The sequence below is a fragment of the Arvicanthis niloticus genome, chromosome 5, assembly GCF_011762505.2.
Source record: "Arvicanthis niloticus isolate mArvNil1 chromosome 5, mArvNil1.pat.X, whole genome shotgun sequence".
Taxonomy (NCBI): domain Eukaryota; kingdom Metazoa; phylum Chordata; class Mammalia; order Rodentia; family Muridae; genus Arvicanthis; species Arvicanthis niloticus.
Window position 1 is genome coordinate 6425657 of NC_047662.1, and position 72089 is coordinate 6497745.

At 48.5% G+C, this 72089-nt stretch overlaps 1 long non-coding RNA gene across 1 annotated transcript; it reads left to right on the top strand.

Annotated features, from left to right (window-relative positions):
- Positions 1–2330: 2330 nt before the first annotated feature.
- Positions 2331–39319, top strand: LOC143442277 (uncharacterized). The gene is made up of 3 exons (XR_013110312.1): positions 2331–3364; positions 28902–29280; positions 38577–39319. It is a non-coding gene; the product is annotated as an uncharacterized LOC143442277 (long non-coding RNA).
- Positions 39320–72089: the final 32770 nt, after the last annotated feature.

A 72089-nucleotide genomic window follows, 5' to 3' on the forward strand; every position in this document is an offset into this window, starting at 1 on the left:
ACGGCTTCTGAATTCTGTCCTCTGGCATGGCTGTGGGTACATTGTATCCTTTGGCAATACCAACCAGGCATGCTTGATCTTGCAGTGAAGCTCAGTGAATGTCCTTCCTCATCCTGGTCATCATTTCCCAGGACCCTCTCTGCCCCCACGGGATAGACAAGCTTACTGTTCATTCTCACGGACCCTTGATGTGAGTCAGAACACATAGACATCCCAAGAGGCCCTCCATCTCCCACCCCAAGAGGCTCTCCATCTCCCACCCCAAGAGGCCCCCCATCTCCCACCCCAGGTAGGACAGGAACAGACATTTAGAGTTCCGCTGAAGGGAAGCCATAACCTGAGCTTTCTACATTCCCACATTTCTTGTCTGTTTATCACAAGGGTCATCGTGGTGGCTTGGATACGTAGGCGTGAGATGAACTAACCTCGGGGATTCTGGGGATATGATCCTTTACTGGCTTACCTGCAGGCTAAGCCTGTTCTGAGGTCCCTTACTCACGCAGCACATAATTGTTAAGCCACTGAGTTCCAGGGCACCATTGTAGACGCCAGAGAGATAAGCACAGGCAATACAACGAACATAGTGATAATGTAAATGATTATGCATGAATGCATAAATATAAGCTTGATCTTTAGAGCATTTGGCAATACACCCAGTACTGCACCAGAGGCCCTGTGTCCATGTAACCTTTTTTTTTTTTTTCTGAGACAGGGTTTTTCTGTGTAGTCCTGGCTGTCCTGATACCCACTCTGTAGACCAGGCTGGCCTTGAACTCAGAAATCCGCCTGCCTCTGCCTCCCAAGTGCTGGGATTATAAAGGCGTGCACACCACCGCCCGGCTGTGTCCCTGTAACCTAAATAGCAGCTATATGCAATATCATTATCCGCAGTTGAGTTAGAACAATAGGGACTCAGAGAAGGGATCCATGCGCCTGCCCAGGGTCGTGGCTTACAGGTATCAGGGTCAGGACATGAACTTGGACCTGGAGCCTTTGCAACTTCATTTTCTGCCACCTCCCAAGGCCTCAACTTACCCTTAGAGGGTAGCAGCTAAGAATCTTGTTCAAGGAGCAGGAGAGATGGTTGGGTGGTTAGGAGCGCTGACTGTTCTTCCAGAGGTCCTGAGTTCAATTCCTAGCATCCACATGATGGCTCACAACTATCTGTAATGGGATCTGATTCTCTCTTCTGACATGCAGGCATACAAGCAGATAGAGCACTCAAATACAAACATACATACAAACATACATACAAACATACATACATACATACGTACGTAGAGTTCCGTCCTCAGGGCTTGAATCTTGGACTCACATTTTTCATTGGTTTTAACCCTGGACTTCTCTTTTCACGTTGGGATCAGCCAGTGCTGCCCAGCAGCCAATCCATTCAGGGGGTACAGGGGGTGGAGCCACAGCCTGAAGCCTGGCTAAGGAAGAGAATTACCCCATGGTGCATGGGACCTGCATGCATGCATGCATGCATTAAAAAGGCCCTTGCCAGTTCACACGAAGTTCATATTTAAGGCTGCTGGATACCAGTGCCTGGCTTTCTATGTGGGTGGTGGGGCTCCAGCTCCAGCTCCGGTCCTTATACTTGGAACTTTGCTTTGCTGACTGAGCCACGCCCCCTTTGCTGACTGAGCCATGCCCCCAGTCATCCTGGCTAAGATTCTGAAGTTCTCTCTGTCTCTGTCTCTGTCTCTGTCTCTGTCTCTGTCTCTGTCTCTCTCTCTCTCTCTCTCTTTCTCTCTCTTTCTCTCTCCCCCTATCTATCTATCTCAGAGATAGATAGACTCATGCAACGCTCCGAGATCTAGCCAGTGTCTTCTGCCCCTCCCCCAATGACATATCAGGTGTAAGCTCCCTCCCTCTCACTTTCCTCACTCAACACCCGTTTGAACGTGATATCTTTGTAGGCAGGTCTTAGACCTACTTCCAGTGATCCTGAGACCTGCTGTCTTGCTGCTTGGGCTTGTCAGCCTCCAGTGCCATCACGAATTCCAGCATATTCTGGAATTTCTAGGACCTGTTCCCTCTGTCTAGAATGCTCTTTCCCTCCACTTTGCCTTTCTTCTAGAATCTCCTCTTTCAAACCCCAACCCTCAACCACGCTTCAACCCTCCCCCATGCCCCAACCCTCCCCTACACTCCAACCCTCCCCCATATACCAACTCTCCCCCTAGCCCAACCCTCCTCCACACTCCAACCCTCCCCCATGCCCCAACCCTCCCCCATGCCCCAACCCTCCCCCATGCCCCAACCCTCCCCCAAACCCCAATGCTCTCCCTGCCCCAACCCTCCCCTATACCCCAACCCTCCCCATCACATCTTGTGCTTCTTTCTAAATTATAATATTTGTATTGATTCTTGAGGATTTAAAACATGCATACAATGCATTTTGAACACATACACACAAGCAGCAGATGTCTGAGGGATGGAGTAAGGTTGTTCACCTCTCGGTGGCCAAGAACAGAGACAGACAGAGTAGAGCAGGGAGGACAGACAGCAGATGCAAGGGGATAGATAATATCTAGCGCCCACAGACACACGTCTGAAAACCTACTTCCTGTACTAAATTCACCCTTCTAAATCTCTGTTGCCTCCCATCAGCCACTTCTCTGTTAATCCATACACATTGTCAAAGCCTACCCTGATAGATAGATAGATAGATAGATAGATAGATAGATAGATAGATAGATGATAGATTTTTTTTTGTCTGAGACACTCTCATGTATCTCAGGCTGGCCTTGAACTCACTATGTAGCAGAAGATAGTCTCTAACTTCTGATCCTTTTCTTTCCACCTTCCGAATACTAGGATTGCCCAGGGTTTTATGCCCACTGGGGAAGCACTGTGACCGCTGAACCCCCACTCTGATTTATGACCAAAAATGTTCCCTGCAGCTGGGAGGAGGGGGGACAAAGTCACCCCAGCTGAGAGCCATCATCATGTACAGGAAAGGAAAGTCAGGGGACCAGGCAGTCTGGAGCGGATGCACTGAGGATGCAGGCTGAGGAAGGGGCTCTGTGTAGCCGTAGCTGCAGCTGGCTCTGGATGCTGTGTGAACCACAGCCTTGGCCAGAGTGAGAGGGCTCAGGGAGCAGCCAGAGCAGGCTGCCACAAGCTCATTTACTTCCCAGCCTTGACCCCTGAACTCTTGGGCTTTTCCTGGAATTGCCGTATAACGATATGCACCAGGGCAAGGCCTGGAGCCATGGGCCTGTTTCAGAGACATCCACTTCCTCTTCCATAGGCTGGAGTGTGTTTAGCGGGTGTTGGGCGTGCCATGTGCCTGAGACCAGGGAAGTCAGGTCTGGATCCTGTTTGATGTTCCCTCATCTAGAATAAGAATCTCCAACAGGTAAGAGCCGTGGTTTGAGTTTTCTGGGCTGTTTGGTTGTTTATTTGTTGGAAGGTTTTTGTTTCTTTTTTAAGATTTGTTTTATTTTATATGTATTAAGTGTTTTGTTTATATGTATGAACATATACCACATACGTGACTCATGCCTCAAGAGGGCATAGGACCACCTGGAGCTGGAGTTGGAGCTGATTGTGAACTCACGGTTTCGGATGCTTCAGATATTATCCACATTTTTATTTTTAAAGATGGCTTCAGGTCTTCCATTTTGTTTTTGTTTTGTTTTGTTTTTTGGTTTTTGGTTTTTTTTGTGTGTGTGTTTGTGTGTGTGTGTGTATGGGTGCGTTGTCTGCTTGTCCGTGTTCCACATACATGCAGTACCTGTGGAGGCCAGAAGCAGAAGAGGGCATCATGTCTGAAGGCACTGGAGTTACAGACTGCTGTGAGCTGCCATGTGGGTGCTCAGAACTGAGCCTGGGTTCTCTGGAAGAGCAGCCAGTGCTCTTAACTGCTGAGTCGACTCTCCATCCCTAACCCTGTTTCCTGGACAGTGCCTCTGATGGGTCTGAAATTCTCCAAGTAGGTTATCCTGGTTAAGAGCACTTGTTACTCTTGCAGAGGACCTGGGCTCAGTTCCCAGTACCCACATGGTGGCTCACAACCACCTGTAACTCCAGTTCTAGGGTAGCTGACATCCTCTTCTGACCTCTGCAGTACAAGGCTGCAGGGGACAGAGGGAACACTCACGAGTGGGCCAGTTTCAGCTTCAGAAGCCTAAGGTCCTCAGAGTTCACATGGTGTCTGTAGGCCTCCGTCTTCCTCCACAGCCAGAGAGGGTCATCTAAAGCCCAAAGCTTCACATCTCCCAGCTCTACTGCTGCCATCCTTTCCAGATACTCAGCACTTGGGCGGAAAAGGGTCCTGAGGGTATTCCGACGGGCTAGCCTGCACCATGTGCTTAAAGAATCCAGCCAGTCCTTGCAATCAGAGCTGCAGCTGTGTCTGCAGTTAGCCCTTCTTGAGTGGGCTTGAGAAAGGAGGGGAAATGGGTCTCATGGAAGTGTTGATGGCCATTGGCTTAGCCCCACCCACACAAGCTCTAGCCCCATGCTGGTCCTTACAGCACACCACCATCCCCTAATCCAAGGAGGCTTGAGTGAGCCCTTCTGAAGTCACAGGAATCTAATGGTAACCAGTGACTTGGCCCATGCTTTCCCAACTGGCTTCTTAGCAAGTGGCTGTTGTGTGGCTTCAGATTTGAGTCAGCTTTGTAGGCACCTTGGTATCTGAAGGCTCTTCTTGGCCTTATCAGTGGCTTTTAAAAAGAACCATGTCAACTTAAAGTTTTGCTGGGGAGAGGGAGTGTAGCCAAGGAAAGCACACTTAACTTCACCAGGTCTCTCTCTCTCTCTCTCTCTCTCTCTCTCTCTCTCTCTCTCTCCCCATCTATTTCTCTCTCTCTCTCACACACATATATATAATAAAAATAACTAAAATAAAAGCAAATTTTTAAAACTAAAAACAGCAATAAAAGCATATTGTACACACAAAGATTCCTGGGAGATTCTTTTTAATGGATTTAGACTTTTAGAGAAGAGAACATAAGTACCCCCTCCTATCATTGAATAACAAAAAAGTGAGCATATCTCTATGACGTCTCCTGGGGACTTAGGGCAGAGAGAGGCTAGCCTGTGGATGCTACAGAATGGCTTTTCGCATGGCCATCCGGATCTCCCAACCCCACCCATCTACTCCTGGCCTGGTCCCCAGACCAGCCTCCCCTACCCATGTCCTCACTCTGACCCAGCAAGGAGGGCCTGGCCAGCCTGACCTGCTTTGCCTTCAGAGTAAAGCAGCCAACTCTGAACAGACCCTGGTGACTCCTGATTCACGCTCACCTCTGACGAAAAAGGAAAGCCAGCTGTGGTTACGGTGAACTGCTGGGGGTGGGGTGGGGAGGAGGCAGAGTGCAGGCAGGGACATAGAAATTCTGAATCATGGCACAATGCTGGAGGGCAGAGGCAGTCACGGGAGGTGAGGGGATGAAACAGGAGATTGGGTGTCACTGTTGTAGACTGAGGACAGGCCAGCAGAAATAGGCCCGGGGAGTCCCCTTCCCACTTCACCAACCTCAGAATGAGTGGCATTTCCTAGGAATCAAAGGGAGATATCCCAGGGCCTTGAGGTGGGGGCTGCCTTGGCCTGAAGTTGTGAATGAGCCAATAGCCCTGTAGAGCCCCTGGTACCAGCAGATTTTCAGAGAGCCAGTCCAGACAGAGCCCTGTGACATTGTCCTGACCTGATCAGAGCAAGATATGACAGGCTCCAGCAGACCCACCACACACCCTAGGGCCCAAACCTGATATTTTGTTTTTAATAAAGTCTCACTTTGTATCCCAGGCTAGCCTTATTCTCATGCCTACCTTAAGATGACAGGTGTGAACCACCAAACTCAGCCCAACCTTCTATCGATTGCCCAACCCAGTGGGTCCAGATAACAAAGCTTTCACTTGAGCTGAGTTGACAGATGCCCAAACCACTGGGTAGAAAGAAAAGCCTCCCACTGGTTAGAGTCTGCTAACCCGTGGAGGAAGTAGTGACTTGATTGCATAGAGACTGCAGAGGAGGCCGTGAAAGCTGAGGATGGGGTAGCATCCCTTCCCAGGATTATAGGTGATGGGCCCATGCTGGCCAGGAGCCTGAGCTAACAGTAGCTCTAATCCCAGAAGCCTGAACCAGCAGCCACCCTTCCCAGGCTGCAAGGAACTTCCGGGGAGCCAGAACCTCAGAGCCAGGCAGAGAGCCTCCAAAATTCCTTGGGATTTTTCTTCTCTAAAGAAGTCCAAAGAATATCTATTTTTAGTCGTGGAAATAGGAATGCAGAAAGACTTGGAGGGAAACACAAAATGTTAACATGTTTGTTTTCTTCTTTTCCTTGTTTGCCTCATTTTGGCCAAAAATAGAACTCTCAAGATTAAAAAAAAAAAAAAAACAAAAAACTATATTTTTAAAGTGTAATTAATCTTGACAGAGGTCATTCATGCTGGAGAGTTTTAAAAGTGGGGAAGTGAAATTATCGGCTCCCAGGGTCTGTCTGCTAGCCAGGAACGCTTTGCTATCTTGTTTTTTTGGTTTTGTTTTTATTTTTTTCTTTTCTTCTTCCCCTCCTCCCCCACTTTCTCCTGTGCAGATTCTTGGGTGCAGGGTGGTGGTTTTCAACACTGCTATGTTGTCCTTGAAAAATTTTTTGTTACCACAAAGTCATCGTTTTTTCAAACGTCTATGTGAGGAGAGGGGAGCTAGCCCAATGGGTAAAATGTTTGCTTTGTAACAACGAGGACCAGAGTTTGGATCCTCGGCCCCCCCCCCCCCCTGTGAGAAGCCTGCGTGCTAGTGCTGGGGTGTGTGTGTGTGTGTAGGTGAGGATCCCTGGGCTGGACGATGGCTGCTGGTCTCATTGAATTGGTAAAACTCGAAGTTCAGGGAGTGACCCTGTCTCAAAAGCTAAGGTGAGGAGGGGCTGGACGGCTCAATGGTTTAGAGCATATACCTCTCTTGTAGCGGACCCAGGTTTAATTCCCTGAACCCGCATGGCTGCTTACAACCATCCAGAGTTCTAGTTCCATGGGATCTGATGCCCTATTCTGGCATCTGACGGCACTGGGCACACACAGTCAAACATGGTGTACACGAAAACATGCAAGCAAAACACTCATGTACATAAAATAAACAACTCTAAAATATTTTTTAAAAGAAAAAAAATGTGCCGGGCAGTGGCGGTATACACCTTTGATCCCAGCACTTGGGAGGCAGAAGCAGGCAGATTTCTGAGTTCGAGGCTAGCCTGGTCTACAGAGTGAGTTCCAGGACAACCAGGGCTACACAGAGAAACCCTGTCTTGAAAGACAAAAAAAAAAAAAAAAAAGTGTGGTTAAAAGCATAAGAGGGGGACTGGCAAGCCAGCTTGATGAAAGGCCACCTTCAGCCCCACCTGGACTTCGGCTTCTGCCCTGGGACAGACAGTGCAGTGCAAAGGCCCTGGCCAAAAGTAGGCAACTTGCTGTGTCCTTTGATTTCCTGGACTCTAGAGCCAAACAAATGCCTACTTCAGAATCTACACTGCCAGTGGGATTCTGTCACAGTAGCAGAACTGGACTAAGACACAGAGCTAAGCTAAATCGGAAGTCCCCATCGTGACTGGGCATAGTGGTGCACACCCGTAATCCCAGTACATGGAAGGCCGAGACAGGAAGTTCCTGTACTCCAGACCAGCCGGGCTATATCTTGAGAACCTGTCTAAAACAAAGACAACAAAAGTCTCCATGAGATGGGCGGGCTCTCTGCTGCCAGGGTAATGGGGAACACCATCCCGAGACAGAGGCCTTCATCCAGGGCGGGCATCTGAGGCCCACCATGAACAGGACAGCCAAGCTGCACTGTCAACTTGACTGGAGTTAGAATCTGCCAGGAGACGCACACTGGTGTGTCTCTGAGGACATATCTAAGAAAGTTTAACTAAGGAGGAAAGACCCATCCTGAGAGAGGGCAGCATCTTCCCATGGGCTGGGGGCCTAGACTGACTGAAAATGAGGAAGAGAGCTGGCCACCATTGTTCCCTCCTCTCTCTGCTTCCTGCCATGCCCATGTGAGTGGCTCTCTCCCCTCCCAAGGCTACCCCTTCTGTGTCAAGATGGCCTATTTCTTCAAACTATGAAGCACATAAACGCTTCCTTAAGTCATTTGTGTGTCAGGGAAGGTGTGTGCGGAGGGAGGTGCATGTATGCTTATTTGTGTGGAGGTTAACCTCTTGTGTGGCTCCTCAGGCACAATCACCTAGGTTTCAGTTTTGTCTTGTTTGAAGACAGACTCCTTGTTTGGCCTGGAGCTATCTATGTATGAGGCTGAGCTGACTAACAAGAGAACCCCAGTGACCTTGGCCTCTGCCTCGCTGGTGCTGGGATCACAAGCACGCAGCACCTTGCCTTTGATCCCTCCACAAGAAAATTTTCTTCAAGCTAGTTCATCGGTGATAGCTGGATATTATAAATTCAGTGCCGTGAAATGAAAATATATCAATGCAACTCTCTCCGCTTTGTATAGGCAGGAAATCTGGGTTTGGGGCCTGACTTTGAGGCCCAGCCATGGCTCCTGACAAGTGGCTTAACCCCTCTGACCCTAGCTTTCCTTATGTGTATCAAGTGGATTATCAAACAGACAGCTAACTTCTAGGTCTGAGAAAATTAAGCCCAAGTTTGAAAATCTAATTATGGGATGGGCACTTTATGATGATTACAGCAGAAGGATCAGGGGCTTTTAGCATAGGCAAGTGGAACAGTCAACAGTGTGGAGCGGATTAGACATTATCCAGGCCTGTCTGTCCCCAAGCAACTCTGGGAAGGGGAGAAATTAAGTCAAGAGCTTCAGATTGGTAAACCAGAGGCTGTGTGGGGAGATGAGGACCATCCCCCAAGATAACCTCCTCTTTCATTCCTCATTTGTTTGGTTAGTTAGTTGGCTCGGCTCTTTGAGACAGAATTCTGTTTACATAACTAGTCAGGTCAGGTTCACCAAGGTACTGGGCTGTCAGCCCTGGGTGAAGGGCCAGAGTGACTGGCTGATTTCCAGGGCTGGCAGAAAGGGAGGTCACATCCAGCTACAGCAAGGAGGACTCTGCTCTTCCCACATCCAAGGGAGGGGTTTTCATCCTTGTGTCCTCCAAGACCTTCAGGTGGCAAGTGTGTGAGTGGCCAGACCTCACAGGACTGTCTGGAAGTGTTGATGGAAGAGTCATGTTTCTACTGTGTTTCCCGGCTGTACCTGCGCCTGGCAGAATTACGCATCTGTTCGAATTCGCTGCTGTGATAAAACATTAACCAAAAGCAACCTGGGGAGGAAAGGGTTTATTTCACCTTACAGTTCTAGGTCACTGGAAGACATCAGCGGCACAGTAACAGAAGGCAGGACTACTTGCTGTCCCCTGCCAGTCGCCTCTGACTAGGTGACTCTCTCACACCCAGGGAAATACAGCAGGAACCATGGGAGATAAAGCTTGCTAGCTGGGTCACTCACAGGCTCATGCTTAGTTAGCTTTCTTATACATAGAACCCATGACCACCTGCCTAGGGAATGGTGCTTCCCACTGTGGGCTAGGCCCTCCGGCATCAGTTAATAAGGACAGTCCCCCACAGGTCAACCCTCATGGAGGCTTTCCTTCCAGATGACTCTAAATAGTGTTCAAAGCTAACTAGGACATGACGGTGGTGAAAGCTGACTCCAACCTATGCACCCCGAATCTTTTCGTTTATCTATCGTTGACATAAAATACTGCTATGGATGACTTATTCATGAGCTAAATGAGAGCGACCAAGGCCAGAGAATGCAAACTTAGTCATCCTGCGGGGGGGGGGGGGGGGGGGGGACGACCACACGGACACTATGTCAGCACAGAGAAGCAGCTCGAGTTTGGATAATCACAACTATAGAAAGTAGGGGGCTGGAGAGATGGTTCAGCGGTTAAGAGAAGTGACTGCTCCTCCAGAAGTCCTGAGTTCAATTCCCAGCAACCACATGGTGGCTCATAACCATCTGTCATGGGATCTGATGCCCTCTTCTGGTGAGTCTGAAGATAGCGTCAATGTACTCACATACAGAAAATAAATAAATCTTTAAAAAAAAAAAAGAAAAGCTAAAGAAAGTAGATAGGCAGCCACAGGAGGCGGGAAATCCGACCTTCATTGTTGGCTTGGCTTTGCTAATAAGCTGAGCTGACAAACTAGATAGAGTTATCAGAGAGAAGAGACTCTCAATTGACAAAATCCCTCCATAAGAGTGGGTTGTGGCACCAGGCAGTGGTGCCGCACGCCTTTAATCTCAGCACTTGGGAGGCAGAGGCAGGCAGATTTCTGAGTTCGAGGCCAGCCTGGTCTACAGAGTGAGTTCCAGGACAGCCAGGAAGGACTACAGAGAAACCCTGTCTCGAAAAAACAAGCCAAACCAAACCAAACAAACAAACAAAAAGAGTGGTTTGTGGCAACCCTGTAGAACATTTTCTTAATTGGTGATTATCTTAGTCAGAGTTTCTATTCCTGCACAAAACATCATGACCAAGAAGCAAGTTGGGGAGGAAAGGGTTAATTCAGCTTACACTTCCACATTGCTGTTCATCACCAAAGGAAGTCAGGACAGGAACTCAAGCAGGTCAGGAAGCAGGAGCTGATGCAGAGGCCATGGAGGGTGCTGCCTACTGGCTTGCTTCCCCTGGCTTGCTCAGCTTGCTTTCTTATAGAACCCAGGACTACCAGCCCAGGGATGGCACCACCCACAATGGGCCCTCCCCCCTTGATCACTAATTGAGAAAATGCCTTACAGCTGGATCTCATGGAGGCATTTCCTCAAGGGAGGCTCCTTTCTCTGTGATAACTCCAGCTTGTGTCAAGTTGACACAAAACCAGTCAGTAGAGTGATTGATCTGGGAGAGCTCAGTCCATGTTTGGTGGTGCCATCCCTGGGCTGGTGGTCCTGGATTCTATATAAGAAAGCAGGCTGAGCAAGCCATGAGGAGCAAGCCAGTGAGCAGCACCCTCCATGGCCTCTGCATCAGCTCCTGCCTCCAGGTTCCTGCCCTGCCTGAGTTCCTGTCCTCACTGCTGTTGATAATGAACTGTTATGTGGAACTATAAATTAATTAACTATAAATTAACCCTTTTCTCCTCACGTTGCCTTTGGTCATGGTATTTCATCACAGCAAAACTAACCCTAACTAATGCAGTTGTCATAAGGGGCTGAAGCTGATCTGACCTACTTAGGCTGTTTATACACAACTTTCCATCTCTTAGAATCTTGATGTTCCAGTCAGCCAAGGTCAAACAATCCGCAGGCTCTTGAATATAAAAATAAAAAAAGCTTTGTCACAGAACTTGCGCTCATAATAAACATAGATATATTTTTCTTTTCTCATTATCTTTGTTATTATTGCTACAGGGTCTTGCTGGGTCACCCAGGCTGGATATAAACTTCCAGATTCAACTGATCCTTCCACCTTGGCCTCCCAAGTAGTTGGGAGTACAGGCGGGCACTACCACATTTAGATTGTTCTTATATTCATATTTAGGTCTATTTATTATTTCATTTGTGTGTGTGTGTGTGTGTGTGTGTGTGTGTGTGTGTGTGTGTGATTGTATGTCTATATATCCTGTGCATGAGGCTGCCCGAGGAGACCAGAAGAGGGCGCCAGATCCCCTGGCACTGCAGTTACAGTCAGCTGTATGCTGTCCCATTGGGTGTTACAAACTAAACCTGAGTTTAAGTCTTAAGCACTAAGCCATCTCTCCAGGCCCAGTTTTTACACTTTTAAAAGATGTGGACACTTGTGAAGCCAGTACAAGGCCAACATCAAATCTATTTGTTAGTACCCTTTGTGAGCAACCTGCTTATTTTAGCCATGGCTTTTTAATTGACATGTGGCAGGAATTCACACCTAAGCAAGGGAGGTAATACTGGTGTGTATAACTGTAAAGCCCAGAGATGGCTACTTCAGGGATGGCAGTGTCCAAGAATTCAAGTAATACCATGAATGACCACCTACACACACACACACACCCCTCAAACAACTTCCCTCTAAAACCAGCAAGGTGACTGCCAGCAGCCTTTGGCCACCATCCTGTCTAGGTAGTAAGACTAAATAGTAAGTCTGTTAGATATAACCGATATCTGTTATATATTATATCTGATAGATATTATAGATAGTAAGACTGTTTCTTTTAAGAAACAGTGTTTCCTGACAGCCAGAAGATTCTGATGGTGTGCCTTTGGTTATAGCCTCGCCTTGGATGAGGTAGATTTCCCCACAATAATGTGCTTGCGAGGGTCAAATGTGCTTCTCTCATCCCAGCTCCATGCTCAGCAGTGACAGAGGCTCGCAGTGGTGGGAGGTTTGGAACTTGGCAGAACCATCAGTGGGACACACAGACTTTGAGTCAGCTCAACATAAACCAACAGAGTAAGAATTGTCTGTCTGTCCTCTCACCAAAAAATGGAGGCTAGACAAGAAGAGAGGAGCTCAGGTCTATTGAGTGTGAAGCTGCCTAGAGAGGCTCTCAAAATGAACCCTCCAGGAGCTGGGAAAGAGCTCGGTCAGTAAAACACGCCTCCCTTGCAAACTTGTAGACCTGAGTTTAGATCCCGGCAACCGTGTCAAAGTAGGACAAAGCACTGTGTGCTTCTGATCCCAAAGCTGTAGAGGTGGAAATGTGAGGGGGTGTCATAGTTTCATCTCTTCTGCTATGATAAAAGACCCTGACCCCAAAACAACAACAGCGGCAGCTTGGTGGGGGAACAAGAGACATGGCTCACTTGTTCTTGCAAAGGACCTGGGATTCAGTTTCAGCATCCACGTGGCTCACAAAATCTGTAATTCAGGCAGAGTGTGGTGGTACATTTGGAAGGCAGAGGCTGACAGACCTCTGTGAGTTCGAGGCCAGCCTGGTCTACAAAATGAGATCCAATCCATCCAGGGTTACACAGTGTAACCCTGTTACACAGTGCCCCCCCCCCCCACACCCTCCATTGTCTCCTCACATTCCCAGATCCCAACAAGACAGGTCAACTGCAAAGACAACCCAGATGACCTGGAATCTAAGACTGACCCAGGCTTTGTTTCTCCCTGACAGTCCACCCTCCCTCCCACACCACTGCCCACCCTCAGCCACTGCCAGTCTTATTCTATGGAAAAAATCAAGAACTTCCTGTGTCAGGCTGCTTGCTTCAGAGCCTTCCAGCAAGTCAACCCAGGCTCTTTTAGCTTGCTCAGCTATTTTAAAACAACCCTTCCCAAGCAGCCCAGGAGTGGGGGCTGCGGCTTGACTCAAGGTTAAATAAATAAGAACCATTTCTCCACTGACAATCTAGGAATGAAAGATTTCTTAAGGCAAATTCCCAAGCTATGTGCTCCATTTAAAAAAAAAAAAAAAAAAAAAAAAAAAAAAAAAAAAAAAAAAAGCTGCCCCAAATTGCAGGGTTCCAGTCCAGCCTTCTCTATTTCCAAAGATATCTGGGTTGGTTTTGGCTGAGCTCTGTACAGAGAACCAGGACCAATGGCAGTGTGGGCGGCCAGGCACACTTTGAGGTCTGTGTATCTCTCGACCTAGGCTTTCTTGGCAGGCAGCCTCCTATCCCAGACCCACAGGACCTCAGAGGGTCTGGAGTACTTCTTGGCAAGCTGAGAAATGCTCATCCCACCTTGGAAGGCCCAGGCGAGATGATCAACAATTTGACTGGCTTCGGGGTCTGCTAGAAACAGAATGTTTTTCTCCTCATGTGGAGAGAGTTTTCCCTTTCTATCTTAAGAACCACCGATCCTTGTGCCCAAGCTGAAAATCTAGACTAGGAGATTTTCTGCTAGGTGAAGTGGCACGTACCTGTAATTCTAACACTGGGAAGGCTGAGCCTAGAGGACTGCAAAGTTGGAGGGCTGACTACACTACACAGAAAGTTCCAGATGGCTTGGGCCACAGCAAAACTGCCCTCCTCACTCCCAGAAGTATCTTGAGAGTGGAAAAGATGATGGCCAAGAAGATGAAGCTGTACATGGCCACTGTGGGTTGTGAAGAGACAGGGTCAGTGAAACTAACCACGGGAGACGTGTGTTCTCAAAAGGCCCACATGCCTGCCTGTGTCTCTTAGCCAATTCACCCACAGAGGTGTGTGTTCCAGAGAAGACAGCATCCAGGACTGGGGAGGTAGCCGGGTCAGTAATGTGCTTGTCATGCAACCTCAAGGACCTGACTTCAATCCCCAGAGCCCACAGGAAAAGCCAAGCATGCACTTGTAAAGTAAGTCCTGAGGAGATGAGGACAGAAAGATCCCTGGGGCTTTCTAGTCAGTCAGCCTTGTGTAATAAGTGAGCCCTTGGTAGTTAGAGAACCTAGCTCAAAAAGGGGGTGAGGGGCGTACAGAGGCTAGAGAGATGGCTCAGTGGTTAAAAGCACTTGCTGTTCTAGCACACAAATGGTGGTTTATAACTTCTTATAACTCTAGTACCAGGGAATCCATCACCCTCCTCAGGTCGCTTCAGCCACACACAGGTACCCAATCAAACACAGATAAATGAAAATATATATATTAAAGATGGACAGTGAGGAAGAGTGACATGTGAGTGGTCCTCTAGCCTGCACACACACATACTGGCTTCCTGAGTGCTATAGCCTGAGGGGACAAAAAGCTGTTATTGTGTCTCGCCACCCAGCCCCAGGGACTGTTTGTTACTGCAGCATTACCTAACATTCTCTGGCTGATTCAGCTCGTGACACACTCTGGGATGTCTGCCACATCACTCACTGGGACAGAGACTGACTTGCATAAGAAAAATAAGCAAACCACTTCCTTCTTGTCTGGCCAGCAGCCTTTACCCCAAGAGTAGTCTCCAGCTTCCATCCAGGAGTCCCATGATTTCTGGGACACCTCTGCAGCTTGAGCCCTGAATCTGTGCCTCCCTTTGCATTTCTCTGCAGCAAGTGGACACTAAATGTGGTGCTCACACTAACGTGAGATGGGCAGGAAGGACCTAGTACCTATTTTGTCTTTTTAAGACTGGGTTTCATGTACCCCAGCCTGGCTCAAAATCTGCCATGTAGCCGACCGAGGGGATTAACTGTCACTTATCCTTATTTTGCTATGTTACTATATCTGGATGCTCTAGGCACACATGCTCTCCCCAGCTTCTCCACCATCCAGTTGCCATTTTACTTAAAGGCACATGTGCCATCTTTACAGAGGCACAGAGAGATGAGGTGAACTTGCCCAACATTACACAGATAAATGCCAGAGATGGCACTTGAACCTCGTGGGTCCACTCCAGAGACAAAACGGATGTCCACAGTCAGTTGTGGATGCCTAGAATCTCATAGATGGAGATACAGGTGAAGGGCAGACCCATGGAGCCTGCTGCATGAACACTTGGTAAGGGGCTTTGCCACCAGGTTTCGATGCACACTGAACAGTAACAGTAGTAATCAAAAAAAAAAATCCCTGGTAATCATTAAGGAGACTAAACCATACTCACCCCCCAATCCTAACCTCACTCCACAGCCAGCGGAGGACATTGGGAGTTTCTTTAGAGAGCCTAGAGGCCCAGAATGGCCCGACAACACCCCTGCAAACATTAGTACCCTTGCTGTATACCCTGCTTCAGAAGCAGGTGTTCCAGGACTATCGTTACCCGTTACCTTGTTACCTGGCTGTTACCTGTTCCACCCTGTTTGCTTCTTAGCCTCTCCCTAAATGAACTGCATCATTGCAAGGACAGAGAGGGAGCCAGCATTACTGAGCAGTTGCTATGGGTGTGACTCTGTCAAGCAAATCCATGCTCAAGAGACCTTGATGCCCCTAGGAAGCAGTATCTGTTGTACAAATAAGAAAACCAGGCCGGTGGCTTTAAATGACTTGTGATCAGGAAATCAGCAACACAGCAATGCCTCAAACCCTTGTCTGTTAAAATCCAAAGCTGCATAAGAAACAGGATGCTAAACTGGGGCTTTTAGACCCAACTCCCAGAGACACAGTGGGCCTTCAGCTAGTCCTCCAGATGTTGAGTGATTGGAGTGGTTGTGTTGTATTACTTTGACTCTCTCTCTCTCTCTCTCTCTCTCTCTCTCTCTCTCTCTCTCTCTCTCTGTGTGTGTGTGTGTGTGTGTGTGTGTGTGATTGTATGCATGTGTGTGTGGTATGCATATATATGTGTGTGTTTGCCCAAGTGGCTGCATATGGAGGTAACATTGAAACGTCCTCAATTGCTTCTCCATCTTATTTCTGAACCTGAAACTCACTGTTTCAGCCAGATTGGATGGCCAGTGAGCCCAGGATCCTCCCTTCACACATATACTGCCAGCCCAGAGCTGGAGTTAGATGGCACACCACCAAGCCCAGCCTTTATGTGAATTCTGGGGACAAAAACTTAGGTTCCCATTTGTGTGCTGCAAGCATTTCCCTCACTGAGCCCCTTCCCAGCCAGTTTTATCACTGAAACAGGAGCTTGCTGTTTGAAACCTGGCCTCAAATTCCTGGGCTCTATCCATCCTCCTGCCTCAGACTTCTAGGTACTGGGACCATAGGCATTTATTACCATGCCTTCCCTTGTTGGGCGTTTTCTGAGTGTCTACTCCATGCCAGGCTCTGGACTAGGGTCTGAAGCAGCCTGGCCTCAGCTTCCTTCTTCTCAGGGAGAAGTAGTTCAAATTAATGGCACATTTGGAGTATTTTCCAATGTCCCCAGGTCCTAAGAGGGCCAACCAACAGCCTATGACCGCTCCTCAGGGACAGGGGGATTTGGGGGTCTTTCAGGGAGAATCCAGGTCTGAGTGTTTCAGGAAATCTCTGATCTGCCAGATTTCTGTGTAACTGATCAGTCGGAGATGGGGGAAGGTTTCCAGTCAGCCGGGCTTCTGTCTTTCACATAAGCCCGAGACAGACAAACCACAGCCACAGACTCAACCAGCTGTGGAAGCATCGAACAGGAAACCCAGAACATCTGGCGCTCCACTTCCTCTGAAGGCTGCGCACGTCTGGGTGCCTGTGTGTGGCTGCCTGGGTTCATGTCTGTTTTCTCTCCCACTGTTGGTTAGCAGGACTCAGATGCAGACAGAGCTGGAAACCACAGGCCTTGTGGTAACAAGGAAGTCAGACACCGGCTCTGAGACCTGACAGCACATGGCTGCTCCTCAGACAGTATCCCAGGCAGGATCCAACCCAGGCTCCAGGCCACCCTCCAGCTCCCAGCCATAGTCAGCTGCAAGTCACGGTGCAAGCAAAGGGAAGGCATTCTTTTGCTTCTGGACATAGGTGGGTTTTTTTCAAGCCGCTGTCTGGAGAGGAGGGAAAGCTCTGCTTAAATATAACCCGGCCTCCGCGTGCAGACTCGCAAAATGCAGTGTCTGGGTAAAGCTGCCTTCATGATAATTTGGGAATCTGTGGGTGACCACTGAAGCCATGTGCTGAGCAGGGGACTGATTCCCATTAGAAAGCTGGCCTCCCTATAAGGACTGAGTTTGCCGAGGCCCACACACACTTCCTTCTTTTTTTTTTCTTTGACATAGGGTCTTATGTAGCTCTGCCTGTCTTGCAACTTGCTAGATAGGGCAGGCTAGCCTTGCCTGCACAACACTTTTCCATTTTATTGAAGGGAAGACAAAAAGAAATGGAAAAGCTCTCAAAACCTCAAGAGGTAGACTTGTGAAAAATATTTAAGAATCATAAAATTGACCTACAGAGAGGGTCCTTAGCTCACCTAAGATCACACAGCAAATAAGAAGTAGGAAGTCTTTTGCTTATATTTTCTGGTTTCTGATTTTATATTTTTACAGGATTTCTGTGTGCATGGATGTGTGTCTCTGCATCTGTATGTGTTTCTTTTGCATTTTGGGCTCTCTCTTTTTTTTCCTGTTTATTTGTTTGAATTCTATTTTTCTTTTTATGTGCCTGCTTTTTTTTCTAATGAAAGAAAGGGTGTGGATTTGGGTGGGTGGGGAGGATCTGGAAGAAGTTGGGGAACAGGAAAGTAAGATCAGCATATATTGTATGAAAAAAAATCTATTTTCAATTTAAAAAGTGGGGCTAAGGTTCAATTTCAAGTCGGTTCCTAGCTCCCTGTTGGGCCCTAGATTATTCTCTCAATGAGTAGTTAACAACTGCCTGGCACACCTGGTGATCAGTATATACTTCTTGACTTCATCAACGAACTGTGCAAATTTGTGGCAAAGCCAGCTCGATCGGCATAGGAAGCCCAACCCACTGGGACCTTCACAATGAACAGCGCAGAATGGATGCTCTATTGTCACTGGCATTGCCGGGGTCAGAGCCTGGGTCCTAGCAGCCCTGCCAATCTAGACTCCGTATCCTGTCCCCAGTGAGTCAGTTACAGAAAGAAATAATAGTAAAAAAGCAGAAAAGAAGATTCATTCGACATGGCCACATCGGGAAAAGCGACCAAGAGGTCCTGTGACCCTTTAAGTCTATCTTCAGGGTTCAAACATCAGGTTTCTGTTTAAAGAGAAGGCAAGAGCTATGCATAACTAAGCAGCCCCCAAAAAGGTGTGGTCCCACTCGTTATCCACTCCAGTCTGTTCTGCAGGGCCATCTGCAAGGTGTTAGGGCTGTGTAAATCTCTCTAGGAGACAGTGCCCCCCTCTTCCTGTCTGGCGCCCAATGTCTCTTTAGAATATCTTCATTCCTGCCAGGCCCGTTACATAGACAAAGTTCTCAAGTCCGCAGCGGCCGTTCCATGTTACTCATGACTCTAGAAAACATGGCTGAGGCTCTCCTCGGCCCAGAGAGTTTAGGAGCACGTTAGGAAGATGGATAGCTTGCTGGCAACAGCGATTTGTGAGTTCCTCTAGCAGTCAGACGGGCTAGGCATGGTGGAGGCACGCCAATGGATGGAAACGACAAGATGAACAGAGCACTAATCGGGTACCGCTCGCCTGCGGCTCAAAGCAAGCCAGAGAGAAGCTGCTCATTTCGGCGGCTAAGATTACACGGGCCAACTCCCAGCAAACCCTAGACTGCGAACTGAAGCCAAGCAAGCACCGACCTGAGGTGGCACATGCGCAGTGTCCTAGGCCAGGCTCTTTTTCACACCTGCTGGTACCTCTCCCGCATCTGGGCTGTTCACCGCAGACGTACTGGTGACGTCATGGGGAAGCGGGAGGGGGCAGAGTCGTTGCCGCGGAGATGAGAAACGTGATAGCCCCGCCCCCATGGAGGTATTGGCTGAATCCAGCGAGTATTCAAAAGCTCACAGGGACAAGACTGTCTTGTGGTTCTCCACCTGTGGGTCACGACCCCTTTCATCAGGGTCGCATACCAGATATCCTGTATATCAGATATTTACATTACTATTCCTAAAAGTAGTAAAATTACAGTTGTGAAGTAGTAATGAAAATATTTTATGGTTGGGGGCGGGGGGGGGTCACCACAACATGAGAAACTGTATTAAAGGGTCACAGCATTAGGAAGGTTGAGAACCACTTCTCAGAAAGTTCTAGGGCACTTTCTGCCGAGATTCCAAAGTGATTTATTTCTTGTAGAGTGTAAGGATGTTTCTACCACCTTTAGACCCAGGGTAAGAATCCCAAAATCTGTATGAGGGGTGTGGCAGTGCATGCTTCAAATCCCATCCCTGAGGAAACAGAGGCAGCAGGCTGATCTCTTCAAGTTCAAGGCCAATCTGGTCTAGACAATAAAACCCCCTCTTTATAACAACAAGGTAATTGTGGGTGCTGGAGAGATGGCTCAATGGTTAAGAGCACTTGCTACAGGTTAGGGCACTGGCTTAGTTACTACTGCATTGCTCTGAGGAGACACGGTGACCAAGGCAACTCTTTTTTTTTTTTTTTTTTTTTTTTTTTTTTGGGTTTTCAAGACAGGGTTTCTCTGTGTAGCCCTGGCTGTCCTGGAACTAACTCTGTAGACCAGGCTGGCCTCGAACTCAGAAATCCGCCTGCCTCTGCCTCCCAAGTGCTGGGATTAAAGGCATGCACCACCACTGCCCGGCGACCAAGGCAACTCTTATCCAAGAACCCATTCAACTGGGGAGTTTCAGACGTTTAGTCTCATTGTCATCATGGCAGAGAGCTTGGCAGCACACTGGGAGGCATGGTGCTGGAGAAGTCAGTGAGAGTTCCACATCCTGACACGCAGGAAGCAGGGAGAGAGAGACTAGGGTCTCAAAGAGCCCCCTGAGTACACACTTCCTCCAACAAGGTCACACCTCCTGATTCGGCTATCAGAGTTCCTTCCACTCCTTGGTGACTTACGGGTGGTGGTTTGAATGAAAATGTCCCCCATAGGACTGAGACATGTGGCTCTGTAGGAGTAGGTGTGACCTTATTGGAGGAAGTGTGTCACTGGGGGGTGGGCTTTAAGGTTTCAGACACTCAGACCAGGCCTCCTTGTCTCCTTTTCTTTCTGTTGTCTGCTGATCAGGATGTAGAACTCTTGGCTGCTTCTCCAGCACCGTGTCTGCATGTGAGCCACCATGTTTTCTAAAATAACTGAAACCTCTGAACCTATCAGCCAAGCCCCAGTTAAATATTTTCCTTTTTAAGAGTTGCAAAGGTGTCTCTTCAAAGAAGTAGAATACTGACTAAGACAATAAGCATTCAAACCTGTGAGCCTATGAGAACTGTTCTTGTTTTTTTGTTTTGTTTTTCGAGACAGGGTTTCTCTGTATAGCCCTGGCTGTCCTGGAACTCACTACAGTCTGTAGACCAGGCTGGCCTCCAACTCAGAAATCTACCTGCCTCTGCCTCCCAAGTGCTGGGATTAAAGGCGTGCACCACCACTGCCCGGCATACGGGAACCGTTCTTATCCAAGCCTCTACAGTTACTAAGCACTGCACAGAGGCTTCCAACTATTCATAACTCCAGGGTATCCCATGACCTCTTGCAGTCTCTACCTACACCAGACACACGCACACACACACACACACCATACACACCCAAGAAACAAGAATGAAAAGAAGAACCAGGAAAACAAGTGCCAGGAATCGGTAGTGTAAAGTCACACCGTATTGGTAAATGGTCAAATTCTGTTTGAACTCACTGAGCAGGTGGCTCTGGAAGTTATCTCACCACATACACACTTCAGACCCAAACATGTCTATGTCAAGTGTCCACGGACAGGCTGACCCCCTAAGTCTATGACATGTATGAAAGCACCCGCAGTGGGAGAGAGAGGCCGGAAGTGCAGCCACGGGAAGAAGTGCAGCCATGGAGGGAAAGCTCCATCAGGGACTCCAGCCTCAACCTCCCAGCTGGTCTCTGCTCAGTGTGTGAGCATCCAATACGATGTTGGTTTACTCTATCTCTTGCTATTTATCTCACTTTGGCTTACTGTATACTCGATAAGCTCACTCAGGAAGGAGAGCATCCTTACCAGGACCATACAGAACTCGGAGCCTCCGTGTGTGTGTGTGTGTGTGTGTGTGTGTGTGTGTGTGTGTGTGTGTGTGTGTCAGGCTTTTCCACCCTTGGCACAGAAATCTGCTGTTCCTGCCTTCTCAAAAATGTTCTTTCATGACTCTCTCCCATCTTCACTTTGCTGGTTATTGTGACTCCTTGGAAATCCCTACATTCATCTCCCAGCGTTCTCCTCCCCTCTGTGAACCCTCCCTGTCTCCTCTCAGTTCTCTTCTCTACAGGGATGGCCTCTATGGAACGGTCTGCGCCTGGATTCTGGCATCATGCACATTTGACCTTGTTCCTCCATTCCTAGTCCCTCCTTCTCCCTCACTTGGTGACTCCATCCCTGACTTCTGACCTCTTACTGGAGCTGGCGCAGCACATATCAGACAGGCAGGCACCACTTGCTTCTCCGTTCATTCGCATGATGGCATCATCCACTTAGTCAGGTATAAAGACCATTTTTGTACAATGTCTTATCTCTGTACATTTTGTACAATGTCTTACCTCCAGCCTAGGATGCTGCTTCATCTCAGAGGATGGCCTGTCCATTCTTTCAGCTTTCCAGGCTGCCAACCCCGACTGTACCTTCACCCCCCCATATTTGTTGGCAGATTCTACTAACTCTTTTCTTCAAAATAGATACAGAAGTAGAGGCCGGAGTGTAATTCAGTGGAGAGCACTTCCCTGGCATTCATGAGTCTATGGGACTGGTCCCCAGGACAGACAAAGATGTCAAGGTTCAGACTCCAGCCTTCGATGACACAGGCTTAGAGTAATCGTCCCTCATCACCCAGATGATAACCACTGCCCCTGCCATCTCCTTTGCATCAACATTTACTTCTAGTCCCTTCTCCCATGAATGTCCATGTAACCTCAGAACCTCTGATCAAAGGCATATTCATGTGGCATCCCTCTGTACATCCTTCCAGAGGTGACCATCTTGCTTGGAATAAAAGTCAAAATTTCGTCATGGCCAGCAATGTCCTGTTCAGCCAGTCTTTAAGCACATTGCTGGGCCTCGGCTCCGGATTCCCCTTGCTCATCCAGATCTCTGTGTTGGGGCTTTGGGGGTTCCCATTCTCTTTTGCCGCTTAGCTGCTTCATAGAGGCTGTGGTGGTTTGAATGAGATCAGCCTCCATGGGCTCACCTATACTCACCCGCGGATGGAACTATTTGGAAAGGATTGAGAGGTGTGGCCTTGTTGGAGGAGCTGTGTGACTGAGATGTCTAGACCCAGTGCTTCTTTCTGCCTCCTGCCTGCGAATCAGGATGTAAAGCTCTCAGCTCCTGCTCCAGTGCTATGCTTGCCTGCTTCCCACCACGATGATCATGGATGTGCCCTCTAAAACTGTAAGCCAGACCCCAATGTAACGCTTTCTTTTATAAGAGTTGCCTTGGTCATGGTGTCTCCTCACAGCAATAGAACAGTGACTAAGCCAGCGACCTTTGAAACATTTATTTAACCTTCTTGGATATGATCAGTGACTATTTCAGCTTTTCCTTCTACACTATGGAGACCTTCCTGAGTGGGCAGCGAGCTCTGCCAACTGCTCAGTGGTAACCCCGAATGCAGATCCTTCCTCAATCCCCAGGGTCTGTGCATGGAAGAAGTAGTGACAGACGGTGTAGCATAGGCGTGCACACAGACGGTTACTCATAAAGCATGACATGTACAGTAAAGGAAAGACAGGCAGACAAGACAGAGAGGGAAGACCTCCCGGGGGCATTCTCATAGAGCCAGCTGGCTCAGGATGTTTTAATAAAATGCATTTTTGCCCATTCTGGAATCTGAAGTCCAAGGACAAGCAAGCCCCTAGCAGGTCTGGCTGCCCGCTTGGCTTCTCTCCTTCACTAGAAGACAGCTTCTTTCCTTTGAGCTCACATGATCCTGTGTGTGCATGCCACTGGTGTCTCTTTATATCCTAATCTTTCACAAGGATACCAGTCAGCTTGGACTCTAATGACTGACAGTCTGTCTGTCCATCTTTCCTTCTTTCCTTGCTTACTTAGAGACAAGGTCTTGCTGTGTTATCCGGGCTCACCTCCAACTGCTAGACCTGAGAGATCTTCACGCTTAGCCCCTAAGAGTCGCTGGGACTACAGGTGGGGCTCCCTCCGAATATGTTCCTTTCTGGCATACTCTGAGGGGCTAGAGGAAACACAACTTGCTCATACATTAGTTTAGATCCAAGGGAAGCTTAGGAAGGAGAAATGAGACAAGATGAACCTTCCAGGCAAAAGAGAGAGAGAGAGAGAGAGAGAGAGAGAGAGAGAGAGAGAGAGATCGTGAAGTCCTGTGGCTAAGAGCTCTGACAAGTGAGAGGACATGGGAGACCTTTGTGGCTTGAGCCCAGGTGAGATGCTGGACAGCAGACATGATGGGGGTCCAGTGGGGATCAGCCATTGGGTGGTCACTTAGGGCTGTAGTTGAGAATAACATAAGTGGTATCTTATGACATGTCTGCTCTGGTCACAGATGGGTTAATGTTCCCTGACACACACACACACACACACACACACACACACTCACACACAACCATAAGGACCATAAGGACCATGGGACACAGAGCATGCCATCTTCCTCACAGTAAGGGGTCCTTAACAAACTCTGAACAGATCATTTTCTTAAGGATGCCGAACATGGTTGATGGGAGGACTGCATGCAGAAGAGGCCAGGGGGAAATGTAAAAAAGTCAAAGCACCCAACAAATTATGAGAATGCCAAGGATAGACCTCTGAAAGCTCAGACTGCTCCCTCTGTGGGGCTGGCCCTGCCTTGTGGAAAATGGCAGCCCTCGAATCCAGCTTCTGCCCAGGCCACCATATCTGTGTCAGCCTCCTCTCACAGACACGAACACCAACAGGCACCTGCTGAGACACTGAGTCCTAGCTAAGGGGGCCAGGATCTCTCACCTGAGAAGTGATTGACATCTAGGGGCTGTGGGCAGAACACCCCACTCCTTACCCTGCACCCTGCCTAGAAATCAGAGCACGCGGCTGCAGGCTCTTCCTGTGGACCAAAGGCTCCCTTCTCTGCCAGCCTGTCTTTATCCGTGGTGCTAATAACTTTTCTGATAAAGTCACTTCTCAGTAATCTGCCACAGTGTCCCTCCTGACACCTCCCTCCCTCCCTAAACCTTTTACAGTCATTTAGACAGATGTGATTTCTGACTGGAGTGGTAATGTTCAGATGAACCAATGGAACAGTCCACATCTGTCTTCTGAAAGCCCAAATACAGTGGGATGCCTGGATGTGTCCTGTGTGTGCTGCGGGGGATGGAACCCAGGGCCTTGTACATCCTAAGCAGGCTCTACCGCTGAGCCCTGTGTCTAGCTAGCCCTCTCATTTTATTTCTTTGCTTTAGATTCAGTTACACAGATCCCTTAGGCTTTCTAATGTGGCAGCTCCACCCATCCCTATGGCCTGCCCTATAGCCTGCCCTTCCAAGTAAGGACCCGAGATTCTCATCAGCAACTCTACCCAACACCAAAGCCTACGTGTCCTCTGCACATGCCCTGGAAACTCCGCAGGCTCCTCTACTCCAGGTGGTGACCCAGATTTGTATTACCATCCAGCCATCCCCACCACCTGCCCTCTGGTCTCTTCCTCCCCAGGTAGGTACCCTAGACTCACACTGCCAACTCTGCCCACTTCTGCTCCTTGAGAAGTCCTTAGCGCCTCCTTCAGACTCCTGATGGCTGTCTATGAGAATCTTCTTGCTCAGTAGATATCTCCTGGAGTCAGAATCTACACCTAGCCAGCTAAGCCGTAACTGCTTCTGATATCACATTTGAACATCAACTCTGAATTGCCCCAAGACTCAACCCTAGGCCCCACCCAGCTGGTCTACAACCTGACAAGCTGGAGTAATAGATATAAACATACATACACCCAACAAAGGAGAGACCAGATCTCCAAACCAAGAGACACAATCGATGACCTAACTCCTGATGCCCAGGTCCCATCACAAAACCACAGACACGGATAACTAAGTTGACTATCATGGTACTGAGACACAGAAGAACTGAAGATTAAGACCAGGAATAAGCAATGGGCGTCACTTCCTGTAGGCTCTGAGTGATAGTTCTTTGGGGCAGTAGAAGTCTTCTCATTTCATCAATAGAATTCAGGTGTGGCCTCCAAGTAAGCTCCCTGCTAGCCTCTTCCCCAAACCCCATACCTTGATTGACAGGCCTACCGCCAGTGGCTTCACACAGAAATCTCTCGGTGCCTATTCATGTTAGAAAGAACATACCAGTGTTTCAGCCCCATGGCTAAGAAATTCCTGGAGATGTAGCTCAGCTGGTAGAGTGTTTACATGCCACACAGAGTCCTAAGTTTGATCCTTAGCACATCATAAACCTGAAAGGCAGATGCATATCTCTAATTCAGGACTTGGGAGGCTGAAGCAGAAACATCACAACTTCAAGACCATCCTCAGACACACAGGAAAAAACAAACCAAAACTGTAACTGTCTCTTGTAGAAAGTTACTTGCAAGCACCAGAGAGCAAGGCACTGGCAGGTAGTGATGGCCTGCTCCCCATTGACTGGGACGCACCTCACAGGTTACACAACTGGCCAGCTTTTAAAATTGGCACACAAGGAAAGCAGGAAGGGGTTGGCCACTTAGTTCCCCCTTAGGTTTGGATGTAGCAGGACTTTGGGATACACAAAGGTTTTCCTGGGGGTGGGGGATAGAAACATTTGCATATAGGTGGGAGAGATACAAAAATTTTAATTCTTGTCATAAACACAAGTTTTATAGTGTTTGACACAGGAGGAAAAAAACCTCATGTTTAATGTTTCTTACAGTTCCCTCTGTCCTCTTGACAAAAGAGTGTTCAAGGCAACCATCCTGATTCTACTCAGAATTAAGTGGTAGAATGCACTTTGTGTTGTTCATCCAAAGAGATGTCTCCTAAACCCCAGGGGGCCTGCTTGGCTTACAACACGGGTGCTCTAAAGGACTGCTGAGTCTGTCTCTTTAAAGCATGGAGCATCTGGCGGTAGCTGTGTGGTACCCTTCTCTGGCCTCTTGGTCGTCTGTTCCCAAACTGAATGCCTCTTTCTCTTCCAAAATAGTTTTCTGTTCTTAATGGTGCTTTTTAGGAATATCTTTGTACATGAATCTTTCCCAACTTGTCTATAGATGTATTTCTATAAATGAAACTTCTGGGAAAAAAGTTTCCTAATCATCTTCCAGAGAGGGAGTTCTGGGGCTCAAACCCGAGAGCAATTTACAAGATCACCCGTTGTCTTCCCCGCCCCAACAACTCCAGGAATCTCCCTCCTTTTAATCACTGCCAATCTGATAAGGGCAACCGATTATCTCATCGTTGCTTTAATTTGCATTTCTTTGATTACGAGTGAAATTGAACTCCTTTCCAGACTCTTCCTACACTTCTCCAGTCAAGTTTTGGAGCTAAATTCGGGACCTTACTTGTATTCCCGTTCAATTTTATCTCGTTGGGATTAACCGAGCATTCCTTCCTGTTGAGATAATCTTGGATCTCGATGTTGCAATTCCAACAGATTGGCCACCCTTCCCCGTCTGGGGCTATTTGCACAGGCGATAAGAAGCTATCTTTGGCCTCATCCACGTTGTTGATAGAAAGCTAAAGAGATTAAAGCCAAGGACAGAATTTCTTGGCGTGCCACAAGAGAATTCTTTGGAAAGACACTGTCCTATCTGTTGATAAGATCCCATATCACCATGCCCTAGAGTTCTGGTGGTATAAAGGAGCCTTTGCCTAGGACATGAGGCCTGGGCACAAATTCTAGTTCTGGCCCTTTTTAGCCTCGTGAAATGGTGTTACCTTCCTTAGACATATGCCTCGATCTTAGGCTTTTGTCACTGTTTTTGGTCCATCGGAATTTCACGAAAAGTAGAAAACCCACTGTGAGCAGCTTGGATGCTCACTGCACTCACTTTGTTTCTTAAAACTGTCAAAGGCATCCCTTAGGGACCCAGGGTCACCTCTCTATACACCAGCCAAGCATCCGTTTAACCACCCACTTCAGAACCCTGCCTAGAATCAATCCTAAACTCAAAGGTCTGCCACCAGTCTGACTCGCAATTTTAAAGTCTTAGTTTGTGAGGATGTGGTTCAGTTGACAGAGTGCTCACCTAGCGTCTGGGAAGACCTCCTATCTGCCAGACTCGGCCGGGTCAGTGTGATAGGGGAAAGGTTCAGAAGGAAATGGGAGAGTTCATGCTTCTCACGCTGGCACTTGGAAGGCTGAAACAGGGTTGCTGTAAATTCAAGCCTGGGCTACAAAGCAAAGCTCTGTCAAATGAGAAGGAGAAAAGATATTTTCAAGATCAACAAACAGCAGCAATTGAAACTGTGAGAAGCCAGGAGAAAACAGCTTCCACAGTCCCTCAAGAGAAGGTGTCAGTCTACCTTAGTGTATCACCACAAGTGCATTACACCCTGAGTCACTTCAGTGTCTAGGCCAGCCATCTCTCTAGCCCCATCTTTTAGATTTTTATCATCACAGCTGGAAAACAGTTATTGATTTAGAGCGAAGCAGCAAACCTGAGGCCACAAATCGCCCAGGATAGTTTTAAGTGCAAAATTGTAAACTTGCTCAAAACATTGTGCTATTTTGTGAATTTTTTTTTTTGGCTTGCTTATTTGTTTTTGTGACTCAGTTACAGGTGGCAATGTCATGTTGTAAAAGTCCCAAGACTGGACACACCTGGTACTGACAGTCACCTTGTGTACTTAACTGTACGGGACATCCAAAATTATTGCTGTGTGTGTTCTAGCTCACTGGTGGTAATGAGGTTGCCCTGCCCTGAGGGATGGTGTCCCCTGTAAAATTCACATGGAGTTTAATCCCAACCGTGTGGGGGAGGCCTTTGGGAGGCGACCGGAGTACCACCATTGGGAATTAGATGTTTTTAGAGATGTCCCAGAAGGTGTGAGTCAGGCATCCTTTCCTTTCTGCCTTCTGTTTCATTAGGAAGCAGAAGGAAGACGCTCACCAGATGCTACACCTTGACCTCTAATTCCCTGCTTCCAGAACAAGGAGAAATAGAGTCCTAGTATTTATAAATGACTCAGTCATCGCTATTTTGTCATAGTAGGACAAGCAGACTATGGCCAAGGCTTGTCGATTTTCTGCCATGCCCTGGAAAAGCTCTGTGTGATGCATATGGATCTGCCCTTTCGTCCCAAGGCACAGAGCAGGGGAGAGTGGCCTGTCCTGCTTATAAGCTATGTAGCTGGGACTTGAACTCAAGCACCCTGGTTCCAAGTTGTAGGAAATGAAGTTGTGTCCCACTGTTCTATCTGTAAATGAGGCTGGGGGGGTGGGAATAACTAGATATTATTTCTTAGAGCTCAGTGGTTAAGGGCATGACTGCTCTTGCAAAGAACCCCAAGTTTTGTTCCCAGCAGCCATGTTGGGTGGCTCCCAGCCACCCATAACTCTAGCTCCAAAGGGAGTTGGTGGCTTCTTCTGGCCTCTAGGGTTTCTTGCAGACACACACAATTTAAAAAAAAAAAAAAAAAGAAAAGAAAAGAAAAGAAAAACTCCTTAAAACAAGAATTATTTCTCTCCCAAAATATGAAGGTGCACTGCGAAGTGATCTCATACACTGGAGTGCAGGCTGTCATCTCCTGTACAAACCACACAGGATGAGCAAGGGGAAAGGAGAGTACAAATAACCCACAGCCTCTGACTAACACCAAGGGGAGCCTGTACACTTACAGCAGGTGTCTGTGACTGCAAACAGGACACGCCAACACCAGGACCCAGATCCCAGCCTGAACTGCATCATCATGAGACAGGACCACACCATACAGTTTCTACCCCCAGGAACATCTGACTCCTGAGACCAGCTACAGATGAGGCCAGGATTCAGTGCCAGTCGGTGGTTTCCCAGTACCCTCTTCCAGTTGCTGGACTGTGCTGCCTCCCAGGACGATATTTGGAATCTCTGAACTAGAATGTAAGTAAAACGTTTTAATACAAATCATCTCAAGCAAGGCAATTGGCTTCCGATGAAGCTGGCAAGAGATGCTCGTGAGCTCATTCTGGTTGACATCTTTCGAGGGGCTCTTGCCAAGAGCAATTGGCCGCTCCGTACTTATGCAAAGATCTGAGCTGTTTCCACTCCACCAGGGTTAGGCCCGCTGGTATCTGATTCAGTGTTTACTTCATGAATGAGGTCAGTTCCCAGCACAGCTGGGGCTCAGGAGCAGGGACGCTGGTCAGCAGACCATGTCCAGGTCGAAATTCCACCCTCTGGTGTTAGCCTTAGGGCACCCAGCTTGCGGCTCAGCTGGCTTAATCACCTCCCTGGGTGAGTTCTCTGGGGTCTGGCTCCTCTCTCTGATCCCTGGAGAAGCAGAACCCAGCCTGATGCAGCCTCCACATGAAAACACTGCCAAGTTTCCCACACGCCATGCTTCCTTCTGCAACCTGCCCCTTTGGTGTTGCCACACTGTACTCCTGGCCTCCCCCTCAGGAGCTGCAGAATTGCCAGGAAACAGGGTAGGTTTATTTTAGTTCTTCCCCACCACCACCACCACCCCATAGCTCTACATGGGTGGAATGAGAGTGACTCAGTGTCTTGGAAGCCACCTTCAAAGGTGAAGACATCTCACAGCCCAGAGTGCCCTCTCTGCCTGTCCCTCACAGAGACAAGAATAAATACAAAACCTCCAAAGTTCAAAGCATGCCTTGTAAGGGCACATGTCGGGCTGGGGACGAGGCTCCGTTGTTGTGTCACTTACCTAGTGTGCTCGAAGCCCATGATGGAACCTCAGTTTCGAAGTGTAGAGGCAAGAAGATCAGAAATTCAATTAGCTACACAGTAAGTTCGAGGCAGCCTGGGATGCATAAGACTGACAGAAATAGGGGCCAGTCTTTTTTTTATTATTATTATTTTTTTTAGCAGATTCTCACTTTGTAGTCCTGGCTGGCAGACATCTGCTTCCTGAGTGCCAGGAAGACTAACGGTGTGGGCCACCATGCCTGGCCCCAGATTCCTTCCCATTCCTTTCGAAAAGATCCCGTTCTCCCAGTGACAACACTCCTGTAAACCCAGAACTCAGAAGGTTGAGGCGGGAGGATTGTGTGTTGAAGTCATCCTGGGCTACATAGGAAGAACCCGTCTCAAAAATAAAACTAGGGAGTATCCCACCCTAAGACACTGCTGCATCGACGATCAAATCTCCAATGCGTAATTTCGGGGGATATGTTTCAAACTCTAGCAACCCCTGGACAAAGCTTGTGCCTTGGCCCCCTTCAATCTCATGACTGTTACCCTCTGCCTTCTTGTTTATCACAATGCACAAGGCCCTGCTGAAGCTTGAACACACCAAACTCACACACGCCCCTCCTCCTGGGCCTTGGCGATGTGCTCCCCTTCCTTGCATACAGTGCTATCCACTCATCTCTCTTCTCCTCAGCCTGCACTTGAACCTTCCCTTACTGCAGAGGCCCTCCCAGCCACCCTCTCCTTATGCCCGGGGGGGTGGGGGGGGCGTCCTCTTAGCTTTTTTGACTATGTATTTTGTATTTTGAATAGCACATGTCACTTTCTTCGTTCCTTGCCTGCTCCTCGGCTGTCACTGCATGCCAGCTCTGCATGGGCAGAGAGTTTCCACCCTCCCATCTGCCTGCACAGCCTAACACTCAGCGTTGCCTGGCCCTTCCGCTCCATATGCTAGGTACTGGCCTAGACTCTGGGAGCTTCTGTGACATTTGAGGAATTCCTTTGAGAATTCATTTGAGGAAAAAAAGCTCTGGGAGCTTTTTTTGACATTTGAGGAATTCCTTCTACTTTACAGAACTATGTTGATACGGTCGTTACATTTGGGGTGGCCTTGTGGCTTCAGATTTCTTGGAGATTCGCAGATGAGGCAAACACTGTCGGTGTGCCTCCCTCCCTCCCTCCACCTCACTGCTCTCCTGAGTTTGTATGTAGAAGTGTTTCCCAACAGAAAAGTGGGGCCACTAGGGGAAACATGGTGTCCTACCCAACTATGGCCTTTTGACCTGGTGTCTTAGTGAGGGTTTTACTGCTGTGAAGAGACACCATGGCCAAGGCAAGTCTTAGAAGGACAACATTTAATTGGGGCTGGTTTACAAGTTCAGAGGTTCAGTCCATTATCATCAAGGCAGGAACATGGCAGCATCCAGGCAGGCATGGTGCAGGAGGAGCTGAGAGTTCTGCATCTTCATCTGAAGGTTGCTAGCAGAAGACTGACTTCCAGGCAGCTAGGATGAGGGTCTTAAAGCCCACACCCACAGTGACACACCTACTCCAACAGGGCCACACCTTCTAATAGTGCCACTCCCTTGGCTGAGAATATACAAACCATCACAACCTGCCTTTTCTTGTAAGAATTATTTGATTATTTTATTTATATGAGTACATTGTAACTGTCTTCAAGACACATCAGAAGAGGACATCAGATCCCATTACAGATGGTTGTAAGCCACCATGTGGGTGCTGGGAATTGAACTCAGGACCTCTGGAAGAGCAGTCAGTGCCCTTAACTGTTGAGCCATCTCTCCAGCCCCTTGACCTGCCTTTTGACCAGTCCCAGAGGAAACACATCTGTGATGCTGGGCCCTCTCCCCTGATCCTTAACAAGGCTGCTGAGCTGGCTAAGATGTCTGGGGTCTGCTAGGCACCATTGCCTGGGCTTTCGTTGAGGACTGGCAAGTTGGTCCCCACACAAGCCGCTGGGAAAGAGGCAGCCACCTGCAGCCAGCAGCCAGCAGCCAGCAGCCTGCCCAGGGAGTCTCTTCTGTCTCCTTCTTTAGCCACCTGAAAGCCCTAACCACAGCAACCCTAGGCATTTGCCTTCTCCTGCAACCGCACAGATTCAAGTAGTGAAAGCCCTCCAACAGTTTCACCCATGAACATGCATAGAGTTCTTCCAGCAAATCTGAACTAATTTTCATTTTGACAAAAGTCTTTTAAGAGTTTTTGAGTGACCCCCAAAGTAACCTCTTGATTTCTGTTTGAAAGGAAAAATATTTCCAGATCTGAGTGGCCACAGGACCAACACTAGACATCTTGGTTTTGGTTTTGTGACCTTAGCCACATCCACTAAGCTGCTGCCCCGCCTGAATGCAGAAATGAACTTGAGGCGAAGATGTTGCAAAAAAAAAAAAAAAAAAAAAAAAATCAAGAGGTCTGAGATTTGAGATTTGCCCCATCAAGTCTTTTGAAACCAAACTGTCTGCATTTTTAAGGGCTTGATGTCATAACATTCCCAAGTAAGACTGCATTTTGAGAAAACAGTGGTTTGTGTATGTGTGCCTGTGTGTGTGTGTCTGACTCTGTGTGTGTGTGTGTCTGACTGTGTGTGTCTGATTCTGTGTGTGTCTCTGTGTGTGTATGTGTCTGTGTGTGTATGTATGAGTGTGTGTGTGTGTGTGTGTGTGTGTGTGTGTGTGTGTGTGTGTGTGTGTTGGAATGTGAGAAGTTTAGCATAGACCTTAGGAAATCAACTCTTAAACTTGAAATTTGAGATGCATGGACAAACGGGCCACGAGGCTGTGCTTGCCTCAGTAAGGTCATGTGACGTTGAGCCTGCCTAGGACTGTCTGGAACTTAAATGTTAGCCTTCTGAAAAAGGTCAGTCCTCACCGGGCCAGCTGCTGTTGTAAGTGCACTGTAAGCTGACGTCTCCTTAAAGTCCTCACCTGGCACATGAACACTGCCTGTGTTCCACTGTGTGCCCCAGGAGCTTGGACTTGTCCAACATCAGACCATGTTTTTATGTTCAGGCGGCTTCCCTTGGCATGCTGACTGGAAAGGAAAGACAGGTGTGGTGTGTGTGTGTGTGTGTGTGTGTGTATGTGTGTGTGTATGTATGTATGTATGTGTGTGTGTGTGTGTGTGTGTGTGTGTGTGTGTGTTTCAAGGTCACAGTCACGTGCCTCTACTGCTGAAACTGGTCTCAGGTAGAGACTAGATGACTCTCCAAAGGGTGCTGGGGCTTGGGAAAGAGGGGCCAGGAGACTGGATGAAGAAAGTCCTTATTGTCACGCTAGAGAGAAAGCTATATACTTGACCCCCTCACCCAGTGCTTTGGCTCCAGCTTGCCTATATTGATAAGCCCACACCTAGAAACCTCAGTGACCTTTGGAGAAGCAGGTCTCAAGAAAGGAAGGAAACCCCCAAAGGCCTCTGCCAATAAAGGCATTTACCATCAAACCTGGAGACCCAGGTTCCATTCCCAGGACCCCCAGGAAGGAGGGAACTGATTCCCACAAGTCGTCCTCTGACCTCTACACACACACCACCACCACCACCACCACCACCACCACCACCACCACCACCACTAAGTAAGTGTACTAAAAGAAGAGGAGGAGAATGAAGAAGAGGAGGAGGAGGAGGAAGGAAATATTCAGAGATCAATTATCGGCAGGCAGGTGTTGTGCATGGTGGCACGGGCTTATAATTCAAGCACTCAAAAAGTGGAAGCAGGAGGCTCATCCTGGGTCATTACAGAAGAAAAGGGGAGGAAGAAAGGGAGAGAGAGGAAGAGAGACGTGACCGAAAAGGAAAGTCTTCTGCCTGAACTAGTCAGAGCGGAAACAGTGAGCAAGAAGGACTCAGGCTAACGTCCTAGATCCCTCCTTCCTCCAGCTCTCTCTTCTAACCTCAGAGCCTCCCTCCCCCCTCCCTCCCCCATCTGTTCACGGGCTCACCCTTGGGGACTGGAAAGAGCAAGGATGACTCTGAACAGTAAAATAGGGCCAGGTGCCTGGACTGGCAGCAGGTCTTAGACCACAGCAAGGCCATGGCTGTGGGGTTTGCACAGGGCTCTTCACGGTGGTCTTGCAGAGACGGGGCCCTTGGACTGAGGGGAGCAGAGACATTCCAGAGATTTTTCACGTGCAAACAGATATTTCCTTTGTGAGTTCCTAGACTAAATAACACTCCCTGTGTCTAAGGATCGGTGTGCTCCGCTGACCTGGGCTCCTGTTCTCTGCCGGTGGGAGGGAAGGGGAGCCCTCTGCTCACTGGCTGCCCACAGATTAGGAGCCAGAGATGGGGGAGGAGTCAGGAAAATACCTTATAAGAAAATACCCTCTCCTGCCACGAGTCCCTTTCAAACACTGAGGAAGTTTGTTGGCAGACCTTGGAAACAAAATGGCAAAGACTTCTAAGAAAATGTAGCCAGCCCTTTTCACACATCTATGTGGGGACACACTTAGCCAAGTTTACTTTTTGAGGGGTGGGGGATCTCATTGATCCCAGGTTGACCTCCAACTTGATATGTAGCTGAAGGTGACTATGAACGTCTGAATCTCCTTCCTCTGTGTCCTGAGTGCTGGGGTTACACACATGTACCACCCCACCGCACAGGGTCCATGTGGTGCTGGGGGTGGAGCCTAAGGCATTATGTACTCTAGGGAAGGACCCCACCAACGAGCCTTGCCATCTAGAGCAGTTTCAGGGTCACAGGCAAATGTGGCAGACAGCAGGGAGTTGAGATTACCCACCCTGCACGTGGCCATCAGCATCCTGGAACCCACTGGGACATCCCTTGCCCATAAAAGCACGTGGCCACACTGATATTGCCCCAAGTGTGTATGTTACACTAGGGTTCACTGTCAGAATTTCACAATCCACAAGTAATACTTCTGCTTTATTCTCTCCTACAAGAGAGTTTCAGTGACCAATGAATTGTGTAAGCCAAGGCAGGATCCCAACCCCGGGCACTCCGGATCTGTTTCCTGTTTCCATAGTTGTGCCTTTTTCCAGAATGTTAGGGTCAGAATTAGACAGACAGACTTCTCCCACAGGGATGTGTGCCTTTTTTTTTCTTTACCTTCTCCTCCTCTTTTGAAGACAGAGACTCACTATGTAGCCTTAGTCAACCTAGACTTAGATCATATAGACCACACTGACCCTCAAATCATAAAGATCTGCCTGCTTCTGCCTCCTAAGTGCTGGGATCAAAGGTGTGTGTCCTCACACCTGGCTGCTCCACACCTGGCTGCACCCTCACACCTGGCTGCACCCTCACACCTGGCTGCTCCACACCCAGCTGCACCCTCACACCTGGCTTCACCCTCATACCTGGCTGTACCCTCATACCTGGCTGCTCCACACCCAGCTGCAACCTCACACCTGGCTGCACCCTCACACCTGGCTGCTCCACACCCAGCTGCACCCTCACACCTGGCTGTACCCTCACACCTGGCTGTATCCTCACACCTAGCTGCACCCTCATACTTGGCTGCTCCACACCCAGCTGCACCCTCACACCTGGCTGCACCCTCATACCTGGCTGTACCCTCACACCTGGCTGCACACTCATACCTGGCTGTACCCTCATACCTGGGCTCCACCCCCAGCTGCACCCTCACACCTGGCTGCACCCTCACACCTGGCTGCTCCACACCCAGCTCCACCCTCACACCTGGCTGTACCCTCACACCTGGCTGTATCCTCACACCTAGCTGCCCCATCATACCTGGCTTTCTCTTCATATTTCCATGGCTAAACCTCTGATTTTGCTATAGCAATGACTAATAATAATTCCATTGTCTAGACATAGTGATTTTCATTTTTTTCTTAGTTTATTAACAAGGGAAAGCATCTTAAGAATAGCAGTAGCTTGGTGATCTTAAGATAAGAAAAAAAATCCAAGAAATTAGATTTTTAATGAGTTTCACAATTTATGAATAAATAAAGGCTTTTGAATTAATAATAAAGGCTGCAATAAAAAAGCAAATTTGGCTTAAATTGAATAACTTCTAGATGAAAATCTTAATTTATTGTATGTGTAAGTGTTTGCATAGGTGTGTGGGCACACACAAGCCACAGTGCGTGTGTGGAGGTCAGAAGACGACTTACAGGGTTGTTTTCTCCTTCCAGACGTGAGTCCTGGAGATTGAGCTAGGGTTGTCAGGCTTGACCATTTTCAGCTGAGCTATCTCACTACTGAAGGCTGTTATTACCCTCTCTGGCTGCAATAAATAAACCAGGGCACCAGGGAGAGCCTGACATTCATGGGGTAGGCAAGCCCAAGCACTGTGTTCACCCCAAGAACAGCAGAGCAGAGGATCTCAGCAGGTAGCTGAGCTGTGGGTGAGCCCATGCTGCAAAGGTTGCCCTGAAGGAGGCCTCCCTCCCTCCTGTCTCCTCTTTAGAAGCCATTTTTATTCTTTATTTATTTGTTATTGTTAGAGGTCAGAGGACAACTTGAGGTCATTAGTTCTCTTCCATCTTTATACAGATCAAGCCCAGGTGGTCAGGCTCAGAAGGCGAAAGTGGCTACCCACTGAGCCATCTCTCGTCTCTCCTTTGCTCCTGGGGAAGGGCTGGAGCAAGAAGACATAGTACAAATTTGAGATCTGCCTGGGCTACACAGTAAATTCCAGATCCGTGGGTGTCTTAGTAAGGGTTTTACTGCTGTGAACAGACACCATGACCAAGGCAATTCCTATAAGGACAACATTTAACTGGGACTGGCTTACAGGTTCAGAGGTTCAGTCCATTGTCATCAAGGCAGGAACATGGCAGCATCCAGGCAGGCATGGTGCAGGAGAAGCTGAGAGTTCTACATCTTCATCTGAAGGCTGCTAGCAGAAGACTGGCTTCCAGGCAGCTAGGATGAGGGTCTTAAAGCCAACACCCACAGTGACACACCTACTCCAACAGGGTCACACCTTCTAGTAGTGCCACACCCTGGGCCAAGCATATACAAACCACAATGGGCCACATAGCAAGACAATATCTCCAGTTAATTTATTAATCAATAAGTTACAACCTCAGTGCAAAGCCAGAAGAGCTATGCATTGAATGCAGAGGCTCACACATGTAATTCCAGTACTCAGGCTGAGGCAGGAGGGTGCCTCAAACTGCAAGTTTGAGGTCCGCCTGGGTGGACAGAGTAAGATTCTTTCTGGAACTCAAAAAAAAAAAAAAAAAAAAAAAAATGGTAACTACAAAAAAAAAAAAAAAATCTGTCTAGAAAGTTCTGCATAGAACGACCAGAACTATAGAGTTCAACTTTCCTGAAGTGGGAATTGGAATCAAAGAAGCCTCCAGTGTTCTGCAGCGTATTTCAGACTGTCCTGATGACATGCCTCATCTTACAAGCCCCACCCTACCCCTGTGCTTGCTCAGTGCTATCTGGATTTACAGAGCCAAGGCTGAAATCCTACCACAGCAACACCCAACGCAACAGTGAAGCTTTCAGACATGTCTGCACAGAGGCTGGACAAGAAAGGGTTGCCCTTTTCAGAACAGAGCCTTACCTTCCTGTGTTCAGGGCGTCCCAAAGGGCACAGTTCATGAGAACTGCTTACTACCATTGATAAGGACAAGGTAGGTAGGTACTAATGATGACATGAAAGGATACCCCTAAAGTATCTCCAGCCCAGCTCCTGTGGGGTGCCCAGTGAGGCGGACCTGTTACTCAACTAACAAACATATCCTTTCTCTGCCTCCTCCTCCCTTGCTCCACTGAGAGGCTGGGAAAGCCAAGCCCACCTGATAAGGTCCTACCAAAAGTTATAGAAGGGGTTTGGTTTTTCTTCCATAAAAGATAGTCTAGGCTGGGGAGATGGCTTGAGGGCTAAAGCATCTTCCACACAAGCTTGAGACCTGAGTTCTGTCTCCAAGAACCCATGTGGAGAAGCAGAACACAATGTCCCTATAATCATAGTGCCAGGAGGATGCATAGAGCTTCCAGCCAGCAGTCAAAGTGAGCCGTGAGCTCCAGGTTCAGAAGGAGATTCTGCAGTGGCAAGTGATGGAGGGAAAGCCCGATGCTGACTCTGGCTTCCACACTCACGTGCACACATGTAAGCATGCACCCATACAGATGTGCACGCACAGCCACACACAAAATATAAGATGGAGGGCAACTGAGGAAGACACAGACGTTGACTTCTGACTTCCACAGGCATGCTCCCTTAAGATGAGTGAATGAATGAATGAATGAATGAGTGGGCTGAAGGAGATTTTCCTGTTTCTGTCTTGACCGTGGGCACGATATTTGGGACAACAGCAACCATGTCTGACCATGAGGTGAACCTAAAGCCACTGATAGTCTGGTTTGTACACAGAAACGGCCACCTGTCACCCTTGTCTCCCCAGGTGTAAGTCTCGTCACGGTAAGGTGTGGGAACTGCCTAGAGTGCCAGCAAGCCAAAGGGGACACACTGTGCCGTTAAAACTGACCACTGGCCTCCTGCCTTCAGCAGATAGAAACAAGCCATGATGTTATAAATAACAGCTCCCCTTTAATCCCTGCCTAGGTCCTGAGGCTGACAAGCCAGCAGGTGCCAGTGACGCCATGTTCCAGTGCCCTAAAGCTCCAGAGTGGCTGAGGAGAGCTGCCAAAGACACATCTGAGCCCTGGTGGCCGCCCACAGGGTGGACAGTGGCAAGGCTAAGAGAGAGGTGCTGGGTACTCTATCCTGGGGTGCTGCAGCATATCCCCTCCTACCCTGATCCTGCTGGAGATGGCAGGAAGAGACCACGGAAGGATAGTCCAGGCACACCAAGAGCACAGGGGCCAGACAACTGATATTAGTCACATGCTCAGGAAATCCTAAGGGCTACTGAAGTCAGAAGGAGGGAAGATGGACAGCTGGACTGGGCCCCGGGGGGGGGGGTCAAAGGATGTGGGCGTGTCTTCTGTGGGCCCTGAGGAATCCCCAACCCAAGGAGCCACCAGGATAAAGGGCTAAGAAAAGAAGTGTAGGAGTCTGGGTGGTGGGAGGAGGTGAGCAGAAACTCTGGGAAAGAGTTAGCTCCTGCAGCTGGATGCTCAGCCGTGAGGATTGTGTGCATGAGTACCCATGTACCCGTGTGCCCAGGTGCCCGAGTGCCCACGTGCCTACGTGCCTACCTGCCTATGAGCTGCTCTTGCAGAGGGCCAGGGTTTGGTTTCCAGCACTCACAAGGCCACTCATGACTACCTGACGCTCCAGCCTCAGGAGATCCCATACCCTCCTCTGGCTTCTGTGGCCCTGCACACATTGTGCAGACATATGTGCAAGCAAAGCACTTGAATAAATAAATACTTTAAAAAGAAAAGGAATATCCTTTTTAAAGACATGATAAAGAGAAGGAATCGGACCATTCTCTGAGCACTGGCTAGCCAGTTTCCAAATAGCACCATGATGTGCAGACAACTGTCTCATTCTGCATTTGTGCTTTAGATGGAACCTGGTTCCTTCCCAGGTCCCTCTTTCCCAATCACTCACTTGGGAGAACTGTGCGGGTTCACAGCAAAGCCCTGTGTGGCATTCAGAGCTAAAGAATACACTAAAGGGACATAGAACAAATGATAGGATTGGTTTTGTTCAGGTTTGATTTTTTTTTTTTTTTTTGAGATGGGGTCTTATATAACCCAGGCTAGCCCTTGAACTAAATGTCTGAGTTTGATTTTAAACTCAAGGTCAAGGCCCTCCCGCCTCACCGTCTCCGGTGCTGGGATGACAAGTTAGTACCACCCTAACACAGTCAGTCCTCCTGGCCTTGTTCTGACGTGTCTTGTGCCTTCGTGTTTGTTTTTGGCTTTGAATTTTGAGACAGGGTCTCCCTCTAGAACCTTGGCAGGTCAGAACTCACTACATAGCCCAACACCCATCTCCAGGCAATCCTCCTGCCTCAGTCTCCCAAGTGTTGGGATCACAGTATCAACTACATTTGGCTAGGATTCCTCCTTAAGTGTGAACAAAAGCCACTCCTTCCTGGACATCCCTCCATCCTGTAAGAATCCAGCTGGAACCAGAGCCTTGGCACCCACCGAGCCTCACTGTCTCCGGCAATGGGAGCTGACTGGTCCTCCCTAGACAGTGTGTTAACCACCACCAGGGCTGCTGATCCTCTGTCTCTGCCAGATTCCTAGGAATACTGCGGGGGTTTCCTAGCCCGTGGGAAGCAGAGCCAGCCTGTGCCTGGAGGCAGAGAGGAGGGAAGTTGGGCAATGCTTCTCCCTCCCACTGCCCGAACAGCCCAGGACTCTAACTTCCCAAGTTCCCCAGGTCCCTGTGCCAAGGCCGGGGGGTATTTATAGTGCTGGCACACGCTGGGGGAGCCAACAGAACGGCTGTTTTCTGATATGGGAAAAGGAGCGATTTCTACTGGGAACTGTAGGAAAAGGAGCCCAAAGATGTCTGCCACTCAGTGCTGCCCTCACTGGGGAGGGGGCTTCAAATCCTGCAGGGACAGCATTCCCCACCCTCACCACTCAAACAGTTCGTTCAGCTGGTGGCCCTAAGTGCCAGGTGCTGAGTGAGCCCCGGAGTCAGGAGGATAAGGCCTCGTTCCTTACAGTGGCCAGGAGGAACAGTGTCATGGAAACCGTGAGTGAACAACTATCCAGTCCTAGGGAACAGGAACACAAGAGTCAACATGAGGGAGCCAGCTGTTCCTGGAGAGTGGTGATGGTGGGGTATCAGGAGGGAAGGAGATATGGGGGCGACCCTAAGGCTAGCCACAGTTTGCCTGGCTTTTCTGGGTAGACAGAAGGGTCCATGTGAGAAAGGCAGATAGAATGGAGATTGTGAGGCCACCCATAGACCTACCCATCACCTCCTGGGGATCATAGAGGTTGGATACCTCTTCCTGATAGCATCATCTGCATGCAAAGATGGTGCAGCCAAGCCAGCTGCCTCCCAGAGAATTGGAAACAACACAAGCACACATACATGTACTCACATGCACATGCACACATGCAGACACACACACAGCACTACAGTGAGGATAAGAGACAGAATAAAGGTCAGGATTGAGATCAAAGGCAAGGGCCAAACATGTAGATTCTCTCAAGAGAGAGTTTCTGAGGGGGAAAATATAAACTCTGCACTGCAGGCAACATCTGATCCAGAACCTTCCACTCTGCAGTGCACACACTGACACTTCGCACACACTCAGACATGCACATACATATATGTTATGCATATTTCATTCTCCCATATGCTGTTCTGGGCTTCCTCACTCATGGGGTCCTGTAGACAGCACAATCTGTGATCAGAGGAATTCTTTCACTGGGCCACCCTCCTCTGTATGGTACCAATGCAGTGTAAGCCCCACCTGTGTTGGGTTGAAGACCTTACTTGCTGTCTCCTACCTAACAACTAACAGTGACCATAAAAGGAAAATATCTCCTGTTGTTTCCTGAGAGAAGCTGCCCCACTGTCAGGAGGGCAGCTTGCATCAGTCTGATAGAGAGTGGTAACCAGCAGCTTTCTGCTAGGGTCATGTCTTGGGGCACTTTTAGAGGGATCTTTTATCTTGTTTTAATCATTGATGGTTTTGGGGGTTTGTTTTATGTCAGCCTCATGTAGCCCAGGCTGGCCTCAAACTTGCTCTGTAGCTAAGGATAACCTTGAACTCCCGAGCCTCCTGAGCACACCTGCTGGGATTACAAGCATGCACCACCATGCTTGATTCCCAGGGAGTCTCTTGACCATGCAGAGTCCCATGCTGTCCTCGAAGGGGGAGGATGCTCGTTTTTATACCTAAATTGAAATGGATATACAGGAGAAAGGTCAGTTCATGTTATATTGGTATTGTTCATTTTCTCAAAGAAAAGCCATTCTCCCCTAAGGAGGTCGCTTGGCTTTGTGGTAGGAATAATGAGGGTTGGGGGTTGGTGTTCCGATAGTGGAACTGTGAGACTCACCAGTGAAGGGTGCCTGGACAGGGGCCAGGACAGTGATAAAGGAGGGTCGTGGCGCCCTCTGGTGAGAGTAGGGCCAAATGCACCCAGAGGGCATCCCACTGAGGGGACCCTAGCCCCACCATGGGAAGTACAAGATCCACAGTTCTTCCTGTGAGCTCATGCCTTCCAGCCATGTGGACCTGATGGAGCCACTTAGATGTAATCTAAATTCCATCCAAGAAAGGAGGGAGGTGTCCATCCTGGAGAGAGATGAGCACACCCTACAACGGCTGAAGCCAAAGGAAAGTCAGGAGACTGAAGGCCTCTTGTTCCCAGGAGCTGCCCACAATCACAGGAAAAGAGTCCCTTCTCTGTCCTACCCAGACATCGCCACAGGGGCTGTGGGTTTCCCACCAGGCTGCATCTCCACAGACCTCATGGAGCATCTGAGTTGAACCCACATCTCTGCATCCATAATAAAACCACATAGGTAGGATGACCGAATGGTCCTCAGAAGATTGCGAAGTTCAGAATACCTGAGAAAGAGCATGGTTTCTACACGTCAACACAGGGCTTTCCCAAGCCTCAGAGGGAATGTGATTGAAAGGCCAGAAGAGAGATTTGGTCCTTTCATGACCCAGTGTGATGTCTAGAGGAAGTTCCTGGGAATTCTGTACATGTCTGTACACATGCTTCTGGAATCACCCCAGACTCGAATTTGCATGCCTTTCCGAGTCAGCTTCCATAGATGACACACCTGTTAGTACACAGTCTTGGTATGAAGTGCTCTTGGTGGGAACTGAGAGCCATTGGAGATCTGCTCTACACACTATGCAGGTGATAAGGTCCATGGCAACTCCCCCCCACCCCCCAGCATCCTGAGATTTCTGGGTAGGCCATCCCTGGTGGTTGGAAGGGTTAGGCTAGCACTCCCTCCCCTGAAGGGAGTTTGAAGGGCCATAAGACAACTCTCAGAAATCCACAAGATTCTGCCCTGGCATCACTGGCTCACTAGAGAAAACCCACAGGGTGCACTGACTTTGTGTATTCACACACCAAATCTTGGACATCATTTTTCTCAAAGTTTAAAAATACTGGCAATGAAACTTAAAAATGTCTGTGGTGATTAAACGGGAGGATTTCTCTGCTGGGATTCAGAGTCACCTTGGAAATGAACCTCTGGTCAGGACTATAAAGGAGTCTGTGTTTATCATTGGCCTTCCCTGACATGACTGTAACCCTCAAACTGTGAGCCAAGATGGATCCTTCCTCCTCATATGGCTTCATGTCCAGCATTTTGTCACATCAATGACAGAAATAACTAATATAAAATCCTTCTATATTTACTGAGAACAGTAAACATGGGGGAAGAAGAGCTTTGGAGTCTTCATGAGCTATTCCTGGGGAAACATGAACAAACGTCTACCCACTCAAACCTAGAGTGGTGTGGTGATTTGAATAGGAATGGCCTCCATAGACTCCACAGACTCATGTGTTTGAATGCTTGGCCCATAGGGAGTGGCACTAATAGGAGGTGTGGCCTTGTTGGAGGAAGTGTGTCACTGTGGGCGTGGGCTTTGAGGTCTTAGAAACTCAAGTCAGTTCTCTTCCCACTGTCTGCAGATCAAGACGGAGAACTCTCAACTCCTTCTCCAGCACTGTGTCAGCTTGTGTGCCGCCAAGCTATCTGCCATGACGATAATATACTAAACCTCTGAACTGTAAGCCAGCCCCAGTGAAATGTTTTTCCTTATAAGAGTTGCCATGGTCATGGTGTCTGTTCACAGCACCAAAACACTGAGTTTACCAAGCCTACTCACAGGCGGTGAGTGGAGGGGTTACTCTCACAGGTCATGAACAACGACTTCCCACAGCTGCATAGCTGGAGCCTCCCCTCAGCAACCTTCCACCTTCCATATATGCTGGCGTCTCAGAGGATAAGCTGAAGCTGGGACACACAACTGGGAATGGCTGGCATCTCAGGTGACAGTCTAATGATCCTTTCCTTCCTCTAGAAGGGGAACCCAATAGGCTCTACCTTGTTGAGGGTCTCTTGCACGTCACCCAGCTACTCTGATTACAATGGGGATGGCTATTATGATCAGAAGACACAGCACCCCACAACAAGAGGGTGTCAAGTGGATGAGGACAGGTGTGGAGACTGTGCGGAGGTTCTGGACCAGCTCCTTTCCCTCACTGCGGCCTCTGTCCTTCATCCTGGGGTACGAAGTTCTGCCACATTCACTTTTAAAATATTTTTAACATATATTTATTTATTTAGTGTATGTGCATGTGCACACGCACGTGCACTCAAGCCAGAGGACATCCTGTGGGTCCTGGGTTCAGACCCAGGCCATCAGGCTTGGCAACAAGCACCTTTACCTGTGAGCCATCTCCATGGTCTCTGCTCCCTTTTCTCATCTTACTTTCACGGCCCGTATATGTAGATGTATATGATATATATGATGTATATGATATATATGACATATATGTATATGTATGTTAATAATTCACATGCCATAAAAATATCCCTATTAAAGGACAAACAAAGCCTACTGTGGTTCAAGTGGGAATCTTTTCCAGTTTATGATGGTGTTAGAGAAACTGAGAGATTTGCATTTGGTGGGAACTACACTCTGACCTCTGAATTCTCATCAGTCCCCGGATTATGATCTATGGTAGGTAACTGTCTCTTAGCATGCTGGTGAGCTAAGCTTCAGGCTGAATGCAGCTCCTCCAGAGGACCACCGACACTCGCAATGTGCCATGCTGCTGAGCTGTGACCAGTTTGTTGAACCTTTTTACTTCAAATCTCTTCCACTTGGATGGGTTTGTGGGGACATAACCTCAAGGAACGCCTTGTCACAGAGCTAAGCAAACTCACGACCGTCCACGTTGGAACACTTTGTCACTGCAGACAAAGTAAATTCTCTCAGCCTTGGGTCTCCTCCCACTCCCCCTAGCAACCACTAATTCATACCTTCTTGGATCTGCCCACTCTTCGCACTTCACGTGATACAATCTTTACCTTACCTGTTCATGTCCTGGTCAGCTTTAACTGCCACCACACCTGGTGGCCAGAGTGCTTTGTCACAGACAGCATTACAAAGGAAACTAGAATGGTATCTTCTGTGCCAGGCTTCTCTCCGCTGCTGTAAGATCATCAAAGGTCAATCCTACTGTAGCCTGTGTCCACTCTTCTTCGTTACAGTTGAGCGAGCGTCTACTGTGTGGCTAAAACACATTAGCTTATTACTTCATTGACTGATGGACATTGACTGATGGACATTGACTGATGGACATTGAGGTTGCCGCCACTTTCTGGCGATTTTATGAATAATGTCCCCATGAACACTTGTGTGCACGGTTTCCTTCGAGTATCTGTTGCCCAGATGACATGCTTTGACATGCTTGAATGCATGCTTTGGAGTGAAACTCTGGGATGATAACTCTATGTCTAACTTTTGGAGGGATGCCCAGGCTGTTGGCACTCTTTGTACTTTTCCGGGTCCCTAAAAGTTGGTCAGTCACGTTGAATAAATAACAGTATTACCACATCTGTCCAGAAAGATCCTAAACAACACTAGTAAAATGCCAGTGCCAGCTAGGAGTCAGCAGGCCAGCCACACACAGGCCTTGCTTTGAAGGTACCAAAGAGGTGCTGGAGAAAAACTCTTGATATAGCTGTCGCTTCTGATGGTTTGGTCACTAAGTCCTGCTCCAAGCAAGGGTATCAGTTCTGGCTACTATAAAGCCAGCTCGGACTCAAGCATTTAAAGCAATGCCCCAGTAGATCCCTGGCCTAACATGCACAAGGCTCAAAGTTTGATCCCCAAGACTAAACATTTAAAAATATTTTTTAAAACACCCAGCACTCAGGATGCTAAGGCAGGAGGATGAAGGGTCTGAGGCCAGCCTAAGCTATATATTGAGATCTTACCTCCAGTTGGACTCAACAACACTGTGATGACCCTTGGTTGTCAATTTGACCACATCTGGAATCAACTAAAACCCAAGCAGCTGGGCAAACCTGTGAGGGATTTTTCTTGATTGGATTGTTTGAGATGAAAAGACCTACCCTAAATCTGGGGCACACCTTCTGGTGCCCCCACATAAGAGGACACGAAAGCCATCCTCATAAATCCCCTATAAACAGAACATATTTTCGTTTTGTTTTTTTCCTGTAGAGAACCCTGACTCATACAGACTCCATGTATCAGCTTCGTGTGTCACCACCAGTGTGACAGGCCAGAAGGATGAGTGGGCTCTGTGTGGGGTCTCAGCCAAACAGACGAGTCTGTTGGGAGAAGCTCTCATCTCCAAGCTGTGTACAAACCCCAGCTTCTTGTTATTGAAGGCCTGGACTGGGGTCTCCTTTTCCCAGCCGGCTGATCTCAAGGGTGACCCTTAGCAACTGATAGACTTCTCATTCCTTCATCCTCAGTCCTCCATATCTTCAAAGCAGGAAGGGCACCTCAACTACTCTTGACTCTAACTTCCCTGGCTTCCTCTTCCCCATCCCACCAGTAACGTCTCCCTGCTCTGACAGGCTCAGACCTATAGGATGTTGTCAGTTTCCTGTCCTATACCACAACACCCCTCTCTTCACAGATTAGACAGACAGTGAGGAGAGGGGTGTTTCCAGATCTCCATCAAGCACAGGAGGTGCCCCAGATGTGGACAGAGCAGAACTGCATCTGTCTGAGTCCAGGACTCTTTGAGGAGATGGCTGTCTAAAACTCCCAAATCATGCTTCTAAAAAACTTGATAAGAATATAACAGATGACCAGGCAGTGGTGGCATATGCCTTCAATCCCAGCACTTGGGAGGCAGAGGCAAACGGATTTCTGAGTTTGAGGCCAGCCTGGTCTACAAAGTGAGTTCCAGGATAGCCAGGACTACACAGAGAAACCCTGTCTCAAAAAACTAAAATAAAATAAGATAAAAGAATTTAACAAATGTATGACTGAGAATCGGCAAATAGTGCATACTTAAGACATAACATAAATAATTCTTGATGCATACACACACACTCCGGTAATAAATCCCATTATCACAATAAGACATATTGTTTACACCCTTCTCCCATCCCGTCTGCTCCCTTCAGTTCCGGGGAGCCATAATCTGCTTTCCATTCCTATAAATATGTTTTGAGCTTTCTAGACATTTTTACAAACTTAGTTGTACACTGTTGTGGATTGGTCAGTTCCTCTGCTGAATCCCAATCTCTGGGATCTCAGAAGGTAACTGTATTTGAAGATATTCCTTGAAGTTAAAGTGAAGTTGTTAGTGTGACCTGAGGCAACGGGATTGGCAGTCTTCGTTTAAAGACATGTTCATTCTCCCGAGAGGCTCCGCCAGAGCAGGATAAATACAGAGGCAGATATTTGCAGCCAACCATTGGACTGAGCACAGGGCCCCCAACAGAGGAGTTAGAGAAAGGACTGAAAAAGCTGAAGGGGTTTGCAACCCCATAGGAAGAACAACTGTAACAACCAACTGGACCTCCCAGAGCTCCCAGGGACTAAACAACCAACCCAAGAGTACACATGAAGCAACCCATGGCTCCAGCCGCATATTTAGCAGAGGATGGCCTTGTCTGGCATCAATAGGAGGGGAAGCCCTTGGTCTTGGGAAGGCTCGATTCCCCAGTGTAGGGGAATGCCAGGGCGGTGAGGTGGGAGTGGGGGAGTGGGTGGGGGAACATCCTCATAGAAGCAGGGGGAGGGGGTTCTGGAGGGGAAACTGGTAAGGGGATAACATTTAAAATGTAAATACATAAAATAGCCAATAAAATAGACATATTTATTTTTTTTAACTTATGTGTATGTGTGAGTGGCTGCATGTATGTCTGTGTGCTACGTGTATACCTAGAATCCCCAGAGGCCAGAAGAGGACATCAGATCTCCTGGAGCTGGAGTTAGAGACAGTTGTGTTGTGCCACATGAATGCTGGGAACCAAACCTGGGTCCTCTGAAAAAGCAACCAATGTTCTTATTCTTTCAGCCCCCAGATCTATTTTAATTAATGTTTTTGTATAGCACAGGGTATGTGTAGATCAAGGTATTTGTTTTACATATGGGTACAATTGTTCCTTGCCTTTGGGGGAGTTATGTCTCCTAAAACATAAGTAGAAAATATTATTATAAATCAAAATGCATCGAATACACCTTTAGAAAACCAAACTCCCTAGTTTGGCACTCCAGAATGCCAAAATACATCAGTTGTTTCTACTTATGACCTTATGGGTAATGATGCTTGGCCATGGAGAGATGGAGAGAAGGAGGAAGGAAGGAAGGGGGAGGGAGGGAGAGAGAGGGAATTTGCATTATCTTATACCAATCTAAGAATTGACATCCTAATGGTAAATAAACATTGTAACTAAGCTATAATTTATATACTGTAAAGAAATTCACTTTAGGATTGGTGAGATGGCTCAACGCTGTCTCGAAAAACCACAAAAAGTTTTTTTAAAAGAGTCTAAAAGGCTATATATGCTAAGATATCCTTGATATCACTTGTATAAGTGATAAATAACAAGGGTAGCCAGAGAGATGGCTCGGCCAGTAAAGGTCTTGCCACCAAGCCTGAGGACCTGCAGTCCATCCCTGGAACCCATGTGGAGGAAGGAGAGAACAGACTCTCTCAAGTTGTCCTCCATCCTCCAGAGGCACACAGGTCCATGCACGCTCATGTACACACACACACACACACACACACACACACACACAGAAATGTCATTTACATTCTGCCAAGTTGCCACTTTCAAGTGTGCAACTCAGTGGGTTTCACTATAGTCACAGCCTGTGTGATTACATTACCAAAATCCAGAACATTTTAACACACATACACACACACAGCCCCATCCCCTCTGCAGTGGTCACCACTCACACACACCCCAGTTTCCCCAGCAGCTGCTAATCTCCCGTGTGTATCTGTGACTTTGTCTGCTTCAGGCACTTCACATAAACGAAGCCACGCAACCTGCAGCCTTTGTGTCTGGCTTGTTTCCCTGGGCACAGTATTTAGAGGAACACTCCAGGTCAGAGCAGACATCCTGACAGTATTGAGTCTACAGTGCCTTCAAACATGGACAGACAAACCAGGCGGGGCTGCCCTGCAGAAGTTGCTTTCTGACTGAAAGCTCAGAAGTCCCCTTTCATCAGACCTGCTTTAATCTTCTTCCAAATAAACTGTGACATTAAAGTCCAGGCACCTGTGGCTAGAGCCAGCTGGAGTTTGAGACTGACAGCCACCACAGAATTGGTGCTGCTGAGAGCTTATGCCCTGGTTGCCCAGAGGCCAGCGTGGCCATCAGGTGTTTTGGTGTGGCCTCTACTGGCTGTGGGGTAAGGCGGCAGTCTCAAGAATTCAAGAGCTTTTACCAAAATTCCTTTACAAATCAAGTGACTGACATTGCCCATCTCCCACCTGATGCCCCTCGGCTGGGCAGACTAGAGAAGGATGTTCTCCGGAATTCCTTGATGGCTGCCCCCCACACGGGAGCCTAGGCCCTGACTCCTTCAGCTGGCTGCCTGACTCCTAGCCCATTCTAGTTCATGTAGATAAATCCCAAAGATTCCCTGATTTTTCTGGGGGCAGACAGTGAATACTGACCATGAATCTTGGGGGTTTTCCTTTCTAGGGATACACCTCCCGTGACAATGGCCAACTCATTCCTCTTTGCTTCGAACACACAAGTGTGTGTTTTAGCTCAGCCCTACACTTGAGACTCTGCTCAGTGCCAGGCGAATCAGGATGTTTGGGCACAAGGCTTCTCACTTCATGCTCTTCTCCTTTGCCTGAAACACACACACTCATACACACATATGCACACACACTCATACATACAGGCTCACACACATACACACACTCATACAAGCACAAGAACACTCATATACACATATACATTCATACACACACATGCACATGCACATACATTCATACACAGACTCACACACACTCATATACATACATGCACACATGCTCATATACACTCAGTCACACACGCACACAAACACACATGAATATAAAATAGTACCACGTCAGGACAGAGGAGACGAGCTCAGTGTTTGCTACAAAAGAAGGTCCTGAGTTCCGATCTCTTGACAGTCATATAAAAACTGGACACAGGGCTACATGCCTGTAACCCAGGCCTTGGGGATGGAGACAGGTAGATAGATCCCTGGGACCTGCTGGCCAGCCGAATGAGCTGGATGAGAGACTCTGTCTCAAAAACTAAGGGGTGGGGTGGGGTCTAGATAGAAGGCTCAGCAGTTAAGAAAGCCTGCTGCTGTTCCAGAGAACTCAATCTGGAGTCACCCTATCAGAGCACACACTCACCTGTGACCTCAGCTCCAGCTCCAGTGCCCTCTTCTGGCCTCTGCAGACACCAGCATGCACACACATGCATGTACACACACACACATGCAAACAATAAAATAAATCTTAAAATGTATTAATAATTGAGGAAGAGACCAAGGGTCATACACACACATGCACATGCACACACACATGTGCACACGTACATACACATAAATTTGCATGCACACATACACACACACACACATACACATGCAAACAATAAAATAAATCTTAAAATGTATTAATAATTGAGGAAGAGACCAAGGGTCATACACACACATGCACACGCACACACACATGTGCACATGTACATACACATAAATTCGCATGCTTTCACACACACACACACACACACACACACACACACACACACACACACACAACACCATAAAATATAACCTAAAAGGCAAGTCTGGCTGAATTGGGATTTTTGTCTTCTGGCTGACCTGCCCGTGGGCAGCCTTTGAAGCTGCTGGCAACTACTTTGCCAGTTTCCTCCCTGTGTGAGAGCAACAGGGTACTCCGGCCACTTCCCGGGGCCCAATGGCTGGACATGGGGGTCTGGGATAAAAGGCACTGCACACATAGTGGGGCTGAGTCTAGTCAACAGCAGTGGCTAGCGCCTGCCTGCCAGATGGCCCTGCACGCCTCTGGTTCTGATTAGGTGACAGACGGCACTCGGAACCCAGCAAGCTGACGATGAAAGCTGTGGAGAGAACATTGTTATACGACTTTTCATAGTTTCCCAAGTGAATGTTCCACTCACTGCCCCTTGGATTACTAAGGCCTTGGAAGCAGACGCAGAGATCTGTTCCCAAACAGATGCCTTGCTTCTCCTCTGTCACCTAGGCACTCGATATTGTTGTCAGATTGTTTTCCTGGGTCCGCCCATCCTCTCGGCTCAGAACATTCCCTCCGAGTGATCTCCTGGCACCTCCTCAGCCCAGCTTGCAGCCACCTCATTTCCCAGCTTGTCCACGCCAGCTCCTGGTGTAGCAGGCGACTTGCCACAGACAGGTGACCCAAAGGTCCCCTCGATGCTGTTGTAGGAAAGGTAGCAGGAGGAAGACAGGGCAGTCCTGCCAAACCCCTCCAAAGGATAGTCAACCCGGTGTGCCACCCCCAGGCCTGTCCTGTAGCATGCAGGCTCTTGCAAGGGCTGCCTGGAAAGACATGCAGAAAAAGTGTCTACACCCCAGTGGCCCTTGGGCCCTCACTGTCTTTATTACTGCTTATAACATCCAGTAAACAGATGGTTTGGTTTAGAGAAAATATGCAGCCAGGATTATTTAAAAAAGGAAAAGAAAGGAAGAATAAGGAGGGAGCGGAGGCAGGGCAGCCTATAGAGCCGCAGCCTAGGGACAGCGGGCAAACCAAGCCCCGTGGTCCTGTGTTTGTCTCCTCATGAGGCTGTCCTCACTGAGTCTGTGTGTCCTCAAAGAAGTCAAGCTAGCTCCCATTTCAGGTGGGATCACCCTCTACCTCCTCACCACCCCTCGTCCTAGGATCCGTGTCACGTATGTGCATGGCATTGTGGGAAAAAGAGTTCGGTGGCATTTGGGGCCAGAAAAGGACATGTGTGCTCTCTGTTTGCCTGGTTGGTTGGTTTTTTGGCTTTTTTGAGACAAGGTATCTCTGTCTAGCCTTAGCTGTCCTAGAACTCACTTCGTAGTCCAAGCTGGCCTTGAACTCTCGGAGATAGGCCTGCCTCTGCTGGGATTAAAGGTATGCACCACCATAGCTGGTCTACATGTGAGTCATCTTTTGAGGAGGTTGGTCATGCAGAAGATGGCCATTGAGGTAGAAGGAAAGGATAACTAGCAACCTCAGAGATCTCTCTGGAGTAAGAGGCAGTATTCTGGTTTCTTTTCTTTTACTGTAACAAAATATCCTGGGGAAAAAATAGCACTGTAGTGGGAAGAAAGGGTTAATTTGGCTCACAGTTCCAGGTTCTAGTTCACGCTTTGAGGATGTTAAGGCAGGAACTCAGGCAGCAAGTCATACAGTCAAGAGCAGAGAGAATGCTTTCACCTTGGCTTCCTTGCTCTCAACTAGATTTCTCCTTTCCTATACTGTTCAGGATACCCTTCCTAGGGAATGGTGCCCCCCCACCATGGGTTGGGTCTTTGTGCTGGATAATTTTAATGTCAAGTTGACAGTTAAAACTAGCCAACACGTGCTAGAGACATGCTTCTGTGGTGAAGAGCACACACTGCTCTTTCAGAGTTCAGTTCCCAGCACCCACATCAGGTGACACACAGCCACGGACACTTGCACCCACAGGCACATACAGACACATGCACATAATTGCACACAAGCCTTGATTTCTGCAAACAAAACAAAACTGAGCACAATAGGCAGGGAGACTGTGAATGCCCTCCAGGAACAGAGGGGATGAAGCTGCTGGCTGGCACAGAATGGGGATGGTTCTGGACAGAACACAGGATTGAGTCTCGGAAGCAGGACCAAGATACCACCCCACATCCTAGCAGGACCCCTTCCCTAACCCACAACACCTCCCAAGAGGAAACCACAGATGTGCCATCTTTTCTTCAATTTGTGTTATACTCCCGAATGGTTCATGAGGGGACATATGCCACATCTGAGAAGGAAAACCCACAAGAGGCTAAAGGGGGCCAAGTGCCACTCTGGACAATCTAGAAAAAAATTCCAAGAATTTATTCCTGGGCAGGGGTCCTGCCACAGCCAGATAGAGGGGCTGGTGGTCCAGCTGAGGTAGAAATGAGAAGAGGCAGCGTCAAGGAAGTGGGAGTCATGGCAGTGTTGCGCCCAGCAGGAGCAGAGCATGCTGGGAAGAGGCTATTTCCATAAAGCTCTCTCAGTGGCCGTGGTCTGTGCCAGGCAGCCACAGTTCACCATGAGCCTGCCACAGAGTGCGGAAGCCAGGAGTGAGCACTGTAAAGTTTTACATGTCCCTGCTGCGTGTGTCTGCCTTACTTTCTAATTTCTTAATTTATGCATGTGCGTGTGAAGAGGTGTAGGCTGGAGTGCACACGTCACAGTGTGCAGGTGGAGGTCAAAGGACAACTTGCAGGAGTCAGTTCTCTCCGACCATGTCGGTTCTGGGAAACAGAGTCGTCGTCAGGCATGGCCACAGTAGTTTGCCTGCTCGGCCACCTCTGGCCTGACGTAGTGGGTTTTGGTTCATATTTAAAAAGTACATATATGCCGGGCGGTGGTGGCGCATGTCTTTAATCCCAGCACTTGGGAGGCAGAGGCAGGTGGATTTCTGAGTTCGAGGCCATCCTGGTCTACAGAGTGAGTTCCAGGACAGCCAGGGCTACACAGAGAAACCCTGTCTCGAAAACAAACAAACAAACAAAACAAAACAAAACAAAAGTACATATATTACTTAGCAGTTGAAACTGTTGATAACAATAATAAAATCAGGGCCTGTATTTTTTTTACTTGTAAATTACACTCCAGTGTGTGTGTGTGTGAGTGTGTGCGAGCGTGTGAGTGTGCGAGCGTGTGAGTGTGCATGTTTGTGTGTGTGTGTATGTATGTGTGTGTGCATGTACAATACATGCATGTGCGTGTGTGTGTACATGTATGAGTGTGTGTGTGTATGTGTGTGTGTGTGAGAGAGAGAGAGAGAGAGAGAGAGAGAGAGAGAGAGAGAGAGAGAATATGAGATTGTATTTTGTATTTGTATTGGGCCTGTATTTTGGGTTTGGGTTTTTTGTGGGGTTTCTTTTTGAGATTGTAATTTAATTATACCTCTCCCTTCCTTTTCCTCTCTCCAAACTCCTCTGCACCCCTCCTGCTTTCTTCCTTCAAATTGATGGCCTCTTTTCTCTTCAATTGTTATCACATGTTATCACATCTGTAATGTATTTTACATCTTGTAATTTACAAGTAAAAAAATATATTATATATACTCCCAGATATAACCTGCTGAGTCCATACAATATTAGTTATGTTTTCGGGGCTGACCATTTGGCACTGGACAGCTAAGTGGTATGCTCTTCTCTGGGGAAGACCACCTCTCCTGCTCTCAGATTCCTCCGTTCCAGAAGTTCTTTGTGTGGAGCTGAGGCCTTGTGGGATTTTCCCCATTCTGGTTTGCATGTTTGTTGACATCCTTCTTGTTCAGCTTGTGTCTGAGTGGTCACACTGAGACTTTACCTGTGTAGCTTCTGACGATCCTAGGAGGCACAATCTCACCGAAAACTCTCTTCCTCTGGCCCTTAAGATCTTTCTACCCCCCTTCTTCAATGTTCCTAAGACTTAGGCATTGGGACTGGTTTTGTAGATTCGTTCAGCGGGACTGGGCTCTATTACTCTGTGTTTTGATTGGTTGGTTAAGGCTTTCTGTAGCGGTCCTCATCTTTCTGTCTGGCCTGTGTTGTCTGTAGGGTTGATATGGCCTCTGTCTCCCATCTCACTGTCTAAAGTAGGCTGTTATATTTCACAATGGCTGAAGACCGTGATGATCAGAGCTTCTGAAAACTGGTCTTTTGGTGTAGATAGTTAGACCCCTGGCGCTATGAATAGACCTCCCCTCCCCAACTGTGGGACAAAAGAGCCAGGGCTGCTCAAGGGAAGGTGCTGCACGGGCAGCCAGGAGCCAGGGCCTACCACGGAAACAGGGCATGCCATGTGGCAGCTACTACAGTCCCTGAATTGACGAGGCATCAAAGCAAAAGTGTGAGGGTGCCCTGACCTCCTGCTAGAAGCTGCAAGGACGTCTGGGAGCCTCAGGTCCTAGAAGACCCTGCCTGGGGTTGTGACTTTATCCCTCCCCGCAACACACTCCATCCCCTGCAAAGGTAGACACAGACCCAGGAAGCTCAGCTGCAAGCTACGTGCTCAGCTGTAAGATGATGCGTGCATACATAATGCTTTGTCTTTCTTTCTGTGCATGAGTGTGAGTGTGTGTGTGTGGTATGTCTATGTATGAGTGTGTGAGTTTATATGTAATGTATGTGTGTAGTGTTTCTGTGTGTGTCTGTGTGTATAGTATGTCTGTGTGTGTGTGTGTGTGAGTGGTGTGTCTGTGTATAGTATTTCGGTGTCTGTATGTATGTGTGTCTGTGTATAGTATGTCTGTGTCTGTGTGTGAGTGTGTGTGAAAGCAAGTGTGTGTGTGTGAAGTATGTTTATGTGTGTGTTGAGTGGTGTATCTGTGTATAGTATTTCAGTGTCTGTATGTGTGTGTGTGTCTGTATATAATATGTCTGTGTCTGTGTGTGTTGAGTGGTGTGTCTGTGTGGAGTATGTCTGTGTCTGTATGTGTGTGTGTCTGTGTATAGTATGTCTGTGTATGTGTGTGAGTGTGTGTGAAAGTGAGTGCGTGTGTGTTGAGTGGTGTGTCTGTGTGGAATGTGTCTGTGTCTGTATGTGTGTGTGTGTATGTGTGTGTGTGAGTATGTATGTAGTGTAAGTATGTGTAAAGTGTGTCTGTGTGTGTGAGTACATGAAAGAGTGTGTGTGTGTGAAGTATGTCTGTATATATGTGTGTGTATCTGTGAGTATGTGTGTGTGTGTAGTATGCATGATGTATGCATGCATGTCCACACGGAGGTGAAGTCCACATAAGTACAAATGTATGTGGAGACGTGGGGAACCTTCCTCTATCCTTGCTCAGTGGAACTCCCGTCTCCACCTTCACCGTGCTGACATTACAGGCCAGCCACTGTGCCCACGCAGCACTTACACGGGCTCTGGTGACTCAAACTGGACCCCCCTTGCTTACCCAGCAAGTATTTTAATGGCTAAACCATCTCCCCAGCACAGACCTGAAGCGTTCCCAAAGCCATCCTCTTCGACCCCATCTATCAGCTGAAGTCAGATTCCCCACAGCCTGTGGCTCTGTCCCTGTTTGTCCTCTTGTCCCTGAACTGGAGGGACTGAGCTGTGTGGCCCTAGCTGAGAAACACTGTTGGCTTCCACACACTTAGGACAGAGTGGATAATGGCATTTTCATAAGAAACACAACTTCTCAGCTGTGGTAAGAAGTTAGGATAATATCTCTTGCCGGAGGGCTCCAGCAACTCCCAGGGGTTAATCACGCGTTGACCCTTACAAGAAAACGTGCTGACTAAGCGTAGGTTCTGCTGAGAAAATTCACACAGTCCCCTAGAGTTGTACACTTAACAGTTTGTACAGTTTTTGCCTGCATATTACTCTTGATAAAAGCAATTTTTTTTTCAAAAAGTCAACAAAGTTTAACCAACACAGCAACAACGAAAATGTTAGTGGATCCCCTTCTGCTGGTGTTCAGAGCACCGTGCCGAAGGACCACGTGAGAAAAGAAAAAAACAGTTTCTCTGTACGAGAAGCCGAGGTTTGTTTTTTGGGTCACTGTTTTCCCAGGTGGTGTGTGATGGAGGGGTAGGGCGTGACTCATTTTCTTTGCTCCACCCCTTTGCCCTCATCCCAACCGTGTGGCTGGGTGGGAGCCAATGGCTGGGAGGTTTGGGCTGTTGCCTAGGAGATGCTTAAATATTGGCCCGGAGTTATGATGGTAAAATAAACAAGCAGGAGCTTAGAGGGTGCCAACTAGCCTTGCCAGCGTTCCAGATCCTGGTCAAGGTCTGCGGACCAACTTGGCTCAGCTGGGGTGGAGGCTGTAACCCTCTCCTTGGTGGATGGAGGGCTGGTTAGGGTTTCAAGATGCCTGGATGTTTGGGATTCCGTGTTGGACGCTACATTTCCTGCCTTAGTGGGCTCTGCTAAGGTTCTAGTTCAAGGTCATAAGACCGCAAATCCATGGCCTGGGAAAAGCATGTTTTCTCCCCCTCCCCCGTTTCCCTCCCTCCCCTCTTTCCCTCCCTCCTTCCCTTCCTCCCTCCTTCTCTTTCTAAAGGGAGGATGTACACATACGGCTGCCAGCAGACACATTTACTCCCTGGTAAGAGTAAAAAGAACGGACTCGCTGGGACCTCGCAGGAGACTCAGAAGCAGAGCACGGAGTGTGTATGAGGTTCCTGGGTCCCTGCCTCAGCACTGCTGGCTGACACATCACACCCCAGAGCAGGAGCTGGAGACATGGCTCAGAAGTTAGGAACACTTGCTGCTCTTGCAGAGGGCCTGAGTTTGGTTGCCAGTACCCAAGTCAGGTGGCTCACAACCACCTGTAACTCCAGTTCCAGGGGACATAGCGCCCTCTTCTGGCCTCTGTGGGCATTGGCATTCATGTGCACATTCCTCCACACAGAGACACACAAACATATACAACTTAAAAACAAAATCAATCTTTAAAGAAAGGAAGAAACCCGGTGGTGGTGGCACACGCCTTTAATCTTAGCACTCAGGAGGTAGAGGCAGGTGGATCTCTGAGCTTGGGGCTACAGAGTGAGTTCCAGAATAGCCAGGACTACATGGAGAAACCCCGTATCAAAAAACTATAAACTAAAAATAATGAAAAAGAAAAATGAGGGGGCTGGAGAGATGGCCTAGTGATTAAGAGCACTGACTGCTCTTCCAGAGGTCCGAGTTCAGTTCCCAGCAATCACATGGTGGCTCACAACCATCTGTAATGGGATCTGATGCCCTCTTCTGGTGTGTCAGATGACAGCTTACAGTGGACTCACATACATTAAGTAAATAACTAAATAAATCTTCTAGAAAGAAAGAAAGAAAGAAAGAAAGAAAGAAAGAAAGAAAGAAAGAAAGAAAGAAAACAGGTTTTAAAACTCAAAAATCTAACTGACTCCAGCCCCTCTTGGACCAAGGACAGAATGAGGATCCTGGCCCAGGGCTTACTGCAGACTTGGTCCCAAGATGAACTCTTAGTCCCAGACCAGGCTCCTATTCTAGGATGCCCTTTAGTTTGGAGATTTAGAGCCTCTGTGCCTCAGTTTCCCCATCTGTAAACCATAATTTTTACAGCCAAGAGGCAGGAGGGAATGAGTCTTGCAAAGCTGATCTCAGAGCACTTGCTCTCTGCAGCTGCGTAGCTCGGATTCCAGGGCTGATGATCCCATCGCCCTCTGGGAAGTGGGAACCATTCACCTCGCCCCAAAAGCATCTAAAGTCTTGGCCCAAAGGTCTGCTTGTCCTGCTTCTTGGCCTATGTGTACAGGGGAGGGGTGGAGACAGCTCCCTCTGGGCAGTGCTGAAGCAGTGGGCGGTGCTGGGAGGGTTGCTGAGTGTTTGACAACTAGCATGAGGTCACTGCTGTCCTCCCTCTGGGGTGTGATGTGTCAGCAATGGCCATTGGTTTGCGTGCCAGGACTCAGGGTGGTAAGCATTCCTCTTGAAGGCCTCAGCCCAACCCTGCTGCTGCCTTCCCCAGCTGCAAACTCTGCCCTCTCCCTCTGGTTCTGCTCTTCCAGGGTTCCAGCCAGGAATGCTAGGCAAAACACTATGTCAGCAGGAGTGACTGCCCCTGGAGACCCAGGGTGTTCCTTGTGCTACCTGGGTCCCCTGCAGGGTCACAGGCTGTCCCCTGAAAGGGCACATAACTGCCTTGATGTTGTCCATGGTGTCATCAGGAATGGCTGCACAGGTGATTCTGGATTTTAATGAGCACCTACTATGTGCTCTAAGGCAAATGCTTGAATGACAACTGCCCATCTCCCGCTCAGGAATGCTGCCACCATTACCACAAACTGGATGTCTAAAAACAATAGAAATTTATCCCTTCCCATGCAAGCCAGAAGGACAAAATCAAGGCATCAGTGGGTCCATGTCTCTGCGACACAAGACACTCTGGGAGAAAGCTATTCTGGTCTCTCCAGCCTGTGGAAGACCAATTTCCTTAGCTCATGGCTGTAACTATATTCTCCCGGTCTCTGGCCTCAACTGGCCTTGTCTCCTCTCTTAGCCTCCAGGTCCAATCCTCTTCACAGTAGGGATGGAATGTAAAGTCCACACAAATCCAAGATGACTGCATCTGAAGCTCTCTAGTTACAGCTGCAAAAGCCCTACTCCTGAAATTGATCATTGTCATGGACATATCTGTGTCTTCCCTCAATATCAAAATGTATCAATTAGTAATAATAATCTCAATCTCACTTGGTAGCTGGCTGGAAATCGCAGGCTGCCTGATTACAGTCTTCAATACTACATATCACAATATATTAGGAAAGTCTAAGAAAGGGTTAAAGAGGCAGCATAGGTCAAACAGGGCGGGGCATGCTGAGGTTGGAAGCAGAGCCAAAGACAAGCAGAAAAGGTGGGGGGAGGGGGCTGCAGGGGACCAGAAGGCTCGGAGCTGCCAAACATGGGGTCAGCTTGAAGTGGATTGAGTGCTACAGGCAGGAGAAACTGCATTTGAGCAGGAGACCAGGCCACAGGCAGGAGTTCTTTGCCGTGGTAACTCTTTGCCGTGGACCAGTGACTCCAGCGTTTGTCTCAGTGCTCTCTTCTTTTATAGTCTTGGCTGAGGGCTTCCATCTGGCGGGAGTGAATAGTGCCTGTGGCTGAGGTTTCTAATGTGCTTAGGTGCACCCTTGGGTGTTAGCATTTATTGGCAAAAATAATTAGAATCTGAGCCTCCCAGGGGTGGTGCGGGAAGCTGGTGGCAGCTTAATGGTGTTAAGATGTGGAGTAGGCCAGGCATAGTGGTGGTACATCCCTTTAATCCCAGCACTCAGGAGGCAGAGGCAGGTGGATCTCTGTAAGTTTGAGGCCAGCCTGGTCTACAAAGGCAGTTCCAGGATAGCCAGGGCTACACAGGGAAAACCTGTCTCAGAAAAGCAAGGAAAGGAAAGAAGAAAAAAAATGATACGGGGTAATGTTTTTCTTGGTACTTATACTATATATATATAAATATATATATATATAATATAGCTTAGGTCAAGGATGATACTTTAAATTTTTAGATTCATTTTACTTTTTTTTTTTTTTTTAGTTTTTTGCTCATGAATACTTTTGCTTGCATGTATATCTGGGCATCATGTGCATGCCTGGTAAGAAGGCCAAACGAGGTCACCAGACCCCCTAAAACTAGAATTATAGATGGTTGTGAGCCTCCGTGTGGGTACAGGAAATCGAACCCAGGACCTCTGGGAGAGCAGCAAGTACTCAACTTTTATTATTTTTATTTAAGTGCGCATGTGTGCGTATGTGTGTGTGTGTGTGTGTGTGTGCGTGTGTGTGTGTGTGTGTGTGTGTGTGTGTGTATGTGTGTGTACCCAAGGGAGTCAGAAGAAGGCATGGGTCCCTTGGAGCTGGAGGTAGAGGGGGTCCTGAACTTCTCATTGCCGGTGCTCTGGAAACCACTGTCATGTCTCCAGCCAAAGGCTGTTGCTTTATAAAGTGAATTTATTCCAGGCTAGCCCCGGCCTGGTGACACATCATACAATAGCGAGGAGCTGGGAGGAGACCCAGCTCATTCCCCTGTCTTATCCTGAGCTTCTAAGTGGCCATGAATTGGCCTGTGACTGTGAATTGGCCTGTGGCTGTGACTCTCAGTGCCACTTTTTCATCTAAGAAGTCAGTGAAGGGAGGCGGCCTATCGAGAGTCCCTCTGCTGGAGGAGGTGAGGCCAGGATTTGAACCTGATGGGATCCCCATCCTGTCTCCTTCAGAATCCACACCAGAGAGTTTCTACCCTGCAACCACCTGACAGGGCAGAAAGTGGGCAGAGTCGTCAGCATTTGGAAGCTAGGTGTGTTCCCATACCCTAGTCTCCCTTTCACTTCAGGGAGGACACAAGACCTGAAACAGAGCTTCTGCAGTCATAGCAAGATTTTGAACCAATGTGGCCCTTGGCTTTGTATGGTGAGGTAGGCCCAGGCAACTCAGAGCCGGTGTGCCCAGGAATCCCAGAAGCCTCTAGTGAGGTTAGACCTGAAGCTACAGACCAGCCCTCTCCAGCTCACGGCAGGAACCACACACACAGTGCAACCAAAGTGACTGGTTCCCATGTTCTCACCAGATGAGCCCAGCACTAGACTGTTGGGAACCAGAAGCCCTGCCGCTACCAGCCTGTGGGGGAGAAGACAGTAGGGTTCAAACTGGATTGAAACATCCATTCCTGGAGGTGTCAGTGTGCTCCTCCAGAGGGCCACAGACAGCTCTGGGTTCTGCCCAAACTCCAGTGTACAAAATGTACACAGGCTCAGAGAATCAGGTAGACCTGTTCCCTGCAAACTGCCAGTGTGATCAGAGCTTGCCCAAACCAGTCCTTCTCGTGTGGCCTCACCAAGCACCCCAGTGCCAAGTGAGGCGGGAAACCAGAACTCCCAGTATCCCCAGCCAGCTGGAGCATCCCGGACCCTGAATAGGTACAGCCCCTCCAGGACCCAAAGCCAGAAAGAAAACAGGTATCACTGCTTGAGAGTGTCCCCAGGGAAGCACAAGTGACACCTCTCCCCTGAACAAGATGTCCTTGGCACCATGCTGCGGCTGGCTTCACTGGGTCTCATGAACATACAGGCCTCTGCCTCTGGACAAAACACCCAGGCATTTCCGTGTCCCTGCGTGGGCAGTGGCCCTGCCAGGGCCACACCCTGCATTCCCCAGAGAGTCCCCTCTGGCTAAAACCCACAGTGAGTTCCAAACAGAGAGCAGGGAAGGAAAGAGTCACAAACCCCATGGCTCAGGAAGGTGATGAGCACCCTGAGATGCCTGGGATGGGAGGCGAAAACAGTCACTTTTTATTTTGTGTTGAGATGAGATTCGGTAATATAAAATTTGCCATTTTAAAATGAATAATTTGGGAGTGAGGGCATAGCTCAGAAGTAGAGCACTTGCTTCATGTTCATGCAACCCTGGATTTGATCCCCAACACCAAGAAAAAAAGAAGGAAGGAAGGAAGGAAGGAAGGAAAGAAAAAAGGAAGGAAGGAAGGGAGGAAGGAAGGAAGGAAAGAAGGAAAGAAGGAAGGAAGGAAGGAACACAAGGTGAACAATTCAGTTGCATTTGACATAATTCAGAGCACTATGCAAACCACTGCCCTATCTAGTCCTCCCAGAAATATCATCACTCCAAAAAAGGAAACCGCATCCTTATTAAGTGGTTACCCCATTACTATCAACAGTTTCTCTGGAGTTTCTATTCTGTATATTTCAGACAAATGAAACTAGATGGTGTGTCACCAGACAGCTCTGATTGCACCTGTTCGCACCTGCTTGCACCTGGTCACACCTACAGTGCCCCCCCCATCCCAGCACCCTCATTTTACTTTGGGAAAAATTCACCATCCCTTCTCTCTGCTCACATGGCTGCCCAGCCCCCTCCCTCCAAGAGCAGCTCACACCTCAAGTCCTGTCAATCATCACCATGGTCCCTGGGGAGAAGTCTATGACCCAACCGCAGCCCAAAACAACCTCAGCACCATGCCTGAACGGCCTGGCAAGAGGCGATGTCTGGATCTGTTATCCGAAAGCTTCTTGGAGTGCTGGGACAGGACTCAGGGCCTGGTACACTTGTCAACCACCCTACCTCTGAGTATATGTGTGTGTACACACGCTTGGGAACGCACTGCGTGCACAAGCATGGTGTACATGTGGAGGCCAGAGGACAACTTGAAGGAGTCAATTCGTCCCTTCTGTTCTGTGCATGATTCGAGGAATCAAACTTGGGCCACATCACCTTCACCCAGCAGCCTGGCAGATACCCACTGTTATCCACAGGGGTACCTAGATCCGGCTCTGCCTGAAGTAGCCTTAGACGGATTGCCTTGAGAAGCAAACAGCGTCCTCTGTGTGTGGGTAAGCTACATGAAACATGCATCTGTTGTTGGAAGAGGCAGAGTAGTTGTAGTTCCCTGCCTTAGCATTACACACAGTCGCCAGCCCTTTTAACAGAGAGCATGCAGAAGTCGTCAGAATGGCAGGCTCTAGTGCAGGGTGGCCAAAGCTATCTTCTGGGCTGCCTGGTGGCCATACGACCAAGCAGGTATACTGGGCTGAAAGATGGTCATGGTACATTTCAAGGGCACTGAAATTTCTGGGAATTTCTACAGGAACAAGTTAAAATACCTAGGCTTTCTCTAGCAGCAGACGAATACCAACCCTTCTCAGGGCTCATATGACTTGTAAGCCCTGCGTTTTCTGGCGTATGGTGCAAGGCATGCTGCCCTGCAAGGCCCAGGGAGGCCAGGCTGCCCCGGGCTGCATCAAGGTATTGAGTGGGATCCCTCCACCTATGACAAGAAAAGGTGGATGGTGATCCCTACTGCCCTCAGGTTGTGCAGCTGAAACCTAACCAGAAAGTTTGTTTTCTAGGGCATGAGGTTGGCTGGAAGAACCAGGCCATGAGAAACAGAAGGATTACAATTCCAAAAATCCATTACCAGAAGCAGCAGCCCAGGAAACAACAGAAAAGAACACAGACAAGAAAATCAGTAAGTTCACAGAGATTCCCAGCACCAATGGACTCCTGTGAGCCTAAAGACTGTCAAAAAAAAAAAAAAAAAAAAAAAAAAAACCACATTACTTTCATTTAATTTGAGGATTGAACTCATGGCCTTGCATATGCTAACAAATGCTCTGCCACAGAGCTCCATCCCAGCCTTACCTGATGTCCTTGACCATCCCAGCATCATTCAGGCCTTATATATAGTCCATGGTCTCATTAACCCTCAGCTGCCAGATTCTGTGTGCTCTTGGCATGCATACCCACACATGAGCACACACATGCTCACACCCTTCCCTGTCTTTGGGTCTTCTTCACTCTTTCTTGCCTCCACTTCCCAGAATGCTCTTCCCATCTCCCCACAGCCCCACGTGCTTACTCAGTTTTCCACCCTCCATCCAGGCACTACCTTTCCCACAAGCCTGTCTGACCAGAGCCCCAACTCTCCTCTATCAGCAGCCATGGCTGTGAGCCCCTCACACCCCTGCCTGTGATCCAGACTCAGCCTTCCTTCACTGGCCTGTTGCTTGTAATTATCTGTCTGCCTCTCTGACTGCCCTGCCCACACCTGGGATCCTTCAGAGCAAAGTCTTGATCTGATACATTGTTGGCCTGACTAGTTCTTGGGAGCTCAGTATGTTTTGTTGAATGAATGAATGAATGAATGGGTGTTTGCCTAACCCTCTACCCAGAATCCCAACAAAAAGAACTGACCTCCCTTTCCCAAGACATTCTTCGGGACTGTGGGCTGAGCAGCCTTTTTCTAGAAGCCTGTGGCTTCTGGGAGTTGCCCTCCCTCCACCTCCTGGCACCCCACACACTGTCCTGTTCCCCCTGGAGCCCTGTTCTCAGACCCTGCAGACTCCCGGCCACACCTGACACCCAGCTGAACCAGCACTGGAAGTGAGCCTCCAGCTTTGAAAGACTTTCAGGATTAACAGGGGAGGGTTCACTGAGATTCCCTTTACTAGGAACAGCCTGGTGACTTCTGAGGAAGAGTTTCGCTCATCCATCCATGTATCCAGTAGTTATCCAGAGCCCACTAGGGGCTGCGTGCTCAGCACACATGGGCTTTTACAGCCGTGCCATCCTGCACTAAGACAGCCCTCTGTGAGTTCAAGGCCAGCCTGATCTACAGAGTGAGTTCCAGCATAGCCAGCGCTACACAGAAAACCCCTCTTAGAGAGAGAGAGAGAGAGAGAGAGAGCGCCACATGAATAGGGTAGCCCGAGAACTGAGAGCAGAGAGCCAGGCCCCTTCACAGAATCACTTTCCTTTATTCTACACTATAACACGAAACCTCTGAATTCTCATGAAGACTTTATGAGGTAGGGTGATGACTACCACATCTTACAGAAGTGCAGGAAGCTGGGAAGCCAAGAGGTCAAGAGTGGTTAGTGGTAGAGCATCCTTGTTTACAGCCATCTGCCCCCAGACCCCCTCTTAGCCACCATAAAGGCTGCCTCTGCTGATGCAGAGGAGGGGTGTCTCTAACTGAGCTAGAAAAGCTACCCTGTGGGCTTGTCAGGCCACTGGAGGACAGAATGTCTTCCAGGCCCATCCATGTCGCACGGGTACCCTGATTCCAGAGAGCACTTGCTGAGGACTCACAGTGTTCACACAGAAAACCTTCACATCAGCCTAGCTGTCGTGGGATCCCAAGCTGGGATCCCCTCTCTATTTACAAGCCTTTAGAAGCAGCTCCCAGAGTCACATGTGTCCCTTGGGAGCAGTGTGGTAGCTCCCCCCACCCAGTGAACAGGATTTGACACCTGTCCTTGTGTGAACAGCTTGTTCCTGAAGGGAAAACCAAAACACAAAACAATGAGTCAGACTCTAGGTAAAGGGCCTGCTCATTCTACCAGTGAGAGGGAACAGATCACAAAGAGGACACCTGATGGCCAGAGAGAACATTCCAGATGGGGTGGGGACCCATGGAACTCACAGGCTCACTCATGACTGTTGCTGTGATGGGAGGAGGGACTATGGAATTCTAGAAGCAGGAGTGGGTCACCTGCCAAGTGGTGTCTTCTCTCACACACGGGTGACTTCCGGGGGAGTGACTCCCGTGGGGCCTCTGACTTCTGTCTTACTCATTAAAAGGTGCCCAGTATCCCAAATTTTATGTCACTGGGAGCTGGAGAGATGGCCCAGAAAGTGAGGTACTTGTTGTAGAAGCACAAAGACCTGAGTTTGGGCCCCCAGCACTACACATGCACACATGCACACACACACACACACACACACACACACACACCAGGAAACATGTCAGAAACAGTGTGTTAGGACTCAGCCAGGTGGCTCCTTTCTCAGCTGTCTGTTCCAGGCTCAAAGCTCATTGGATATTGTCACATTCAGAATAGATTGCTCCCTCAGGCAACCCTCTCGGGAAGCACCCTTCCAGAAGAGTGCCTCACCTGCCTTCCAGGTGACTTTAAAGCCAGTCGTGTTGTCACAAAAGATTATCACAGATCTGCATTTGAACTATATCACATTCGTGAACTAGTAGCCTTAAAATAACTTTACCCCACCATTAGAAAAGATATAAAACTCACCTCAGCTCATAGTTCTCTCCAAAACCAGAAATGGGTTGGATGTGGCCTGTAGGCCACTGCTGACTGACAATGACCATAGCCCAGAGGCTCAGATCCAGACCCTACTCTCCACATGCTCTGCCAATCAAATCAGACATTCCCGAGCCTCACACCATGAACCCCCATTTAACATCCACAATGCTTAATTGATGTCTCTCTTGAGAGTTCTTCTAGAACATTCTTCTTCCTCCCTTTTCAAAACTGGCTCTTTTTTTCCTTTTTTTTTTTTTTTTCCTTTTCCTGACTCAAATCAAGTGTCCCCAGTTCATGGAGTCTGAATGCTCTTCTCACTTCTGCCCCAGTACCACACAGAGAGCGCCACCATGAAGCAACTGCTGCTCAGTCTGCTGAGTGTCTGCTTCTTGTTCCCTTCCATCAACCTCAAAGCTCCCTGAGAATCCTTGTCACCCCACACACAGCCTCATCCATGTTTGCAATATGAGAGATACAGGTAAGTGCTTGTCACTGTCACATCTGCTCTCTCCGGTCCCTCCCCTTCTATGTTTCCCACATTCTAGGACTGGCCACCTGAAACCTCAAGTCTGAGAGTCTTCATCCAACTTCACCTCCTCTGTGAATCACCCCACATCAGGGCCTTCATACCATCGTGGGGACAACTCTTAGATTGACATATCCAATCCCAGCGTGAACACTAGGACCAGACCGTCATGGCTGCTCTTACTATCAGCTTCCTAGTGATGGTAAATGCTCAAAGGATAAGAGACACACAGCTATCGGACAACTACATGAGGCTGGCCAGAAACACAGACACGCCTTGACTTCACGGGGGGGAGGGGGGGGAGATTCTAGAAATAAAAGAGCTGGCCCAGTAGGGTGCAGAGTTGTGCCAGATTGTTTTGTGTCAACTTGACAGGATCTAGAGTCGTCTGAGAGGGAGGAACTCGTATTGAGGAATTGCCTTCATTGACAAACTGTGGGCGAGCCTATAGGGCATTTTCTTAATTAGTGAGTTAAGGAGGAGGGCCCAGCCCACTGTGGATGGGGCCACCCCTGGGCTAATAATGGTCCTGGGTTCTATAAGAAAGCAGGCTGAGCAAGCCAGTAAGCAGCACCCTCCATGGCCTCTGCACCAGCTCTGCCTCCAGGTTTCTGCCCTGTGTGAGTTCCTGCTCTAACTGCTGGTGATGATGGACTGTTCTGTGGAACCGGGAGTGAAATAAGTCCGTTCCTTCCCAAGTCGTTTTCTGTCATGGTTTCATCACAGCAATAGAAACCCAAACTAAGACAAGGTGGGCTCTTCTGTGGGAGTTTGAGAGTGGACTGTGGTAGTTTAAAAGAAATGTCCCTGTAGTCTTGGGCATTTGAACACTTGTTGCCCCATTGTTTGGAGGGAGTTTGGGTGGTGTGGCCTTGCTGGAAAAAAAAAAAGTATGTCACTGGGCTTTGATATCAAACATCCCAAACCACTTCCAGGTGACTCTGCTTCACGTTTGTAGTAAAGGACATGAGTTCTCAGCATCCTTCTGCTGCCTGTCACCACTGCTGCTTGTTTCTCCGGCACAATGGACTCTTACACCTCCGGAACTGTAAGCTTGAATAACCCTTTCTTTTGTAAACTGCCTTGACCAAGGTGTGTTACCACAGCAACAGAAAGTAAATAATACAAGTAGCCTATACCTGTGGTCCCAGCACTCAGGATGCTAAGGCAGGAGGATGAAGAACTCAAAGCCAGCATGGCTGCGTAGCAAGAAGTATCCAAAAGAGAAAGGGAAGGGCCAGCCAGATGGCTCGTCGGATGACCTGCGTTCCACCCTAGGACCCTCTTAAGGATACTCCCCCACCATTGCCCCTGACTTCCGCGAGCACAGTGTTATATGCACACACAATTAGAATTTGATAATTTGGAAAAACATAGGGAGAAAGGAAGGGGAAGAGAGGAAGTAAGAACGGAGGGAGGGCGGGTAGGAAGGTGCGAAGGGGTAAGGAAGGAAAGAGAGAAGGGATGGGAAGATGGAGGGAAGGAGTAGAGGGAGGGAGGCCAGCCCAAAAGAACTGGTCAAATGCCTGTCAGTAAGAGACCGGCGCCTACCTTCACCCCCAGCTGGCCTCGCTGAGCTCACCTCTGGCCCATGTCAACAGGCTAGAGTCCATGCAAAACCTGGAGATCCAGGCTGCAAAACCAACCAGCGCTTTCAAATGAGCATGGGAAGGAGGCAGTGTGTCTGGGATGAACAGAGACGGGAGGGATGTTGGCCCTTATCAAGCCCCAGAGCATCCACAGCCCTCAGGGGACCACTGTTCTCCTAAGTAGGCTCTGTGCCCAGACTTCCTATCCCGCCAGCCATCACTTCCTCTCTTAACACCTGCCAGCCCAGCTCTCCCACCTCCCCACCCCCTCCGCTCCTCTAAATCAACCCAGAGGCCAAGTCCTCTCATCTCGCCTCATCAGTGGGCCCTCCAGCCTCTCCATCACTTTTATTGCCTTTTCCCGGCAAAACTCCCTCCAAAATTATCAGCAAAATACCACATGGGAAGGCCTAAGAGAAAATCCCCCTGGTAAGAATCATCCTCTCATCTCCCAGCGTGCTTTTCTAAACTCTCTCGTGTTCCTCCTCAGCTGATTACAGGCGCGATTTGGGCCAGATGGGAGGACCCGTGATTCCGTGATTCCTGTGGGGCTTCTGCATGTCTGAGCCTGCATCCTCTCGCTCTCTTCTCCTCTCAGCCTGCAGCCCCCGCCACCACCCTCAGTTTCTTCCCCAAGCACCTTCAACCCAGACAGCCAAGCCAGAGATCCTGAGCCTTGGGTCCCACCTGCTCGCCAGCATTCTAGGACTCCCGTAAAAGTCAGGGATCGTAAAAGTCAGCGGATCATGCTCCACCCAGCCAGAGCACTTCTCAGTTCATCCAGAAAGACACTCAGGGCTCCATCAGAGGGAGGTAGGCACAGGTTCTGGTGGATTAAGTAACAGGCCTCAAGCAGCTGGGCAGGAAGTAACAGGACTTCAGCCCAAGGCCTCACCTTTCCCAGGGAACCTGGCAGTGTAGTAGTGGGAATCGGAATCTAACTGCTGCTGGCTCAGCAGGTAGCAGCCCTGGGCTCCCAGTAGGTCACTGGTCGAAGCTGGGTCAACTACACGTTAAAGAAAGTATTCCCTGGGGCCTCCATCTCACTTCCTTTTTTTTTTCTTTTTTCTTTTTTTCTTTTTCTTTTTTTCTTTTTGGTTTTTCGAGACAGGGTTTCTCTGTGTATCCCTGGCTGTCCTGGAACTCACTTTGTAGACCAGGCTGGCCTTGAACTCAGAAATCCGCCTGCCTCTGCCTCCCAAGTGCTGGGATTAAAGGTTTGTGCCACCACTGCCCGGCTCACATCCTGGTTCTTACTGCATTGAGAATAAAGAACTCCTGATTTGGTTACAAATCCGGTTCTACCTCTGGCCAAGAGAGGTCTTCTTTCCGGTAGAACTTTGAATTACATTATCCCTTTAAAATTAGCAAGTTAAGGGCCAGTAACACTGCCCAGTAAGTAAAAGGTCTTTTTGCCAAGCCTGAGGCTCTGTGTTCGATCTCTGAGACATATAAGATCAAAGGAGAGAACTGACCCCTGCAGGTTGCCCTCTGACCTCCACATACCTGTCCACAGGCACACACACACAGGAAGGAGGGAGAAGAGTCATTGAAGTTAAACCTCTCAGCAGGCCAGTGAAATGGCTCAGTGGGTAAAGGTACCGTGGCCAAGTCTGACGTCCTGAGTTCAATCCCCAGCACCTACTTGGTGAAAGAAGAGAACTGACTCAAAGTTGTCCTAACTTTGATGTGTCCACATGTGTGACGTGGCACACTCTCACGCCCATTTGTGCAGACACATGCCACACATAAAGATATAAATGTTTCAAAGTCATTAAAATTAAACAGGTCAAGCATGAGCAAATATAACAGCACTATAACTAAAAGTGATAACTTAGTTTTCATTAATGAATGAATGAGTACAGGCTACACACACTTAGGACATTACTCATCCGTGAAAAGGGCTGACGTTCTGACACCTAACACAGGGACGAGCCTTTGAAGTGTCTCAGAAAGAAGGAAGTCGGATGCTGAGAGTCCCCCACTGTTAGCCCATGGCCAGCTAGCCCACTTAACACAGTACAACACAGACCCTGTCTCAGACAAGGTGGAAGGCAAGGACACCCCTTGATGTCCACAAAATGCACTCACTCACACACACTCCTCACACACACACACAAATCCACTGAATTGTACATTTTCAATAGCTGGATTATATGATATGTGAGTTATAGCTCAACAAAAGTGTTCTGACTCCCTCTCCCTTCCTTCCTCTCCTCCTCCTCCCCAAAATGTCCCCTCCACATGGAAACCAAAGGTTCTCAGAGTGACACTCAGAAGAAGAAGAAGAAGAAGAAGAAGAAGAAGAAGAAGAAGAAGAAGAAGAAGAAGAAGAAGAAGAAGAAGAAGAAGAAGAAGAAGAAGAAGAAAGTCAACAGAAAAGCCCAGTTCTGCCTGTAAGTTGTCAGCCACACTCCCCAGGTCATGGCCATGGCTCTGACATTGCAAGTTTTTGAGCAAAGTGTCCTATTCTGGATGGATTAGCATGGTCTCGGGTGCCCCCTGGTGGGCATTGAGGATTTACACCATTGCCAGCCGCATGTGCTGATCGCCTGTGCATTTACCTGCTTTACTGAGCCTCTTTGAACTCTAAGGATGCTAGTCCTGCCCCCTTCATAACTTTTTAAAGTTTTTAAAATTTCTGACATATTTTTTAAAACAACTAAAATAAAATTTAAAAAACAGCACAACTCCAGGATCTCTGCCCTCTGCCCCAATGGTGTCATCTTTTTTTTGTTTTGTTTTTGTTTTTTGTTTTTTGTTTTTTGAGACAGGGTTTCTTTGTGTAGCCCTGGCTGTCCTGGAACTCACTCTGTAGATCAGGCTGGCCTCGAACTCAGAAATCCACCTGCCTCTGCCTCCCAAGTGCTGGGATTAAAGGCGGGCGCCACCACCGCCCGGCTCAATGGTATCATCTTAAAGCTGGCTCTAGACAGTGTTCTAGGCCCTTGATAAATATTTACTCACAAAAGACCAGGAAGCCAAGAGACTGGGAGAGATGGCTCAATGGTTAAGAGCACTCGCTGCCGTCTGAAAGGACCTGGGTTCAGCTCCCAGGGCCCACATGATGGTGCTTGGTCACCTCTGACTCCAGTTCCAGTGGGAACAGCTGGCCTCGGATCAGATGGCAACTGCATTCATGCTCACACACAAACACACACATACATACATACATACATACACACACAAATACGTACACATACTTACACACACATACAAAATATATAAAGAAACCTTGATGCCACCATACTTATTACTGACATTAGAGCTGAAAAGCCCAATATTGATACCACTGAACATCCTTACCAGTGATAAAAATATTTTGCTGTTTTATTCAACCTGTCTGCATCAGAATCTCATCTTTAGGGTCTCTGGCCCTCCTTTACTTTCTCACTGACAACCCGTTGTTGAGGATGAGAAGTGTGTCAATTCTAACCCAGCTTTCATCCTTGCAGGCAGCCTCATGAACAACGGACTAAGCTGACTGGTTTCATGGTTAAAGCCAGCTGCGGGTGTTCACTGGTCCCCGGATCTTTCTGTTACTTTTATCATTTAAAAAAGATGGTTGGGGGTTTTTGTTTGTTTGTTTGTTTGTTTGGTTGGTTGGTTGGTTGGTTGGTTGGTTTTTGGTTTTTTGGTTCAGGCAGGGCCTCATACAGCCCAGGCTAGCCTCAAATTGGCTATGTAGCCAAGGATGACCTTGAACTTCTGATCCTCCTACCTCCATTTTCTGGGATTATAGGCTTGTACTACCTAGTCTGGTTTTATGTGGTCCCAGGGATGGAACTCAGGTCCCTTTGCATCCCAGACAAGCCCTCCTGCACCAAGATGCA